The sequence below is a fragment of the Phascolarctos cinereus genome, unplaced genomic scaffold (assembly GCF_003287225.1).
Source record: "Phascolarctos cinereus isolate Bilbo 61053 unplaced genomic scaffold, phaCin_HiC Scaffold_3;HRSCAF=262, whole genome shotgun sequence".
NCBI lineage: Eukaryota > Metazoa > Chordata > Mammalia > Diprotodontia > Phascolarctidae > Phascolarctos > Phascolarctos cinereus.
Window position 1 is genome coordinate 10,546,649 of NW_027555736.1, and position 68,407 is coordinate 10,615,055.

At 44.5% G+C, this 68,407-nt stretch overlaps 1 long non-coding RNA gene across 1 annotated transcript; it reads left to right on the forward strand.

The window, feature by feature from the left end:
* Positions 1-1,640: 1,640 nt before the first annotated feature.
* On the forward strand, positions 1,641-31,675 carry LOC110198977 (uncharacterized). Its single transcript, XR_002321891.2, has 5 exons — positions 1,641-1,838; positions 3,108-3,434; positions 18,221-18,320; positions 30,699-30,883; positions 31,499-31,675. It is a non-coding gene; the product is annotated as an uncharacterized LOC110198977 (long non-coding RNA).
* The last annotated feature ends 36,732 nt before the right edge of the window (positions 31,676-68,407 follow it).

Sequence of the window (68,407 nt, forward strand, 5' to 3'; positions counted from 1 at the left end):
GGCTCTTCAGCAGGGAGAGACAGAGCCAGACCCATGCTTTAGGATAATAATTTTGGGATCTACACAGAAAGTAGTTGAGAGAAAGGATAGACTGGAAGCAGTAATGCCAATTAGAAGGCTATTACAATAGTCCAGGCTTCAGTTAGGGTGGTGGTGCCCTCAACAGAAGCAGGGAAGTTTGGAGGTGGGGAACCTCAAGAAGCCGAAATACAGGATTATCCTGACGAGTAAGACCACACATTCATTCTTAAGTCGAATCTAAATAAGTCTCCATATCACCCCAATCAGTATAATGATGGAGTTAAGAATCTGCCATTTCTCAGTCAATGTGATCCTATAAGAAATCTCTAGAGGTGTTTTCAAGAGGTCTTCACTTATGAATTTTTATTTGTACTTTAACTTGAAAGCTTAAAATGAACTAAAGTTCATTAAATAAAATAAAGGGAACTAAAGGGAAACTGTGAAGCACAGGAGTTCAGAGTCCACACCATGCATGGCCACTGGGCCAGTATCCCCACTATAACACAGCGAGAAGCTCCTTCACTTAGACCTGAGGCCCCTCCCTCCTGAGGGAGACCTCTTCAAGTAAGCACTTAATAAAGGCTTGTTGATTGACTGATTAATAATTCCATCTATTGGGAAGCTCATCCAGATCTGAAGCCTAAATTTGCCTCCTTACAACCCCCACCCACCACTCCTTGTCTTCCCTCTCCCATCAGAACAAAGTTCATCAATCATCCCTGTTCCATCTGACAGCCTTTTGAATAGTTGTCCCCTCCCCAAAGCTTCTATTTTCCAAACGAGACACCCCCTGCTCCTTCAGCCAGCCCTCATATTGCACAGCTTCAAGGACCTTCTCCACCTTGGGTATCCTCCTCTGGTCATTCCCCAGCTATCAATATACACAGACCTATGGCACTGACATCATGAGACAGACAGTCATAGAAACCACTGCTTAATTACTCAGAAAATGGAAGGGCTTCTAGCATCCATACACATTAAAAGACATCAAACTTTAGAATAAGCTCCTGAATTTTTAAATGGGAGGGTAGGTGGATGTTGACCTGGGAGATAATAAATGTTAAGAGGAGAGCAAAGCTGACAAGTTCACACGTATGAGGACCACACCAAGTCCCATCTGTATGATCCTCACTGATTCCTACCTTAATCAGAGGGTCCTGTCCACAAGTGTCCTTCCAAGGACGGAATTTAATGACAGTGAAGACAGAACACTACCACCAGCCCTAGAACTGAAGTTTGTCTTTGAATCAAGCTGTTTTGCCTTCTGGCTTCATACTGCAACATAAACAACAATGCTAATATTTGAGAAACAGGAATGACCTAATTCTTCTAAACGTCACTCAAGAGGACACAACTCCTAAGTTTCTCGTACTTTCCATATCTGCCTTCTGATAATAGTCTCTGCTTAAGTGTATGAACTCAGCACTGGTATCCCTCCTTCCCCGTGAATTCCGGTTACTTGGGGACTTAACACAGATTCTCACCAGAGTCAGACCAGCCAGTGATGCTGAAAGCAGGAGGCCTTTATTAGGCGGGTTGTAACTCACACAAAGGAAGGCATAAGGCCTAAAGGGGATAACCAGGGCAGGGGTGGGGCAAGCAAGGACCCTGAACCAAAGACCATAGAGGTCCCTGGAACCTGGTGGAGGGAACGGGTGGGGTCTTGATGTCATAGCAGGAGTCAACAATGGTCTTACCAGAAGTTGCCTTGCAAGTGCCTCTCTCCCAGGTTAAAACTAGTTGATGGGTGGGGCACCCAAATTGTCATCAGCACCTCTACACTGGGGCAGCCCACACATTGGGACAACTTGACATAGGTGAGGGCCACACAGATCTACGAAGAGGGGAGAGGTTCTCCCTTGGATTCAGCTGATTGGCTTCCCATCTCTGATGTCACAGGCAGGATGCCACTGGGGGATGGGTCAGCAGGGCTGGTAGGATGAGTCATAGACCTTTCTAACTCAGAGGTTTGCAGACATGGAGGGCTCCCAAAAAAGTGAGAGGGGAGAAAGAGGAAGAGGGCATGTTTAGAGCTGAGGCAGCCTGCTGAGTCCAAGAGAGGATAGATAAGACACAAGGCTGTACTCAGTGTTTAGATTACTTCCATGCACTACAGTGGACAAGAATGTTGGAATTGCAATCACACACACACGGTTCCTTCTCCTGGATCTGTCCCCAGAAAAGTGATTTAGCCTCTCTGGCTCCCAGGTTTCTGGTCTATGAAGCCAGCAGGTTGAATGAGATTGACTGGAAGGTTCCTTCTAACTCTAAAAGTTTGATTCTAAGACATATCAATCCGGTAGCATTGTGTACACTAATGTGCAAGAGCTAACCCCCCGCTAAAGTCATTCCTGGGGGCTGACCAGCTTTTAAAAAAGAGTAAGCTATGGAAGCATCGTAACATATTCCCATTTAGCCCAGACAACAGAAAGACAGCAGCATGTCCTAGAAGGCTAGCCTTGGATTCAGGAAGATGGGTTCAAATCCTCCTTCTGATACCCACTTAGCTGTGTGACCCTGAGCAAGTCATTTAAGCACTCTGAATCCTAGGCAAATCTCTACCCCTGTAAGTTATGCGGATGAGTTGCTGATCTCCATGGGTGGATGAAGTTCCACACCAGGAATTCCCTACACTTATGAAATCACAGGGCTACCTCCACCCCCCACCCCCAATTCTCACGCAACCCTATAAAGAGAAGAGAGATAGGGTAGGGGTTTTTTTGTCCCTAAGTGACAGATAAAGAAACTGAGAATCAAAAGGGTTACTGACTAGAGTCCGGTGTGGTAGGACTATGGAAAGAGGATTTGTATCAGAGGACCTGGGCTTGATCTCCAGCTCTGTCAGCACTATGTTATCTAGAAGTTACCTCAGCTGTCTATGAAATGAGGGGTGGTCTAGAGGACCTGAGGTCCCTTCTGTGAATCCATGGCCCTGCGATTCCAGGCAGGAGCACTTTCCACTAAATGATGTAGCCTAAGGGGTAAACGGAAAGGCACGTCCATTAGGAAAACCGACAATCAGAAGGAAAGGGCGGCTCCCTGTGGTGACACAATGCTTGGGGGCTCTTGGTTTTGGGTTTTTTTAGCACTAAGAGCTCAAGCAACGTTCCCTGCATGAAGAAATCGTCCAAGGAACACGGCTTGCCCGTTTCCGCGCACTTTTCTTTCTTCGGACACAAATGGGGTATCGGTGCCTTTAAAAAATATACCACTTCTTGATACGCCGCTCTTCCCTCCTCGCCGTGACAGAAGAGAAGCAAAGGGAGAAAACCCTTAAGCAAAAACTGCCGGTAAAGCAACCCCATCGGACCCTGGAGGCCACTGCCTCTCTGCAGAGAGGAGCAGGGCGTACTTCATTCTCCTAGCTCTGGGAACACCGCGGTTTCTGTCAATTACTTTATTGATATTTTCAGGTACGTTGCAATGTACTTTTCATATCAATACCATCAGCCTCACTGGGAAAGAAGGGAAGCAAAATAGTGCATCCCAGGTAAAGGCTCCCCTGAAAACTCTGCTCTGGCTCCCCATGACTAAGAAAGTAGAAATTGCTGCCCACGGCGGTCCACCAGCTGGCTCCAATTCCCTTCATTTCACTGTGCTCCCTTTTCCTGCTCGACTCCCCCCTTCCATTCTCACCCTGTCACAGACCAGGGCCCCATCCTCTCTACCCAACAGGCCTCCCATCTGGGAAGGCCCAGCTCAGGCAGCCCAGCCTCCACTGGGCTCTCCTGGCCCCAAGAGAAGGTCACGTCCTCAAGAGCAAGGACAATCAATCCCCTTATTTCTTTTCAATCTCCAGCACCTGGCACATAGTGGGCACTTTATAATGGCTTATTCAATAAAGCCCCACAAGCTGAAAGTGCTTTCTCCAGCCTGGGTTTTCCATAGCACTTTACCCGAGCCTCCCCTTCACACTCCTTCTGCCTTGTATCCCAGTCTGTGTACCTGCTTGTCTTCTCTCCCCTGCTAGACTATAAAGCGCTCGAAGGCAGGGACTGGGTCATAGTTCATCTTTCTATCTCCAGTTCCTAGTACTATGCTCCGCAAGTGGGAGGTGTTAATGTTTTTAATATGAATTTAACTCAGTCAGTGATTGGGCAAGAAACAGGATCCAGCTTAAGCTTGACTAAGACGGAAAATGTAGGGGATAAAAGCTTTTCTTATCCAAATTGGGGTGGGGGGTGGTCATTGGCTGCCATTTGTCTAGATTCAAAGTATTTCTTTTCAAAAGTCCAATAAGACAGTTCTTAACATTTCAGTACCTCCAGCCTGGGTTGTGTTGGGGGAGTCAGTAAGGTGTCAAAAATGTTGTGTGGCCCCCAACATGCCAGAGTACAGCATTAAAATATAATTGGGAAATATTTAACAAAACAATAAAGATACAATAAGACATAGATAATATTAACACGTGGTTAAGTCAATGTGTGGCCTACAGAGATCCTTATGTATGGCTTAGTGTCTCCTATTTCTGCTTGGGTTCAACATCAATGACAGCACAAATTTGCTAGGTAGAAAGCCAGAGAAGAAGGCACAAAGATGGGGTCAACGGTGATTGGGGGTGGACGACCACTTTGGCCTAACCGTAAGAAAAGCCAAGTGGATGAAGAATGTCCATTGTTCACTTGGCCGGACAACACAGAGGGGATGGATAGATACATGGACAGATAAGAAGAGAAGATGGAGAGGGACGGGGATAAGGAGAGGGAGAGGGAAAGGAAGAGGGATTAAACAGACCTTGCAGATAGATAATGAGCTGGATTAGAACTGAATAGCAGAAAGGGAGGAGGCTGGATTGTCTTCAGAAAATGGCACAGTCCTTTGGATGAATTCAAGCTACTCCCTGACACAGAGACCCACATCTATATCTTTCCACTGTTGCTTATGGCTGTGAGGCCTAATTTTAGGCCATTTCTGAAGCATTAAGGTTGAGGCTCACCCAGAAGACCATAAAGGATCTGCTCAAGGTCGTATAAGCAGGCTGCAGCACAGTGCAAAGGAGGAACTAACTACATGGGAAAATGAGCATAAAATATGTCAACAGAGAAATGTCTGCCCTGTTGGCCAAAAAGATGGATCCATCAACCCCCACAGCAAGAATGAGAAGTAATCAATGGACAGTCTTAGAGTTCCATTGGGATGCAATATAAAGGGATCTAGGAAAAGGCTCCCAGTATGTTGAATGGACCTCCCGTGGCAAAAATATTGGAGCAATGTCATGGACAAGAATATCACAGGATGGGTGGGGAAGAAAGAGTAGGGATGGCATTACTAGGGGAAACTCCAAATGGAGGTCACAGAATCCTCCCAGTATCCTCTGAGGCATCAAAATGGTGACCCAGGCCAGGACACGCTCACCTTCCCCGGGAGCTTCTCGATGCCCATAACAAACACCCTGGAGGCCAGCAGGTCCACCTTCCCATACTCCACTCCCAGGAGCACTGGAGGGCCTAATCTGAGCAGCCGCACCTTGCCCTGTTCAGATTTTCCTGAGCTATAGTAAAGAAAGAAGAAGTTCAATTCAATCCTACCAGCATTTCCTAAGTTAGGCTACATCAGTGCCAGGCACAGTACTAGGCCATGGGGATACAAAGACAAAAAAATAAGTCAGTCCCTGCCTTCCAGGAGCTGGCAGGAGAGAGATCTGGCCTGTAAACAAGGGAATGAGGGCAAGGTCATTTGGAGAGGGAGAGAGCAGAGCCCCCTAATGGCCCCAGAGAATGAAGGAAGACCTGATGGAGAAGGTGGTCCTGAAACTGAAAAGCTGCTCAGAGTATTCCTGATAAAGACTAGAGTTTCTGAAAAGGGGAGTCATTATCCAAGCATCACTATGCATTGTCTCCTGTCATCAGAAGAGCAATTTTTTTTAAAGGGATAGCAAACTGAGAAAAGGTCTATAATCCATCAACAAGCTTTATTATGCAGCTCCTGTGTGTGCCAGGCCCTGGGTCAAGAACTGGGCATGCAAAGAAAAACTGAAGCCCTCCCTGCCCTCAAGGGAGCTGACATTTTAGTGGGAGACAAGACATTCACACACCGGGAATATGGCAGATGCATCCAAAGGAGGCAGATACAAGTGGAAGCGACTTCTCCCAGGCCTCCTCACAATCGAGTTGTGAACCTGGACATCTAGTGAGTGGACAGGGGTGGAGGGGCTGGCAATGACCCTGTTCTTTTCCTCCCTTGATTTTCTAGCCTTCAGATGATGTGGGTGCATAAGCGATGTTGAATTAGTCGTGCTGGTTATTTTGCAGGTGACAGAATGTGCTTGGCAAAAAGACGGTAAGGATCACAGACCTAGAGCTGGCAGGAACTTCTGAGGCCAGAGTCCATCCTCTCATTTCACCGATGGGGAGCCTAAGACCCAGAGGCAACATGCCTCACCCAAGGTCACACGAGTGGTGAATAGTGGAGTTGAAATTAGAACCCAGGTCCTGACTCCACTTTCAGGATGCCTCCCTCATTTCTCCCAGGGCCGTAGGCCTTTCTGCGGTGTTACAACTTTGGCATTTCTATCTGAGCACGCTGAAAATATCCAGTTCATCCAAAAAGCCACTGAAGCCACACCGTGAATTTGGCAACAGCGAGCATAGGCAGGCTAGTTTGAAAGGGATGGAGAGAGGGTCAATATGGGCCTGCACATGCCTCCTACTGCAAGGGACGTCCAAGAAAATTCCAGAAAAAGAGATTTGAAAGTGATAAGGCTGAGATCCTTGGTGAGAATCTAAGCCAACTTGGGGCTCCAGCAGAGTGGACACGCTTAAGGACGCGTGTAATGGTAGAATCCAAGTCAAAGGTCTGATGCCTTTAAAAACAAGATTGACATTTCTGATCCTTAATTCTCTACCTGTAAGTTCACCCCAACTTTGCTGCCTTCATCTCAGTGTGCCCAACATGCACCCAAAATGTAAAAAAAAATACGTACAAAACATTTGTAGCATCTCTTTTCATAGCAGCTATAACTAGTAAGCTAAAGGCATGCGCTCCTAGTCGGGGAATGGTTGCACAGATTATGACATATGAATGTTATTGCACCACAAAACATGATGAACTTGACAGTTTCAGAAGGAACCAGGAAGAAGTGATGCAGTGGGCACCTTTCAGATGCAAAGGAGCCATCTTGGGAAAAAACGTGCATCAGTTAATTTCCTCTTCTTTCTGCCTTTTCTTTTCTCACCACTAACCCGGATACACACCCTTTATTGGTATCTGTTATAGGTGATGTCAAAACTGTAGCTACGGTTAACACTAGCTGTTTAACCTCAAGATCAGACTGATCCTGAGGCCTGACATCCACGGCAGAAGGAAGAAAGTCAACAACATTCTCTGATTTTCAGGTCACTTTATTAGACTGCTCTTGACAGTGCCAGTGAGAAGAGGGCCACTGGTGGAAGGAAGGCAAAGGGATGGAAGAACCAGGATTTTGTTGTCCTACTGACTTTGAACAGTCTTGGCCTCTAAGATAGGGTAGCCTGCGCAGGAGCGTGGCCTGAGGTCAGAGACAGTTCGTGTTTCCTGTGGTTTGCGAACTTGGCCAAGAGACTTTCTAATCTAGGCTAGGCTCCCATTGTATGAAAGAGGGTAAGGTCATTCAGTGAGAAATCCTGTTTCTAGACAACACCCTTCTGAATGAGAGACAGAGGGACAGATTGGAAGCTGTTCAGGAAATCACCAGTCACAGGCTCCAGGCCAAAGAGATAGGCAAGGGCTAAAGCAATGCCACTGGCATAACTGATCCCAACGCCATAAAAAGCAAGGTGAGGACAGCCATCATACTTAGGTTCCAGTGAAATGAATGATCTCATTCCATTCCACCAGCATTCATTAATGTTCCTTAGTAAGCACCTATCATGAGCACCGGGGAAATGAAGATAAGGATGCAGAAGCATCCCTGCCTTCCAGGGGCTTACATTCTATTGGGACAATCTACAACAAATCCATAAACGAGCAAATCCATAATGGGTGAGAAAGGAGAAACTCTGATGACTAAGTGGACCGGAAAGAAATTTCCCTCTTTGTGTTTTTAATTTATTTTTAATGGCATTGTATTTTTTCCAACTATATATAAAGACTTCATCTATTTTTTTACAAGCAGTTATTACATCTTCCTCACATTGCCGCCCTCCCCACAAACAGAACAATAAAAATAAAAATAAATTCAAATGAAACCCTGATAGATAAATACACAAGGTCCAATTCCTTCACAGGCCAAGTCCAAAAAGGAATGCCCCATTCTGCTTCCCCTCTCTTGCTTTTGGGGGGTGACCTGTTTCCTCTTCTGGACTCCACACTCAGGACCAGTCATTGCCATTGATCAGAGGCAGAGAACCTGTCAGAGGTGTTTTTTCGATATATACCTTGTTCTCCTACTTCTATTCACTTGCCACTGCATCACTTCTTCCTGGTTCCTTCTGAAACTGTCAAGTTCATCATGTTTTGTGGCACAATAACATTCATATGTCATAATCTGTGCAACCATTCCCCGACTAGCAGCGCATGCCTTTAGCTTACTAGTTATAGCTGCTATGAAAAGAGATGCTACAAATGCTTTGTACGTATTTTTTTTTACATTTTTAACATGTTTTTAACATATGTTTACATGTTTTTTTCATACTTTTTGCTCCATCTTTGATGTTTTTGGCATCTAGCCCTAGTCATGGTATGAATGGGTGAGAGGCTACAGCAGTTTATTGCCTCTGAGAATGTGATGAGGAAGGGCTTTACACAACAAGGGAATTCCATATGAAGTCTTGTTAGAATTCAAGTGGGCTGACTGCATCGGGATAGGGGAACCAGCCAGAAGAAATGGGCTGCCTCTAGAAGGTGGTAGAGGCCTTCCAGCAGAGGCTGGAGGACCATTTGTCAGGGATGAATCAAAATTAGGACTTTTGTTTGGGACCAGGCTCCAAAGATCGGTCACACATGGCTGGTTATTACACAATCCCAACTCAACTTCTCATTCAGGCATCTTTATGGGAACATATTTGCATGATGAAATGTGCCTAGTAAAAATGATAGCAAGGGCCTACATTTATGGGGCTCAAACCCAAACTGGTGCTGTATGCATGGGCAGCCAGCAGGGTTGAGTGGAAAGCATTGTGGTCCTAGTGGGCAGGGCATCAGCCTTGGAGTCAGGAAAAGTAGAATTTGAATCCAGCTTCAGATACTTCCTTCCTAGCAGGGTGATACTGAGTGAATCAATTCCTGTTTCTTGGCCTGTTTCTCATCTGCAAAATGAGGGGTTCCATGACCTCTGAGGTCCCTTCCAGCTCTAATTTGTGGTCTTTGGGCAGAGGCTGAGGAGAGAGAGGATAGGACACTTCTGTCTGGTCCCAGCTCCATCATGAGCTAGCTGTGAGACCTTGTCACTTTCATTTTATTTTTTTAATATAAATTTATTTATTTTTAGTTTTCAACATTCCCTTCCACAAGATTTTGAGTTCCAAATTTTCACCCCATCTCCCCCCTCCCCCCACCCCAAGATGACATGCATTCTGAATATCCCTTCCCCTACTCTGTTCTCTCTTCTATCTCTCTCCCCCCTTCTCTATCCCCTTTCCTCTTCTTTTTCCTGTGGGAGGATAGACCTCTGTACCCCATTTCTATATTTATTTCCCACTAGCATGTTGAAAACATTTTTTTTTAAACATATGTTTTTAAAACTTTAGGTTTCAAATTTTCTCTCTTCCTCCCTCCCCACCCACCCTCATTGAAAAGGCAAGCAACTCAATATAAGTTGTACATGTGCAGTTATGCAAACACGTCCATAGTAGACATGTTGTGAAAAACTAACTCTATTTCCCTTAATCCTATCCTGCCCTCCCATTTATTCTATTCTTTCTTTTGACCTGTCTTCCTCAGAAGTATTTACTTCTGATTAACCCCTTTCCCAATCTGCCCTCCTCTCTATCATCCCCCTGCTCTCTTGTCCCCTTTCCCCCCATTTTCCTGTAGGGTAAGACAGATTTCCATACCCAATTGAATGTGTATGTTATTCCCTCCTTAAGCCAAATCCTATGAGAATAAGATTCACTCATTCCCTCTCACCTTCCCTGTTTCCCCTTCCACTGTAAGAGACTTTTCTGTTGTTTTTTTTGTGAGATAATTTACCCCATTCTACCTCTCCCTTTCTTCTTCTCCAAATATAATCCTCTCTCATCCCTTAATTTTATTCTCCAGATATGACCCCTTAATCTTCAACTCACCCTGTGCCCTCTATCTATCTATCTACATATACATACATATAATTTTTTTCCTCCAACTACCCTGATACTGACAAAGGTCTCATGAGTTATAAATATCATCTTTCCATGCAGGAATGTAAACAGTTCAATCTTAATAAGTCTCTTATGATTTCTCTTTCCTGTTTACCTCTTCATGTTCCACTTGAGTCCTGTATTTGAAAGTCAAATTTTCTATTCAGCTCTGGTCTTTTCATCAGAATCCTTGAAAGTCCTCTATTTCACTGAATGACCATTTTTTCCCCTGAAGGATTATACTCAGTTTTGCTGGGTAGGTGATTCTTGGTTGTAATCCTATCTCCTTTGCCCTCTGGAATATTATATTCCATGCCCTGTGGTCCTTTAATGTAGAAGCTGCTAAATCTTGTGTTATCCTGATTGTGTTCCCACAGTACTTGAACTGTTTCCTTCTGGCAGCTTGTAATATTTTCTCCTTGACCTGGGAACTCTGGAATTTGGCTACAATATTCCTAGGAGTTTTCCTTTGGGGATCTCTTTCAGGAGGAGATCTGTGGATTCTTTCAATTTCTATTTTGCCCTCTGGTTCTAATATATCAGGGCAGTTTTCCTTGATAATTTCTTGAAAGATGATGTCTAGGCTCTTTTTTTGATCATGGCTTTCAGATAGTCCAATAATTTTTAAATTCTCTCTCCTGGATCTATTTTCCAGGTCAGTTGTTTTTCCAATGAGATATTTCACACTGTTTTCTAATTTTTCATTCTTTTGGATTTGTTCTGTGTCGTGATTTCTCATAAAGTCACTATCTTCCAATTGCTCTATTCTAATTTTTAAGGAAGTATTTTCTTCAGTAAGCTTTTGGACTTCCTTTTCCATCTGGCCAATTTTGCTTTTTAGGGCATTTTTCTCCTCATTGGCTTTTTGGACCTCTTTTGCCATTTGGGTTAGGCTATTTTTTAAGGTGTTATTTTCTTCAGTATTTTTTTGGGTCTCCTTTAGCATCACTCTCAGTTTTTCCTCTACTTCTCTAACTTGCTTCTCAAAATCGTTTTTGAGCTCTTCCATGGCCTGGGACCAATTCATATTTTTCTTGGAGGCTTTGGATGTAGGGGCTTTGACTTTGTTGTCTTCTTCTGGTTGTATATTTTGGTCTTCTTTTTCACCAAAGTAAGATAATATAGTCTGACTCTTTTTGCCCTGCTTGCTCATGATCCCGGCCAATTACTTGAGTTTTAAACTCTTTGTTAAGGTACGAATCTGCTTCCAATGTGGAGAATGTACTGTCCCAAGCTTCGGGGGTTTGTACAGCTGTTTTCAGAGATACTTGTAGGGACCTGTAAATTTTCAGTTCTTCCAAGGTGGTATGATAAGGGGCAAGGTGTTTACTCCTTTCCTGGCCTGCGACTACAAGTACTCCTTTCTGTCCTGTAACTGTGAGGAGGGGCTTCTCTCCCAATCACTACAAGCTCCACCAAGCCAGCGCTCCTCCTCACCCCAGCACCGCTGCCCAGAACTGTGGCCCAGATCCAAACATGGGCAAAGGAAGAGATTCCTGCCTCAGCACTGGCAAAGAGATCCCTGCAATCCCTCTCTGATCAGCCACTGGATTCCCCCTCAGTCTGTGTGCCGGAAGCTCTCGAAGCAGCTGCCCCCCCACAGGGCCACGTTCTTGGGGAATGGAGCTGAAACCCCGCCTTCCTTTCTCAGGCAACGACAGAAACAGACTTTTCCCACTGACCTTCTAATTTGTCTTTGGCATTGGTGGATTGAGGAATCTGGAAACCTCCACAGCTGCCCGTGATTCAGTCCTCTGAGGCCTGCTCCAGGTTTGCTGCCGCCTGTGCACCCACGCTGCGCCGCACTGCGCTCCCAGCCCCGCGCGACACACCTTTCTGATCAATCATCCACATTGTCTTGGGCTGGAAATTTGTTTCACTCTGTCTTTTTGTGGGTTCTGCTGCTTCAGAATTTGTTTAGAGCCATTTTTTGTGAGTATTTGGAGGGGTTTGGAGGAGAGCTCAAGCAAGTCACGGCTTTCACTCTGCCATCTTGGCTCCTCCCAACCTTGTCACTTTCATCGGTGAGAGAACAATCAATCAATAAATGAGGCACTGGGGATACAAAGGGGAAAAGGCACAGGCCCTGTCCTGTTGAGCTCACCTTCCCAGCATCCCCTCTCTCCTCTGCCAGCACCATCCCTCGGGTGCGGGGCCTCCTCACCACATGCCTGCTGGGGATGAGGCTCCCTCCAGTCCATCCACATGATCTTCCCAAAGCACAAGTCTGATCATCAACTCCGGGGTCTCCTGCTCATCTCCCCAGCAAACACAAAATCCTCTGTTTGGCAGCCCAAGCCCTTCCCAACACAGCCCCTTCCTCCCTTGGCCATGTTCTTATTCCTGACAGCGCCCATGCATTCTCTGATCTGGAGACACTGGCCTCCTGGCTGCTCCTGGGTGAGACCTTCCATTCACCCTCTGGGCACTTTCCCTGGCTGGCCCTCTCCCCTTGTCTTTGCCTTCCCTGGATTCCTTCTTCTCGCCTTCTACCAGAAGACTTTCCCAGTCCTCCCCAATCTTTTTGCTTTCCCTCTGCTGATCTCTCCAATTTATTCAGTTTATAGCTTGCTTGTACCCAGTTGTCATTAAACTGTGCACTCCTTGAGGGCAGGCACTGTCTTTTACCTTTCTTTGTATCCCCAGAGCTAGCACAGTGGCTGGCATACAGTAGGTGCTCAATAGATGCTTCTTGACCTAACTTAGCTTCAAGGAATACCACAGTTAGATAAGAAAATGAAAAGACCACCTGCACTTCCCCCCAGGGCCACCTCATGCTTGCCCAGGTCATTTTGGGCTCTCACTGCATTTATAGGCATAATGGCTCTCACAGAATATGTCCCAGGTGAAAGGCCACATTTCTCTCAATTCTTGTGACAAATAAATATAAAGTAATTTGATGAGCCTTCTACTATGTGCCAGACTCAGGAAATCAAGGAGCTCATCTGTAAAATGGGGACATTGAACCCAAATGATTTATAATACACTTTCTGGATTTAAAGTTCAATCATTCTATTCTATGGAGATAGTTCATGGCAAAAGGAAAACTAATCATAAGAGCAGCAGTTCTCCAAATGGGTTGATCCCTCAAGTCCGCTTTCCATGCCTCCTCTTTCACTCTGCAGGTATCCACGGAGCTTCAGAGCAAAGTTTGGATTTTACATGTTATTTTAAACACTAGAAGTAAATAAAAGGAGTGTAGACTAGAAAGGTGAAAGGGAGAGATCTAAGACTTTTTCTATTGTCTGTTCAAGAAACAATCAAGATATAGGTCATTGGAAGGTCAAAGGAGAGACTCTTGCTGGACCTCAGTAGTCTGCAGTTGACTGCCAATGAAAGGCTCCATCAGAGGAGTGACAGACAGAGATGGTCCAAGAAAAGTACAGTCAGAGAAGGAGGGGAACTGCCATGGAGAGACGGAGGGATGACCCATGGGCAACCCACGTGCCTCACAAGGTCAGGGCTAAGACAAAGTCCCAGCACACTGGGTGTTCCCCCATAGAAGTCTTATGGAGACATTGGCAAGAGTTATACCAATGAATGATGGTGGGTGGATTGAGGTGGCACCATTGGAGAGAGAGTATCTACTTTAATAATAATAATAACAATAATAATAATGATAGATAAATTTATATAGCATTTGAAGGTTTACAAAGTGCTTTGCAAATACCTCATTTGATCCTCACAACAATCCTGGGAGGAAGGTGACATTATCACCCACACTTTACAGTTAAGGCAGAGTCATACAGCTCATAAGTATCTGAAGTTGGAGTTGAACTCAGGTCTTCCGGATTCTAGGTCCAGTGCTCTATCCACTGTGTACCTAGCTACCTCAGTTTAATGAGACTATAGAGTCACCGAAGCATTTTACAAGATGCTGGATCAAATCTCCACACATTTTGGCTCTTCTTTTATGTTCAGTTTTCAAGTATATATTGAAAAAGTCCAAAATGTGGCATCATGCTCGACACTCATGCAGTGGCTTTTGTTTTCTTTCCTGATTTTTCCCCACTCCATGCAATTTCCCAAGATGGCATCTGATTTTGGCTCCCCCTGAGCTGGCTTGATACTTTTCCATTATCAATTGATGAGATTTTAAGGCATAATCAAACAGTGGAGAGAGGTGAAAGAAAAGAGCAAAAGGCCTGATGTTGACTAGAATCATCTCTGAATTCTGATGACACCCATCTAAGAGATAGGTTGGGCGACGGTTAGATTTTCATTCATGCTTTGTCAGCACCCATTACCCCAGGGCACCTGTTTCCATTAGACCAAAGCCTTCATCTGGGAGATGGCAAAATTGAAGCAAAGTGATTAGATGGGAATATTCTTCCAGGATTAATGTCAGAGATTCTGAAAATAAATGTAAAAGCAAAGCCAGGACCTCGATGAAGCAGCAGGAAGGAGATCACTGTCCTCTGCTGGTGGGCTTGTCCACTGACATCTCCTAATTATGCCTAGCTCTTAAGCAATACTATCAATACCCTCTTGGTAATATGCAATTGCAGTTCCACTACGCGTACACATGAATAAGCTTCAAAGTCCACTTTTATGCTGATGGGCTGAGTTTATTTGTAGACATCATTACATGAAGAGAGTTCCTTATGACCGTGTGTAGCACAGGAAAAATCAAAGATTCCTATTTCTCACATCCTTGTGACCATATTCATGAGTGTATATTTCTAAATATAGAAAGCTTCTCACTTAACCCCAATTGCCTTAAAAAAAAAAAATATAGAAAGCTTTGCTTCTTTCGTATTTTATTTTCAAGATCTATCAATGCCTTCTTTTGAAATAGTATAACAATTTCCTGGAAACCCTTCCCCTGCCCCCCACCCCCACACCTGACCACTGAATCCTACCTTGTAACAAAGAAAACTAGCTTAGCAAAAGGGACACTCATCAAACCACTGCCTCTGACAAAGTCTGCAACACTCTACTCCCGCAATCCCTCACGTAGAGGAAGGTATATTTATCATTAACTCACATTTTCTACATAGACATTCACGTAAAAAGAAAAGCCAATGGCTCAAGGGGTTGAGCTATATTGGGGAAAGAGGAGAATCCAGGAAGGGCATTAGAACCAGTGCTCCCAAAACAGGCACTCACTCTCATGATCCAGAGGCGCTTAGGAGCTTCCATTTGTAGCAATCCCGGTGAGCGGCATCTCGGTTTGCATTGTCACAATTCCTGAGGGGTTTCCTCCTCCATCTGCTTTCTTTACTCAGCATCAGTCCTTTAGAATCTTCCTGGGCTTCCCTGAATTCCTCACACTCGCTGTTACTTATGCTACAATAAGATTCCTTTACTAGTATATGCCACAATTTGCCACTTCTTGGGTGATGGCCAAGTTGTCTTTTTTTCCTACTACAAGAAGTGAAAGCTTCAATTATTAAGAAACAAGATAACCTTGTGAGTCTCAAGCAACTGCATCTGCTTCATGGGACTTCAAAGTCAAGAGGCCATTTCTTGAAGGTCATTGGAAGGAACCTCTGCAGTCATTTGGTCCAATTCATACTTGAAAGAGTCCCTTCTACCACGTGGTCATGAGTGGTTTCCCAGGGTTGGACCAAAGAGATCCTGGGAGCAGAAACTCAGTAGCACTTGAGGTGGCCCATTCCACCTTGGGACTGCTCAACTCCTTAAGAAAGTTTTCTTGGCCTCAAACCTAAGGCTGCCTCTTGGCACTTTGTCCCCATTATTCCAAGTTCTACACCCGGGTCAACCAGAGCCCAGCTGATGCCTCTTTGGAAGCAGCCCTTGAAATACTCTAGGGCAAGTGCGGCCATCTGTCCGTCTTGTGTCTTCTCTTCCTCCCCATTTCCATTAACAGAGCATCTGGGCATGAGCCTAAGGCCCTTCACCATCTTGGCTGCATTTCTCTGGATGCTCCCACACTCACTGATATCCTGAAGGTGTGAGCTCTCAAACAGAGCTTCTCTGTCCACCCATCTCAAAAGACAATGCACTGAACCTCCAGTCTTTCCAAAGCCCAGGTATCTTTCAGAGGAATGACTGCTTAGCCACGCCTCCCCCATCTTTGGAGCACAGTTGTAGATTTCAGGCTGGGAGGGACCTGAGAGGTAACCTAACCCCCCCATCTGACAGCCGAAGAAAGTCAAACCTGGACAGCTTGTGACCTGTCCAAGGTCACACAGATAAGAGCAGCCCTGAGCTGGGTTCTTGCACAGTGAGCTCAGGTGTGAGGCTTTGCATTTATCCCTATGAAATTTAATTTTAATAGGTTCAGCCCAGTCTTCTAACCTGTCAAGATCTTTCTGAATCCTGAATCTGTCACCTGGCATTTTAGCCATTCCTCCCAACTTTGGACAAACTGCAGATTTGACAAGCTTGTCATCTAAGCCTTGATCCAAGCTATTGATAAAAATGTTAAACAGCCCAGGGCTATGCACAGATAGATCCCTGGGGCCCCCCACTGGAGACCTCCTTCACAGCAGACACCAAACCATTCCCTTGGGGTCAGCCATTCGGAGTCCTGAAGCCATTTCATCTTACTATGATGTGGCCCACATCTCTCCATCTTTTCCACAATAAGAACATGAGAGACTTTATAAAACAAATTGGAGAGCGCCTACCTGGGACAACTGCATCTTCTGCACTCCCCTGGTCTTCAGTTCAGTAACATCGCCAGAGAAGGAACAGGGCTAATCTGCCATGACCCATTCTTGGAAAGCCCAACAAGCCTTGGTGATCATCACTGTTCCATATGTTCCTCAGCCATCTCTTTGTGAATGTGTCCCATTCTAGTCCATGGGCGTGGTGCTCATCCATTCCATTCTCTTCCGGCTTTGGACAATTGAGGGAGCATTTGACCACCACAGACCACAGGCCCCCTCCGCGCTCAATCTCTCCATGGTCACTGATGGCGGCTCCACGATCCCCTCAGGCAATTCTCTCTGCCCCTGAGGATCTAGCACATTTGGGCCACATCACATAAGCGCTCCCTTCCCACCCTGCTACGTCTCTCTGGGATCAGCTGCCTATTAGCTACTTGTGTTCTGCTGTTTCCAATTCGAAAGTCATTCTCCTTGACAGAAGAAATATGTCAGTGTGGCCTGCTCACAGCTATCTGTTATTATCACCCCATCTGTCTCAGCTGCGGTCTTGTCCCCCTTCTTTGATCTTCCTCTTTTCCCTCGTCGTTCAGCCATTCTTTAGTGGTGTCCAACTCTTTGTGACTCCATTTTGGGGTGCGGGGTTCTTGGCAAAGATACTGGGGTGGTTTGCTATTTCCTTCTTCAGCTCATTTTATAGATGAGGAAACTGAGGCAAACAGGATGAAGTGACTTGCCCAGGGTCACACAGCTAGTGTTTGTCTGAGGCCAAATTTGAACTCAAAAAGAAGAGTCTTCCTGACTCTAGGCCTGGCACTTTATGCACTGTGTTATGTAGCTGCCCTTTCTTCTTTTTCCCAATTAGAGCTTTTAATGCCCTGGCTTTTATTTTTATATAACTTTGCCCCAGGGTTGGGGCATAATAGCCAGAGAGAGCCTGATGCCCTCACATGGGGTCTGTTTCCCTTGGGAGTCCAAAACAGGAGCCTCAGGGACAGCTAGGTGGCGCAGTGGATAGAGCTGTGGCCTTGGAGTCAGGAGGACCTGAGTTCAAATCCAGCCTCAGACATGTAACACTTACCAGCTGTGTGACTCTGGGCAAGTCATTTAACCTCTACTGCCTCACCACCGCCACCAACAACACCAGGAGCCTCTTGTGGGATAGAGGGCCCCTGGGCCCTAACATCTAGAGCCAATTCTCTAGCCAGTAAAAGTATGAGTAAAAAACAAAAAAGGCCCATCTCCATAGTCTTAACTCTAACCTTGGAAAAGATTTGGGAGAGACCTCACAAACTCTCAGCTCGTGATAACATGTGGCATCCAGTGAATAATATGGGGCCTGGACCATTTGTGTTTTCTTGTGAATTTCAGAGAGGCAGAAGGCTGGCCTTGAATCTGACAGACCTGGGCTCCAGTCTCACCTCTAACCCGTATATACTGACTGTGTGACCTTGGACAAGTCACTTAGCAGGTACTGTGCTCTGGGAAGTTATTTGAAGCTGACCTATAGATAGAGTTCTGACTGGCATTGGCAGAGAGTTTCCCCACCTGGGAGTTCTCTATCAGTGAAAATCCAGGCCCAGTCCCTATTCATAGCATCCACCTCACCCCATCTTCCTCCTCTGAGCCGCTTTGGCTCCAGCTGTCCTTGCCTCTTTCTAGTCTCAGAGCCCAGGCAGCCTCTGCCTTGCTGATGCTCAGCAGACTGCCCCTTTCACCCTCCATCTCATCCTCTCCTATCTCACAGAACCTCAGAGCTGGAAGGGGCCTTCTGACCATTTCCCCAGAACCTCTAACTTCTGACCATTTTTCTAGAGCTTCTTTCTGGCTTCTGACCATCTTTCTAGAACGTCTTTCTAATTTCCTTAAGGGGTAGGGGTTGTCACTGCTGGGGTGGGGGTGGGGAGGGACGTTAATCAGCCCACAATGAGACCAGACTGACCCTTCTAGAACATGGATAAAAAAGGTTCCCTTATTAAAACTCCAAAGCCTTTTCTCATTCCCCCATCACAAAAGGATAAAATTGCCCTGTAACCTTGCTCTGCACATTGTTTCAGAGGGCAGTGAGCTCTTAATAATGGGGAACTGAAAAAGTATCACCTGAGCTTGGCTTCCACATGGAAGCTGTGTCATTAGAAAGGGCACCGGAGACACCGAAATGGGCACAGTGGAATTCCTGGATGAAGAATGGAGGCGGGCCTTTGAAGTGGCAGCTTTCCTCAAGTCTTTGAACGTAAGCCTCCAATGTCAGTCAATGCAGTTCAGCCAAAGTTTGAGGCATCTCCTGTATTCAAGGTGCTTGGCAAGCAGGGCTTGCCCTGAGACTCTTCCCTCTCTGTTCTTCAAGATCTCTTTCTCTGTCGCCTCCCTCTCTAGGGTCTAGAGATACCCCCTCCTCAGACGGTCTTAGCATTCCTCAACTGGCTCTCTCCTTTACCAGCCCTTTCCCCCTGGCAACACCCTCCCCCTACACTTGTTCTTATCTATGCCAGTCTTCCCTCCCTTGAGGGCAGGGCTCTTGTATCCCCAGGGCCCCGCACACAGTAATAAACACAGCGAACAATTATGTGACAATTATGTGACACGGTTTACAAAGTGTTTGCACATGCTCTCTCATTTCATCCTTACATCAATCCTGGGAGCCAGGTGCAATCATTATCCTCATTTTACAGCTGAGGAAACTGTGGCAGAGGGTAGTTCAGTGGCCAGGGTCACACCACCAGTAAACATCTGAAGATATGAACTCAGATTTCCCTGTGTCTAAAGTCTACCTACAGCTACTCCTCACAGGTACTTAATAAATGCTGCCTGCTAAGCTTGGGGCCCCAGGCACAAGCCTTGGATAACCACTGGGGGATCTGCCACTGGCAGGGAAGAAGACAAAGGACAAGTATTTCTGCTTCCCCATTTCACTAAGAGTTGGCCTGAGAACCATCTGCCTCAAGAGGAAGGGCTTCCTCGGAAACACCCATTTCTGCTGGTCCCCAGCAGCTCAGCCTCTTCTTCTGACACAGGGAGAGTGACTTTAGTAGGTGCTTCTGGGCTGGACTCCCGGTGGGGCATCTCTGGTCCAATCAGTACAAAGTAGAAAGCTTCTCTTGGCTCCTTCAACAATAGAAAAACTCAGTGGGAAACTTTCCCTATTCTGGAACTGAAACAGGCATATTAAAACCAAATGCAGAGCAACTGGGACCTGAGGCTTAGGCCGGCGTTTGGCTTTGGAGGAAGGACTCGTCCAGGTGAACAGGAGTTCTTAGGGATGAGGATCACCCCCATCATCCCAAATGAGGCTTCTACTATACTTGTGTTATCCCCCTTCTGCAGATGAGGAAACAGGCTTAGACTGCTTAAAATACTTGCCCCTGGTGCTCAACCAGTAACTGTTCGAGGTGGGATTTGAACCCAGTTCTTCCTGACCCCAAGTGTCTAAGAACAGAATTCTCTCATACCCTGAAATTGGATGAACTACACACAACGTTCAAAGAGCCAGGGTGCTCTACCATGTGGGGGTGTGTGTGTGTGTGGGGGGGGTGTGTGTGTCTAATAAACTGAAGATGATCTCACTGGCAAGCATTAGCACTGAGGTGGACCAGGAAAGGTTTCTTACAAAAAGGACTTGAAGGAAGAGACACAGAGAGAGTGCATTCCAGACGTGTGAGCCAGCCAGAGCCAGGAGACTGTGTGTCCTGTGGGAAGAATAGTAAAGAGGCTGATGGCCCTGGATCACTCAGTATAAAGTAGGAGAAGCCTGGAAAAGCGGGGCGGAGGGTTAAATAGCTTTGAACACCAACCAGAGCATTTTTCTGTTGGATGCTGGAGGTGATAGGAAGATGCTGTAGGTGACTGACTAGGAAGGGCTATGAGGTCACACCTGTACTGTAGGAAGATCACTTTGACAGCTGAGTACAGGATGGACTGGAGTGGGGAGGGGCTTGAGGGAAGGAAACCCCCAGCAACGGTGATGAGGGCCTGTATCAGCTGGTGGCAGTGTCAGAGGCAAGGAGGGGACATGGAGGACAGGTGGACTTGGAAAACTGGAATATGTAGGGAGAGGCAGAAGGTGGGGAGGGGGAGTTTGAGGTCACCAAAGTTGAGAGCCTGAGAAGCCAGAGTGTTTTAGGGTGAAATGAAGAGTAAAATGCCTACAAAGGGAGGCTGGGGGAGGGGAGAGGGCGAGGGAGAAAGAAAGACAGAATGGAGTCAATCCATGAGGCCTTCAAATACCAATTTACATCTTATTCTAGAGGCAATGATGAGCCACTTAGCCGTCCTAAGCAAGGAGGGACGTATTTAGACCTGTGCCTTGGGGATCTCAGTTTGAAAGCTGTGTGGACAGATGGGAAAAAGAAGCCTCTGGATTCAGGCAATGAAATTAGGAAATGATTACAATAGTCCAAGGCAGAGATGGTGAGAGACTGGCCCAGGGGGCTTAGGGGGTGAAGAGAGAGAAGGATACGATTGAAAGGATACCAAGGAAATGAAATCCACAGACTGACAAGATCAAAGGGGTGGGGAGGGGGGATGAAGAAGAGCAGGGCAAACCTGAGTGACTGGCAGAGTTGTAGCTCCGTGCAGACTAATAAGGAAGGAAGGAGGAAGAGCAGGTTTGAGAGGAAAGAAAACCAGTTCTGTTTCGGCCGTGTTGAGTTTGAGTTGCATATGGAACATCCCAAAGGAGATGTCCAGAAGGCAGCTGGAGCTCGAGTCAGGAGCAGAGCTCTGGAGAGAAACCGAGGCTGGATGGGTACATTGGAGCTGTCTGCACAGAGGATACAATAGTTGGATCCGGAGAGTTACCGGAGGAAAGAGCAGAGAGGAGAGGAGAAGGCTTGTCAAGAGACATTCATTCATAGGGAACTGTGGCCCCGGTGGAAATAATGAGAACATTGAGAAGGGACCACTTCCTCCTAGAGTTTGTGATAGAGGAAAGGAGAGCAGGGTATAGTGTGACATGCATCCCAGATTCAGGGAAAACAGATTTCAGAGGGTTCTGAGGAAGAATGGGTAGAATCTCAGGTTCTGAAATTCTGCAAGGGAATTCAGCCCAGGAAACACAGGAAGCCCTCAAGGGGGGGGGGGAGAGAAAGAGAGAGAGAGAGAGAGAGAGAGAGAGAGAGAGAGAGAGAGAGAGAGAGAGAGAGAGAGAGAGAGAGAGAGAGAGAGAGAGAGAGAGAAACAGAGGAAGAGAGAGAGAGAGAGAGAGAGAGAGAGAGAGAGAGAGAGAGAGAGAGAGAGAGAGAGAGAAAAGACAGACAGACACAGAGACAGAGAAGCAGTTGCAACAAGGCATAAAAATGAGAGTAACTCATCCAATGACTGAAAGTTTGAGAAATGAACAAAAGATGAAAGCAAGACCCTGTGACTAAGGATAACTCGAGAGAGGAGCGTGGCAGGTAAAAGGGAAGGCAGGAGTGCCAAAGATGAGGGTGAGCAAGGCTGCCTAGGGAAATGCAGGACAACGAAAAGGGTTTTTTTCCCTTGGCTACCCCAGAGAAAAGGAGAGGCCCATGGAAGTTTCTGACAGCTTGGTGTGGATGAGAAATGACATGAAAGAGGTGGAGGACAAGGGGCTGCTCAAAGCTGATTGTGCTTTTGATTTTTCTGCTGTGGACAGGAAAGAACAAAATAAAAACGGCTAACAGGACGTTAGCTGGAGCTGAAGCAGTATTAAGTAAAGCGATGGGAAGAGAGCATGTAGTGGCCTTGTGGGCACACACTCTCAGGGCTCAGATTGTTGAAGCTAGAAAAACAAGAGGAAAAAGGTGTGTAGACTCAAAGACTAACCGAGTGTGAGCCTCTGAAAATAGACTCAAAGGAGGCTACAGACCTGAGTTCATTGGTTAACTCAAGACAACAAAAAGCAGGTTTAACTCTGTTAGAATGAGAGAGAAAAGCAAGAAAGGGCTGACCTATTGCTGGGGCTCAATTAATGCAATGCTAACAGATTAGGTGGAAAATGGAACCACTCAATGCCTACTTTGTTTCCTCGTTTCCCTTAAGAAAAAACGTTTTTCAAACTGGAAAGAGCAGAACAAACTCTTTAGTTCAGACATTAAGAAATACAGATCCAAGGTGCTAGGACCATAGTGAGAGTCTCTGGCTGCTCTCAGAGGTCAGTGCTCAGGGTCCAGATGAATTATGTGCTAGGGGGTGGAAATAATGTACAAATGTAATTGCTGAACCACTGGTAAGTTTTTGAGCAACGATGGAGAACAAGACAGACTCCTTAAAACTGTTCTGATTTTCAAAGGTAGGGTAAAAGTAGTTCTAGAAACCACATACTCATAACCTAGACGTTAATCCTACGCAAAGTTTTAGACTAGATGTTTGTGAGCACTTAAGAAAGGAAGCAATAAGCACCAGAAGCTAATACTGGTTCATTAGGAACAAATTATGTCCAGCTAAGCTCACTTATGTTTGTTACAAGATTGAAAGATTAAAGAGAATTCGATAGACGTAACATAACTGGATTTCAGGAATGCACGTGACAAGCTCTCTCCTACCCTTGTAAACGAGATAGAGGAATGTGGGCGGAATAAGAATACAGTCATGTGCAAATAGAAACAAAGTGAAAAGGGCAGAACCAGGAGAACAACATATACAATACCAACAATAGAGTAAAGACAAAAAGCAATGAAAGTCTTAGGAACTCTGCTTGATTCAGTGATCAATCATGATGCCAGAAGACTAATGATGAAACAGGCTACCTACCTTCCGATAGACTTGGATAAAGCTGATAGACTCAGAGTGAAGACTGAGACATATTTTTTTTAGACATGACCGATTATAGAATTTTCCTTGCTTGCTTGTACATGTTTGTAATAAGTGGTTTTGTTTTTCTTGCTTTCTTAATGGTGGAGGTGGGGAGCAAGAGATGGGAAGAAGAGAAATAAATTTTAATTTTAAAAAGTATATTGGAATCTAAAAAAAATTTATAGCCAGTTGAGAAACTGTACCCAAAAAGTATTGATTAATGAATTGATAACAACTTGGAAGAGGTTTCTATAACTGCATTTCAAGTCCTCATATTCTGGCCAATTGAAAGATTTCGTATCTCATTTCTGTCACCCAGTGTATTAGTATATCTACCATAGTTTGGAATTGTCGCAAATTTGATAAATATGTCTATGGAGTCACATGTTGTATATAAAGAGGATGGATCAAAATTCTCAACACAAAGTCATCCAGGCTCTGTTTGAAAGAATAATCTAATATAGGCTAGGGAGTTTCTATTATTCTTAGACTTGACTCTTGGTGTAAGCCTAGAAGTCTCTCCTGTGAGTTAAGTACAGGAACTTTCATGTATGGACTCCATGACATCTGTCTTGGCAGCTCAGGGCCCTTTTTTGTTTACTTCCTGTCACTACCAGAGCTCTGTGGGTAGAAAGAGGGATCAAAACAGGGACAGCTGGGACCCAGAGATAAGAGAGACCTAGAGGAATCAGGGCACACCTCTCCACACTCCCAGTTATCAAGTGCTCCTTAAAAAAAAAAAAGTTTCTGTGTGAAAGCCACAAGAAAGGGACCTTAAGAGGGAGAAGTGAATCTTGCTGTGTCCTGGGAAGAATGTTACACAGAGGAAGAAGGAGAAGGAATTAAGCATTTGGAGCTAAGAAACAAATTTGAGGCCATTCTTGAAGAGAAGGCCAATGCAAGTACTTGGGGGAAGATGTAGCTATTTGCCCTCCAGGAATGGTAAACTGAGCCACGGGTGCTATCAGGTGGGAGAACTTCCAGGAAAGGGCAGAAGGAGAAAACAAAGGGGCTGGTTCTTGCCTCCTTGCCAAGGATTGCTGAGCTCAGTATTGGCCTGTCTGGTAACAATTAAAGAGTGATTTGCTGTCTTCCATGGGCATGCATCTGAGATGTGATAGGGCTTCCTAAGACATGGCAGCATGAGCAAGTAGCTACTACCCACTTCTAGAGAGTTATGTCAATGCAAAGGATGGTGCCAGAAGGAAGCTAGAAGGCATGGCCTTGCTAGTAAGTGTGGCCTTTCCAATAAGATCAAGGGTAAAGCAAAGATGGCCTTTATTACCATGATTATCTGACACAGTGCTAGAAATGTTGGCTGTATTATAGCAACTTTCCAGACTTCCTTATTTATGGTAGCAAACAAGACAAGAAAAATAAATTGAAGATAAAAGCAAAGAAAAGAGGAGACAAAATTATCCCTTTTTGTGTATGATGGTCTAATTACAGAATCCTGAAAGTCAACCAAAAAGTAATAATTTCAGCAAAGTTGCAGGATGTAAAATAAACACACATAAATCATTAGCATTTCTGTACATTACCAAAACCAAATAGGAAGAGATTAAAAGAGAAATTCCATTCAAAATAATTATAGAATGTATACAATATTTACTAGTCTACCCACCAAGATACACATAGTATCTATATGAATTCAACTACAAAACACTTTGAAGAAATAAAAGATAGACTTAAATAATGGAAGAAATCGTTCATGGAAAGGTCACACCAATGCAATAAAAATGACAGTGCTTCCTAAATTAACTTGCTTTTTCCAGTGCTATACCAATCAAACTACCAAAGTATTACTTTACAGAACCAGAAAAAAACCTAAATATTTCATCTGGTAGATCAAAAAGGTCAAGAATTTAGAAGGAAAATTTTTTTAAAGTATGAAGGAAGGGGCCTAACATTACCAGATTTCAGATCATACTATAGAGCAGTAACCAGTAAAGCAATCTGGTACTGATGAAAACACAGAGAAAATCTATCAGTGGAGTAGATTAGGCACACGACCTCCAGAAGCAAATGAACATAGCACAACATTTGATAAACCCCCAAACCTCAACTAGACTCACAATTTGGCAAAAACTGCTGAGAAAACTAGAAAGCAGTCTGGTAGAAATTAGGTTTAAGTTAATCACAGACCAAGACAAATTTTTAAATGGATATATGATGTAAATAGATATAAAAGGTTACATCATAAGCAAATTAGAGGAGCAAGGAAAAAAATAGACCTTCCACCACAAATGGACAGAGAAAGTTCATGACCAAATAAGGAATAGAGAGGATAACAAAAGTTTAAATGGACCATTTTAATTAAATAAAACTTAAAAGCTCTTGCAAAAACTAAAACAATGCAGCTAAAAGTAGAAGGACAACATGAAACTGCAGGAAAAAAATGTGCAGCAAGTGCCTCTAATTAAGCTTGTCTGATTCAAATACATAAGATCAACAGGCATTTCCCAGATGATAAACCATCTGAGGACTGAACAGGTAGTTCTCGAAGAAGAAATCCGAACTATCATCAACCACATAAACAAATGTTCCAAATCACTGACGATGAGAGAAAGACACATTAAAACAGTGTCGCGGTCCTGCCCCACACCCACCAGATCGGTAGAGCGACCAAAAAGTCCAGTGTCAGCCGCGGCAGGGGCTTGGGGAAGCCTGGAACACTCGGCACCGTTGCTGCAGCTGTAGGCGATCCTCGGCGTTCTGCACAGCATTTGGAGCTCAGTCCCCGAGGTCACTACACTGTGCACAAGGATTTGACCCGACCAGATCATTACTGCCTCTTGGCTTCCTTCCATTCCCATGCAAAATCTGATCTGCTACAAGACCTTCCCAAGCTTCCTTACTGATACTGCTTCCCCTCTGTTGATTATCTCCCATTGCCTCCTGCTTAGAACCTGTTTGCTCAGTTATTTTCATGCTGTCTCCCTCATTAGTGAGAACAGAGACTGTCTTTTAGCTTTCTTTGTATCCCTGGTGCTTAGCACAGTACATAGTAGGTGCTTAATAAATGTTTATTGACTGACTATACCTCTAATGAGTTAGAGGAAAGAGGAATCAAACCTATATATACAAAAATATAGCAACTCTTTCTTTGAAGGAGCTACTTGGCATAGTGGATAAATTGTTGGATTCAGACTCAGGAAGACCTGGGTTTAGCTCCTGCCACAGATGTTTACTAGCTATGTAACCCTGAGCAAGTCACTTATCTTCTCCTGGCCTCAGTTTTCTCATCTGTAAATTGGGAATAATAATAGCATCTATCTCACTAGGTTTTTGTGAGGATCAAAATAAGATAACATTTATTGCCCAAAAGGCTGTAAAAATGTGCATACCCTTTGACCCAGCAATAGCACTTCTAGGGCTGTATCCCAAAGAGATCAAACAAATGGGAAAAGGACCCACATGTACAAAAATATACATAGCAGCTCTTTTTGTGGTGGCAAAGAATTGGAAATTGAGAGGATGCCCATCCATTGGGGAATGGCTGAGCAAGTTGTGGTATATGAATGTAATGGAATACTATTGTGCTATAAGAAATGATGAACAGGCTGACTTCAGAAAAACCTGGGAAGACTTATATGGTCTGATGCTGAGTGAAGTGAGCAGAACCAAGAGGATTTTGTACACAATAACAGCCACGTTATGCAACGACTAATATTGTTAAACTGAACCCTTATCAAGGATCTAAGACATCTCCAGAGGCCTTGGAATGGAAAATGCTATCCACATCCAAAGAAAGAACTATGGAAGTTAAATTGCTATCTTTTTTTTCTCTTCTGTTGAGTTTTGTTTCCTCTTTCTGATGGTTCCTCCTATTGGTTTTAATTTTTACCTACAACATCACTAACGTGAAAATATGTTTAATAGGAATGTAACCATATAGCCTATATCAGATTGTGCACCATCTTGGGGAAGGTGGTGGGAAGGAAGGAGGAGAAAAATTTTCAACTCAAAAGCATATGGAAGTGATTATTGATAAATCAAAATAAATTAATAAAAAAATATTTTAAAAAGCACTTTGCATATCTTAAAGTACTATACAAATGTTAGCAATGATTATTTTGGTTATCACAACGAACTGGAAATTAAGTGAGTATTCAACATTTAGGGAATAGATAACAAATTATGGTATAGGAATGTAGTGGACTATTATGGTAACGTATGATATAACTAAAGGAATGGCTTTATAGAAAGCTGGGAAGACGTATATGAACTGATGCAGAACCCAGAGAACAATTTCTAAAGTAACAACATCGTCAAACCCATTTTTTAAAAGCCTTAAAGATTCTGATTCATGTAATGACCAGCCATGACTCCAGAAGACCTATGATGACTCCTCCTGACCGTGGGGTGGACTGAAGGTGCAGACTGTGACATGCCTTTCTGGACACAATGTGACAATTTATCATGCATGACTCTGCATATTTCTCAGTGGGACTCTGTTTTCCTTTATTTCTAGGGGATCGGTTCTAAGTAGAGAGGGACTTGTGATTGGGCTGTCCAAAAAAGTCATTGAATCATTTACTTAAAATGCATAGAAGAGAACAGAATGAAAGCTAAAAGGAAACACAGCAGACATGCTGAATTTGTTATATTCTTAAAAGGAAAAGCAAGTACTACCTTAAGAGGTTTCATGGTTTCCTGTACAATCCTCTCTTTCTCGTCTGCCTTGTATATGGAAATGTTCATATTATTTTGTTGTTGTTGTTGAGGTCAGAATTTTTTTAATTAACTTAGAAAAAAAAAGGACGGCAAAAGATGAAAACATCTTAGGTCAGAAATGAAAGACTTTAGCGGCCTTTGGGTACTACATTCGTTGCTGCCCTTGATAGACAGTCAAGGAGTCCCAAAGGAAAAGCAGAAGGGAAAGTGATTCAAAGATGGTGTTTTAGGAGGAGCTTTGGATTCCTGGACCATAGTTTAAAATACAAGAACGACAGGCTCCTGATCAGGAATGCAGCACACTGCCCAAGGACTGATCAACATGTGGCGCCCCTAGGGAATGGTGCCTTCTATGTGAGGCCCCCAAAGAGCTGCCCCAGGCTTACTATACTCGAGGGGTCTGCAGTCACTCCAAATGGTAGCGTAAGAATTCCATCTCTGTGTATTTCAGTCACAGGACACAATTCGTTCCCAGCAAAGCAGAAGCATTTAATGGAATAATGCAGTAAGAAGATTTGAGCTCTTCCATTTCTTCCATCAGCCTATGCCATCCTCTCTTATAAAGATGTCCCCCTCAAATGGAGAAAGAGCCATCAAAGGGATCACATACAAGGGATCACACGGGAAACGTGGAGGAAGGGGGAGGGGAGAGAGCACTCATACCTGCACTGCTCCAGAGGCCCAAATGTCTTCTGATGAAGTCATCACACACAACCACTGGGCTGGAGATGTCACTCAGCAGGCACTGCTGGTCCCAACACATCATCCCCACTGGTGGACTGCTCTGCTGGGCTCTTACTAGGCACATTGCTTCATTGGGCCCTGCTGGTCTTGCCATACAGCTTCTCTGGTGCCGGCTTTCTCTGGGCATGATTCCCCAGGAGCTCATCCTTCCAGGGACAGCCAAGTCCTCTCATTTTCAGTCTGCTGGAGCAGAGTGATCAGAGACTTTCCCAGGAGGGTCCTAGGTGCCCTACCCAGCTGACAAAAGCCAGGCAGAGTACCCTCAGACACCTGTGACATGCTTGTAATCAAATATTCTGTTTCAGGTAACTGTCTCACTTAGGGTTCTGATACTCTTAGATACTCCCATGATACTCTCTGGCTTAGCTGAAAATGAATTGCAGCCACAAGAAGACATAAGCCAAGGGGACAGAGTCCCTGTGCTGCACCCACCTGCCCAGCTGGCATTGCTTCCCCTATCATCCCTCTTTGACAGTACCAGAAAGCTTGTTTGCTTTGCTAATGGCATACAGTAGGCATTTAATAAGCACTTGCTAATTAATTGGCCAGTGAAAAGCTTTGATCTTCCTACAAGTGTAATCACCTGACATCTTGCAAATGTAATCAAAAGGGCTTTCAAAATAAAAGGAAGAAGGAAGCACATTGCCTCTATGTACTCATCGAACTAGAGACTCTAAGTCTAGGCAGTATCTGCAAAGTCAGGACAACAACGGAAACACCCAGCTTTCCCAGGGATCAAAATACAAGAGAGGAGGCAACAGTAAAAATGCACGGCCTCAGATTTCTATACAAAAATGTATAGATTGTGGCTAAAAAGAAAGTTACCTAGACATACTAATTCAACAACGTCAATTTGACATCCTTGTGGGCAGGTAGACAGTACAAGCGCATAGAGTGCAGGGCCTGAAGAGGCAGCTAGGGGGCGCCACAGTGCACAGAGCAGGGGGCCTCGAGTCAAGACTCCTCTTTGTGAGTTCCAGTCCAGCCTCAGACACTTCGAAGCTGTGTGGCAAGTCACTTACCCCTCTTTGCCTCAGTTTCCTCATCTATAAAACGAGCTAGAGAAGAAAATGGCAAACCACTGCTGTATCTTAGCCAAGAAAACCTAAATGGGGTCATGGAGAGTCAGACACGACTGAAATGACTGGACAGCAAAAAGTGTCCCTGAGACTGGGACTGGGAGACCTCGTGGAGAAGAACACGGACAGCACAACGTGGAGGCGAGAAGGCACAGTCGTGTTGGACAGCAGGAGGAAAATCTAGGCGCTAGAGAGGGAAAGAACAGTGTGGAGCGCCTGGACAGGGACAAACCGAGGCCAACAGGAACAACATTGTCATCAGCAGATGGGATGGACCAAGCGCACAGAAAGAGAAACACGCCGCGCACAGGAACTAGTCCAAGCCTGAGAGACGCCTCTGCCTGGCGGTAACGGGGGTCTCAATCATCTGGACCTCTACTAGAGTTGTCTTTCTGCCCAGAGCGCAGCACCGCATGTCGTTTGGGCTTGACTCGGCACCGGGAGCCTCCTCACCCTGGAATGTCCAGGGCGGGGCGAAGGTCCTGTTCGCTCAAAGTTTAGGTGCCGTTCACTAAGCTGGCCGTGGGGGAAGGCCCACCTTCCTTCTTCCCCTTTCAGGATTTGTGGTTTGGGTCTGTTCCATTTGTTCTTTTCAGTTCTAGGTACAGGTGGCAGATGCGGTCACCCAAGAGTTTGAGCCCCCTGATCTCAGAGGCAGAATTCCAGGTCAGATGCTGCCGTCACTCCAGCAGGGAAGCCGCAGAAGCCATGGTGCCAGGAGGAGAATGCAGAAGGGCTCTGGATCTGGAACTTGGCAACATCATGCTATGTAGCAACACAGGTAAGCTGTGAACCTTATCCCCCTACTTTTCCCAAAGCCTGAGGTGCTATAAGGGGGGATTATGACCCTCAAAGGTATTGGCGGGAGGGGGGGGGGATGTTTATGTGTTTTTTCTTGGTCTACATAAAAGCTAATTTGACTGACAAATGATTGAATGGAATTAGATTGCAAGGCCCCCCTAGAATTGGGGAATGTATTTGGTGGGGCTTGAGCCAATGAAAGACTAGACAACCTAGGCCCTTTGGGGACACCTGGGGGAGGGGTGAAATGTAACATAGCTGGCCTTAAGGCAGTGGGGGTGGGGTGGGGGGCGGGGTTACAGCAAGGAATAAATATTTCTCTAATCTCAAAACCCTTCCTAGACATTTCCCTGTTTAGGTAGAAAGCCAAGAACAATAAGCGTTTACTAGTGAAGTGGTTTAACGTGGAAACCCAACATTGGACAAAGAGCACCTCTCACCTAGCTCAAAGCTGCACCTTCCCCATCGGCTGAAGTGATTGGCTTGAGGCCCAACTCAGGAAAGCTGCCCTTGACTCTTGGTGGAGGGTGGTCTATTCCTCTGGAATGGCCACCCCAAACTCTATTGTAACATACTGTGATTTGTCTTCCTCTAGATTCCTATAAATGAGACTTCGAATCATCCTGGGGTCAAGAGCGGTGTCTGAGGGCACACTGCTACTAGAACAGTGTGGACATTTCTCTCTCTGAGCTAGAAACACTTGGATTTAGAAGAACGTTAAATGAAGTAAAATTGTTTCTGGCAGACTTGGGCCTAAAAACAAAGTACAGTATTCATATTTTTTTTCCTTCAATACAATGACTGAGAAATTCAAAGGAACATGAAAAGACCTATATGAACTGATGCAAAGTGAAGGAAACAGAACCAGGGAAACAACATAGATAATCACAATTGGAAAGAATAGTACAACAAAATTGAATAATGTGCAATGATCATGAGCAAGCTTGGCCTGGAAGAAAAGATGGAAAAAGGCACCTTTTAGAAAGGAGAGGCAGGGGCAGCTAGGTGGCACAGTAGATAGAGCACCAGCTCTGAAGTGAGAAGGACCTGAGTTCAAATATGTCCTCAGACCAAACACTTGACACTTACTAGCTGTGTGACCCTGGGCAAGTCTCTTAACCCCAACTACCCAACTATATGCCAACAAATTTGACAATCTTAGTGAAATGGATACATATTTACAGAAATATAAATTGCCCAGATTAACAAAAGTGGAAGTAAAATACTTAAATAATCCCATCTCAAAAAAAAAAAATTGAACAAGCCATTGATGAACTCCCTAGGAAAAAATCTCCAGGGCCAGATGGATTTACATGCAAATTCTATCAAACATTTAAAGAACAATTAATTCCAATACTATATAGACTATTTGGGAAAATAGGTGAAGAAGGAGTCTTACCAAATTCTTTTTATGATACAGATATGGTGCTGATACCTAAACCAGGAAGAGTCAAAACAGAGAAAGAAAATTATAGACCAATTTCTCTAATGAATATAGATACAAAAAATTTAAACAAAATACTAGCAAATAGATTACAGCAACTTATCACAAGAATAATACACTATGACCAGGTAGGATTTATACCAGGAATTCAGGGTTGGTTCAATATTAGGAAAACTATCCGCATCATTGAGCATATCAACACCAAAATCAACAGAAACCACATGATCATCTCAAAAGATGCAGAAAAAGCTTTTGACAAAATTCAACACCCATTCCTATTAAAAACACTAGAAAGCATAGGTATAAATGGAGTCTTCCTTAAAATAATAAATAGCATCTATCTAAAACCTTCAGCAAGCATTATATGTAATGGGGACAGGCTAGAAGCATTTCCAATAAGATCGGGGGTGAAACAAGGACGTCCATTATCACCACTGTTATTCAATATTGTACTGGAAACATTAGCTTTAGCAATAAGAGAAGAAAAAGAAATTGAAGGCATTAGAATAGGCAAAGAAGAAACAAAGCTATCACTCTTTGCAGATGACATGATCATATACTTAGGAATCCTAGACAATCAAGTGAAAAACTACTTGAAATAATAAACAACTTTAGCAAAGTTACAGGCAATAAAATAAACTCGCATAAGTCATCAGCATGTCTATACATTACCAACAAAGCCCAACAGCAAGAGATAGAAAGAGAAATTCCATTTAAACTTACTGTAGACATTATAAAATATTTAGGAGTCTACCTCCCGAAACAAACCCAGGAACTCTATGAACACAATTACAAAACACTTTTCACACAAATAAAATCAGATCTAAATAATTGGAAAAACATCAGTTGCTCATGGGTAGGCCGAGCTAATATAATAAAAATGACAATCCTACCTAAGCTAATTTACTTATTCAGTGCCATACCAATCAAACTACCAAAAAATTATTTTATAGAGTTAGAAAAAATAATAACAAGATTCATTTGGAAAAACAAAAGGTCCAGAATATCAAAGGAACTAATGAAAAGAAATGCAGGGGAAGGTGGCCTAGCAATTCCAGATCTTAAATTGTATTATAAAGCAGCAAAACTGCTTGGTACTGGCTAAGAAATAGGGAGTGGATCAGTGGAATAGGTTAAATATGCAAGACACAGTAGTCAATGACTATAGTAATCTATTATTTGATAAACCCAAAGACCCCAGCTTCTGGGATAAGAACCCACTCTTTGAAAAAAACTGCTGGGAAAACTGGAAAAGAATATGGCAGAAACTAGGCATAGACCCAAATCTCACACCATATACCAAAATAAAGTCAAAATGGGTTCAGGACTTAGATATAAAGGCTGATACCATAAGTAAACTGGGAGAACAAGGAATAGTTTACCTATCAGATCTATGGAGAACAGAAGAATTCATGACCAAACAGGAGATAGAGAACATTATGAAAAGCAAAATGGATAATTTTGATTACATTAAATTGAAAAGTTTTTGCACAAACAAAGCCAATGCAACTAAGATTAGAAGGAAGGTAGAAAATTGGGAAAGAATTTTTACAACCAGTCTCTCTGATAAAGGCCTCATTTCTAAAATATATAGAGAATTAAGACAAATTTATAAGAACACAAGCCATTCCCCAATTGATAAATGGTCAAAGGATATGAACAGACAGTTCTCAGATGAAGAAATTAAAGCCATCTATAGTCATATGAAAAAATGCTCTAAATCGTTATTGATTAGAGAAATGCAAATCAAAACAACTCTGAGGTACCACATCACACCTATCAGATTGGCCAACATGACAAAACAGGAAAATGATAAATGTTGGAGAAGATGTGGGAAAATTGGAACACTAATACATTGTTGGTGGAGTTGTGAAATGATCCAACCATTTTGGAGAACAATTTGGAACTATGCCCAAAGGGCTACAAAAATGTGCATACCCTTTGATCCAGCAATAGCACTTCTAGGGCTATATCCCAAAGACATCAAACAAATGGGAAAAGGACCCACATATACAAAAATATTCATAGCAGCTCTTTTTGTGGTGGCAAAGAATTGGAAATTGAGAGGATGCCCATCCATTGGGGAATGGCTGAGCAAGTTGTGGTATATGAATGTAATGGACTACTATTGTGCTATAAGAAATGATGAACAGGCTGACTTCAGAAAAACCTGGAAAGACTTGTATGGTCTGATGCTGAGTGAAGTGAGCAGAACCAAGAGGACTTTGTACACAATAACAGCTATGTTATGCAATGACTAATATTGTTAAACTGAACCCTTCTCAGCATTGCAAGGATCTGGGATATCTCCAGAGGCCTTGGGATGGAAAATGCTGTCCACATCCAAAGAAAGAACTATGGAAGTCGAATCGCTATCACTTATTTTTACCTTCTGTTGAGTTTTGTTTCATCTTTCTGATGGTTCCTCCTATTGATTTTAATTTTTACTTACAACTTCACTAATGTGAAAATATGTTTAATAGGAATGTAAATGTAAAGCCTATGTCAGATTGTGCGCCGTCTTGGGGGGAGGGTGGTGGGGAGGAAGGGGGAGAAAAATTTTCAACTCAAAAGCATATGGAAGTGATTGTTGATAAATCAAAATAAATTAATAAAATTTTAAAACAAAAAAAAAAAGAAAGAAGAGGCAGCTATGGAGCCCCAAGAGCAGTAGATTCTTACTAGTTTACTACACTTACTAGCTGTGTGACCCTGGACAAGTCAGTTAATTTTTGTTTGCCTCAGTTTCTTCCTCTGTATAATGGAGGTGGTAATCCCAGAGTTGCTGTGAGCACCAAGTGAGATATTATTTGTAAAGCATTTATGCAGTGCCTGGCACATGTATTTGGAAATGAATGTGAGGTAAAACCAAAAGGCACAGATGAAACTTTGAAAAAGTCATGTACGGGGGCAGCTAGGTGGTGCAGTGTATAGAGCACTGGCCCTTGATTCAGGAGTTCAAATCCGGCCTCAGACACATAATACTTACTAGCTGTGTGACCATGGGCAAGCAAGTCACTTAACTCCATTGCCTAACTTTTAAAAAAAAGTCATCTTCAGATAACAAAAGCAAGAACAGAAATAAGGTAACAGGGTGAAAACAAAAGTATGAAGTTAATAATAATGATGATGATGATAACAGCTAACATTTATATATAACACTTTATAGTCCGCAAAGCACTTTATAAACACGTGTCATCTTATTTGATTCTTACAAAAACCCTGTATGGCGGCTGCCATTATTATCCTCCTCATTTTTCAGATGAGGAAATTGAGGCTGAGAGAGGTCAAGTGACTTGCCAAGCATTATGCAGCTAGTAAGTATCTGAGGTTGGATTTGAACTCAGGTCTTCCTGACCCCAGGCTCAGTGCTCTAAGAATAACATCAGAAGCGTTGAAAACTCAGAATTCACTGGAACTGGAGCAGAAATGACAGCAAAATGGGGAGGGTTTTTAAAGCTGCCTTAGGAGAAAGGAGATCAGAGAAGATGGGTCAATGAGAACAGAGGACCAAGACAAGGCTGAGCATCTCTGCCAGAGAGAAGGATTGTTGGCTGGGAGAAAGCTGAACAAACCAGATTTATAGAGTTGATATGCAAGGAAAGGAAGGAGATGGTAAGTGAAGGTAGGGTTAGGGCCTGCTGGGGATGCATTCAAGTCATTGACCTGAATGAAACACATCTCTGGGTCCTGAAAAAACTGGCAGATGGGATGCTCCAAAGATCCTGGAGAAGAGGGGAGGCCCCACAGCACTGGAAGAGGGTCAAGGCTGGCTAGACTTCTTTTTGTTTTAAATTTTTATTAATTTATTTTGATTTATCAACAACAATCATTTCCATATGCTTTTGAGTTGAAAATTTTTCTCCCCCTTCCTCCCCACCACCCTCCCCAAGACGGTGCACAATCTGATATAGGCTATACATTTACATTCCTATTAAACATATTTTCACATTAGTGAAGTTGTAAGTAAAAATTAAAATCAATAGGAGGAACCATCAGAAAGAGGAAACAAAACTCAACATAAGAGAAAAAAAATGATAGCGATTCAACTTCCATAGTTCTTTCTTTGGATGTGGATAGCATTTTCCATCACGAGGCCTCTGGAGATGTCTTAGATCCTTGTATTGCTGAGAAGGGTTAAGTTTATCAATATTAGTCATCACACAACGTGGCTGTTATTGTGTACAAAGTCCTCTTGGTTCTGCTCACTTCACTCTGCATCAGTCCATACAAGTCTTTCCAGGTTTTTCTGAAGTCAGCCTGTTCATCATTTCTTATAGCACAATAATACTCCATTACATTCATATACCACAACTCGTTCAGCCATTCCCCAATTGATGGGCATCCTCTCAATTTCCAATTCTTTGCCACCACAAAAAGAGCTGCTATAAATATTTTTGTACATAAAGGTCCTTTTCTTTTTTCATTTGTCTTTTTAGGATAGAGAACTAGTAGTTAGTGGTATTGCTGGGTCAAAGGGTATGCCCTTTGGGCATAATTCCAAATTATTCTCCAGAATAATTGGACCAGTTCACAACTCTACCAACAATGCATTAGTATCCCTATTTTTCCATATCTCCTCCAGCATTTGTCATTTTCCTTTTCTGTCATGTTAGCCAGCATGATAGGTGCGAAGTGGTATTTCAGAGTTGTTTTAATTTGCATTTCTCAAATCAATACTGATTTAGAGCATTTTTATATGACTATAGAACTAGCTGTAAAAATAGTATCACAAAAAAGCCTGAAGCTTAGAACAGTGACTCCACACCCCCAGCTGAGTAGAGCCTAACTTTGACATAAAGTTTAAAGTCAATAAATAAGCTAATAAAAACAGCCTACAAAAAAAAGAGAGAGAGAGAGAGAGAGCCTGACCAGAAAAGACTACTATGATAACAGGGAATATTAAGCCTTAAACTCAGAAGAAGATAATGATATCAAAACAGCTACAAGGAAAGCCTCAAAGAAAAAAGATGCAGATTGGACATAAGCCCAACAAGAATTACTGGAAGAGCTAAAGAAAGTGGTTAAAGTGTTAGAAAAATGGAAAAAGAAATGAGAATTATGCAAGAAAATTATGAAAAGAGAATTAACAGTTTGGTAAAAGAGGCACAAAAAATATTGAAGAAAATGACACCTTTAAAAACAGAATTGACCAAACAGTAAAAGAGGCATGCAAATTCACTGAAGAAAAGAACTACTTAAAAAAGCAAAGTGCCCCTACCTTTTCTTTGGTAGGACTCCTTCTTCACCTATTTTTTCAAATAGTTTCTATAGTATTGCGATTGATTGTCCCTTAAATGTTTGGTAGAATGCACTGGCAAATCCATGGGGATTTTTTCTTGGGGATAGTAAGTAATGATTTCCTATTCATCCTGTATGTAACTTTTCTTGTATATATTTGTTTACATGTTGTCTTTTCCATTAATTTGTGAGCTCCTTGAGGGCAGGGACTTGTCTTTTACCTATTTTTGTATCCCTACCACACAGCATAGTACCTGGCACATAGTAGCTGCTTGATAAATGTCTATTGTTTGATTGCTAGATTGATTGGATTTGAACTTGAGACTTCCTGACTCTGAGTCTACAGGACACCTAGCCTCAGTTTCTTCATCTGTAAAAGTGGGACAATAATAATCATAATATTTACCTCAAGGCATTGTTATGAGAGTGAACTAAAACAATTCAGGTTAAGTGCTACCTTCAAATCCTGGGATGGGAGTGGGGGGCTCCCCCTCAAAGACACGCATCTGTTAGGGCTGGCACAGAGGACCTTTCCTCCCTCTTGATTCAGACAGGCCTAGGGGCTCTGCCTCCATGGAGTTCTGTAACCTTTGGAGAAGTAGCCAGACCCAGGAGGAGGTGAGATCAGACCAAGGGGATGTGGGGAGCTCCCATGACCTTGTACCCCTAGGATACACTGGCTGCAGACAGAGGCATTGGAGCCTGTAGACAAAAGGACCAATCTGAATACAGTAAAGAAATGGCTGTTCCCTCCAAGCCTCAGATAGAAACTTCCTGGGCACACATGGAAATGGAAGAGGTCTGTTCTTATTTAACTTAAAAGTATAGGAAACTTCCTTTAACAAATCATTTTATTACAAAGGAAAGAGTTGTGTAGGTTTTGGAGACCTTTTAAGAGGTTCTAGAGTGAGAAGATCTGGGTTCGAATCCCGCCCTGTCATTTACTACCCCTCTGTTGGACCTTAGGCAAGTTATTTGCCCACTGGGCCTCAGTTGCCTTCTATGAAAGGAAACAGTTGGACTTGGTGGCCTCTGAAGGCTCTCCCAGCTCAAAATCTCTGATGCTCTGCTCCCTACAGTTCAGATTTCTTGAGCAGAAGGAATAAAAGCTGCTGATCTTGAAAAATTGGGTCAATTCAACAGTGGAAGCCATCAGTCAATAAACCCAAGATCATTTCAGGCAGAACGGGCCCAGAGAGAGGGGAACATAAACAGTAGGTGACGTTGGCAGCTGGGCATCTGCCAAAGCCCGTCTGACCGGATTAAAAAGTGTCTTTGCCAGGTGACCAGGCAAGGAAGACGTCTCCTGCAGACTGGGGCTGTCTCATAATAATTATGAAGGCCGCTGGGCAAGGATGGCCTCCAAATGGCCCCTAGGAGGGCCCCAGACATGCCCACCTTGGAAACATGACCCTTCATTCCTGCCTTTGGGAAAAACTGGAACAGTACGATAAGAGCACTGGCTTTGGGATCAAAAGACTTGGGTTTGAATCCTTCCCCAGACACTGAGGAGCTAAGCCAAGCTAGGCAGCGTACCTTGACGAGCCGCTGTCTCCTCGTCTGTGAAATGGAAGGAATAGAACGTGTTCTGCCTCCCTCCCAGAGCTGTTGTAAGGAAAGTGCTTTGCAAACCATGAAGTGCTCTACAGAGGGGGAAGCTATTTGTTTTGGTTTTTTATTACTAGACTGGGAATCAGGAGACTTCCTTGGGTTCTGATCCTGACTCTGACACTGGTTACCTGTGTGGCCATGGGCCTTTAGGGCCTCAGTTTCCCCTCATACGTAAAAATAAGGGGGGTTAGACTAGGCCTCACCTGCTGAACCTCCAACATTCCATGAATCTCATGAGAAGGTGTCCTGTGCATTCACTCACTTGCTCATTCATTCATTCATTCATTCATTCATTCATTCATTCATTCGTTCAATGAGCACTTATTAAGTACCTACAATGTGCCGTGCATTGACCAGGTCCTACACTGGCAGAACCAAAGTGACACAGTCTGCCCTCATAGAGCTTCTATTATCCTAGGGGGAGGGGGCTGGCTGGGAGAGGCCCACACCAGTGCACAGACCACAAAATAAAAGATACAAAATGAATACAAAGTAACACTAGCGCCTGGTGAATCCAGGAAGGTCTCCTGTAGGATATGGCACAGAACTGATCTTTTGAAGAAGCTAGGCGTCAGGAGGCTGCTCCCCCATGCCCAGAATGTTCCCCCTCTTCATCTCTACCTCCTAGCTTCCATGGCTTCCTTGAAACCCTCACTAAAACCCCTTCTTTTCCTGGAAGCCCTTCCCAAGCCCTCTTAATTCTAGTGCCTCCCCTGTCTTAATTATCTCCTCTTCATCCTATACATAGCTTGTCTGTACATATCTGTTTGCTTGTTGTCTGGACAATAGATTGGGAGCTCCTTGCAGGAAGGGACTGTCTTTTGTTTCTCTTTGTGTCCTCAACATTTGGTACAGTGCCTGACAACTGATAAACATTTATGTAGCCCCTACTATGTCCTAGGCACTGTGGATACAAAAAAGTGGCAAAAAGACAGTCCCTGCCCTCCAGGGGCTCACAATCCCTGCCACATAGTAGGCACTTACTAATTGTCAACTGACTTTATTGGCGACTGGCTGCATTTTCCTCCTAGGTAAAATGAGGGGGTTGGATAAAACGACCTCTAATTACTCATAATTGTATTAGAAAGATGCCAGGTCCCTTCCAGCTTCCAACCCTATGATTAAACAGATCCATATTCTATCACAAGACTGACTGCAGTCTGATTCACCAAACCTTCATTAAACCCTTCTGAGGCAAACACTACAGAAATGAGTTTCCTAGCTACATATACCCCACCCTTCCAGGAACTATTGTTGTTAGCCAGGAGTTCAGTGCTAAATTACAATCCACAACCAGCCTTTGGTACAGGAAAGGTCATAGAAAACCTTCCAACCTTCCCTCCTCCTCTGGCCTGACCTAGAATAAGGAGCAATGTTTGTGAGAAGATTTAAGTACCTGTCACAACTGGGTGTGTTATCTTGGGCAAGTCACTGGCCCGCAGGTTCTTCCCTTGTGAGAGGAAAGGGTTGGGGTGGATGGTCACGTAACCAAGCAAGTAACTTATTTATGAAGAGCCTACTATGTGCCAGGCACTGTGTTGAGCACATCATAAATATCTCATTTGATCCTCACAACAACCCTGGAAGGTAGGGACTTTTATTATCTCCATTTTACAGTTAAGGAAACTGAGGCAAACAGAGACTAACTGGCCTCAGAAACTTACTAACTGTGTGACCTTGCACAAGTCACTTAACAACATTTGCCTCAGTTTTCTCATCTGTAAAATGAGCTGGAGGAGGAAATGGCAAACCACTCCAGTATCTTTGCCAAGAAAACCCCCAACAGGGTCACAAAAAACCAAATACAACTAAAATGATTCAACAACAATGTTCCCAGAGATCAGCAGCAGAGGGTTGTGGATAGAGAGCTGAAGCCTCTAACCATACTGGTGGGGAGACCTTGGGCCAGTCCCTTACCCTCTCAATGCCCTCAGCAACTCTCTATAACATGGACAGAAGATGCCAGTCTGCACTGGGAAGGTCTTCACGGGGGGTTTTCAATGCCAGCGAAATCACAGACTCATCCAATATGCCAGGCACCAGGGATACAACGACATACACAAAGCAATCTCTTCCCTCAAGGCTGTGTTGCATGGGCACCTGTCTGTGAGACTGGTCAGCTAAAGCAGGGTCTGGGAGGGGGGCTGGAGAGAGGAGAGGGAGATTTGCTTGAAAATAGGAGCTCAGCCCAACAGAATGAAGACAGCACTAAGCTTAGAGTCAAGAGAGATCTGGAACCAAACCCTACCTCTGACCCCTAGCAGCTTTGACCATGAGCAAAGAGCTTGGCCTCTTTGAAACTCAGTTTCCTCAACTATAAAATAGGAATCCGATCTGTAGTATGTCTCCTCCTAGGATAATTGTGTAGTCTGACCTAGGGGTGCCACATGATGTCAGCTCTCAACAGGATTATGGAAATGTCAACACTCCAGCAAGAAGCCAGCCACCGTGCCAATTACATCCGCCACACCTTTCAGAAACCTTTGTCATCCAAGCATTTAGTACAAAGTTATGCAGTCCACTTTAAACACACTGGGTTGGAGATGTCAACAGCTGACTCAGTGGTTGCCCAAAGCTCAGTGGAACTGGACCAGTCACCGTAATGAAGGCAGATACCTGACTTGTGAATAAACCTAGTCAGAACAAAACCAGGATTCCCTTTTAATTATGGTCTCCTGCTCAGCCCTGTCTACTTTATAAAGCTAATGTCAGAGCTATGAATGGGGCCAAGAAGGAAAGAAACAAGCATTTATTAAGCACCTACTATGTGTCAGACACTGTGCTAAATTCTTTACAAATATTCTCATTTGATCCTCACAACAGTCCTGGAAGGTAGGTACTTTTATTATCTCCATTTTACAGTTAAGGAAACTGAGGCAAACAGAGATTAACTTGCCCAGGGTCATACAACAGTCAAATATCAGAGGCCAGATTTGAACCCAGGTCTTCTTGATTCTAGGGTACCAAATTTAGAATGTGCTGAAAGTTCTTGGAGCCCTTCAGTGGCATATAAACAACAAAGCCCAGGAACTACTTACTAGGATAATCAGTGACCACAGAACACTGCGGAATAAGAGTTAGGACGAGCACCTTGGTAAAGCTGCTGTGTTGTCCCCTCTGCACAAGGCAGTCTTACCCTACCAGGTGAGGACATGGGCATGGTGTACAAACAAGGTCTGTGGTACTTGCACTGGGCATAACTGTTCCTAGCTCTGGCCATAGGATCCTAGCTAGGAGAGAACTCAGAGACCATTGAGTCTAACCATCTTATTTCACAGATGAGGAAACTGAGGAATGCCCCCTTTGGCTCTGTCATGAATGTCTCCTTGTGCACATGTGAGGCCACTGGAGGTAGGGGGAGCCTTCAAAGCTTCCTTTCTCATGTGTGTATCTTGTGTCCCAGCTCTCCAGAAGCTTATTATATTCTTTGGAAGAAGCCAGATTCACATATTCAGAACTGGAGAATCCCCCCAAGGGAAGGATCTCTAATGGCATCAAGCCCAACCTGGACAAGAAACACGGAACATCGTGGGAGAGAAGGTCACCATATCCTCCGAGGCCACAAGATCACCAGGGGCAGAGCTCGAAGAGACCTTGGAAATGGTCTAGGCCAATCTCATCATTTTACAGATGAGAAAACTGACTCCCAGACAGGACGAGTGACGTCCCCAGAGGAATCACCTAAGTATTTGAACTGCAATTCCAACCCAAGACTCCTCATTTAGTTATCCATTCAGCAAGTATTTCTCTCTTTTCAAAGAATATTTTCATTTTTCTCAATTACATGCAAAACCAATTTTTAACATTTTTTAAAATAATTTTTGAGTTCCAGAATGCCTCCCTCCCTCCTTCCCTTCCCTCTTCCTTGGGAAGGCAAGTACTTTGATATAGATTACACATGTGCAGCCATATGAAACATATTTCCATATTAGCCATGTTACAAAAAGAACACAGACCCAAAAAAGCATGAGAAAAATAAAGACAGTGAAAAAAAATGCTTCAATCTGCATTCAGAGTCTAACAGTTCTTTCTCTGGAGGTGGATAGCATTTTTCATCATAAGGCCTTCAGAATTGTCTCGGATCATTGTACTGCCAAGAATAGCCAAGTCATTCCCAGTTGATCATCATGCAATATTGCTGTTATAATGTACAACGTTCTCCTGGTTCTGCCCAGTTCGCTCTGCATCAGTTCATGTAAATCTTTCCAAGCTTTTCTGAAATCATTCTGTTCATCATTGTTTATAGCACAATAGGATTCCATCATAATCATACACTACAACTTGTTCAGCCATTCCCCAATTGATGGGCATCCCCTCAATCTCCAGTTCTTTGCCTCCAAAAAAACAGCTGCTATAAATATTTTTGTACACATGGATCCTTTTCCCTTCTCTTTGACCTCTTTGGGATACAGACCTAGCAATGGTATTACTGGGTCGAAGGGTACGCACAGTTTTATAGCCCTTTGGGCATAGCTCCAAATTACTCTCCAGAAGGGTTGGACCAGTATACAACTCCACCAACAGTGGAATATCAGCAAGTATTTCTTTAAAACTTGCTGGGTGCTAGGGACCCTGTCAGATGCTGAGAATACAGACAAAAACACAGCAATCTCTTCTCTGAAGTAGCTAAGCATGGTGCTTGGCACATAGTAGGCACTTAGTAAATATTTGTGGATTGATTGAGCTTGTATTCATTAGGAGAAAATAGCATGTACCCAAATAAATGAAGACAAAATAGAGTTGGAGAGGATCAGATAGGCTCCTACTATGTGTAAATTCAACAAGCATTTATTGAGCACCTACTATGTGCAAGGCACTAGGGATAGAGAGACAAGAACCAAACGCTTGCTGTCCTCTGTGAGCTTACATTCTACTGGAGGCATCCAATCTGTATCTAGATGTAATGAGAGTAATCAAAAGAGCCCCCTGATCTGGGAAGCCGAGCTGGGCCTGCCCTCAGGCCACTTCTGGTCACTTCAATGCCTTGCTGAAGAGCACCATTCCTTGGACATCCTGATGGGAGCTAGGGTTGGGGTGCTGTGCTGTGGAGGACTGCCCAACGATTGAGGGAAAAGAGCCCTACAGGGAGCAAGCACTAGCCAGGAGCCTCGGGCTGTGCATGCCCTGCCTCAAGGTGCCAGGGCACACGCGTCACCAGCAGTGACCACTCAGCCCCATACACACTCCCTGGGAAGTGGAGAGGAGTATTCTGGCTGCCCGCCCCCATTACAGCTAAGCAAACACCAAGTATATAAAAGCAGTTGGGAGAGGGCTAAGGACATTCACAAGTGGAGGGGATCCGGCAATGTCGCTGGTCTGGTTGGGGGCAGTATCTGAGTGTGCCTGGAAGGTAGCCAGCCAGAGATCCTCCAAGGCCGAGGGAAGAAGGCAAGACCTTTCACGTATGGCCAGCCATCTGTTCAAAGTCGCCAGTAGGGAACAGTATGGGGGGGAGGGGGGAGGGAGGACAGCTAACAGGCCAGTGGTAGAGTGCATGAAGGGGAATGATTTGATCGAAGACTGGCCCTATGAAGGTCACCTCCTCTCCTAAAATGTTTGATCCTAGGCCTGATTTTCCATTAAACAGACAGACAGACAGACAGACAGACAGACACACACACACACACACACACACACACACACACACACACACACACACACGGGCACACACAAGGACTGTCCCTGACCCCTAGAAGCAAGTTTCTCCAGTTCCACCACATCTCCGCTAAATTGTCCCTGTTCCTCCACGAACCAGTCTAGCAGCAGCATGTGCCCATTTACCCAAGGCTGGGCACTGGCAGTCATTGTTACAGACTTGCCTGGCCAGGAATGTTTGCTCTGGCTGGCATCCCAGGGATGTTGACTCAGTTCAGCCTGAGCCTGACACATGGGATCCTTCCCTAATCTGCAAGGCCTCCTTCTTTCTCAGGCAGCCAAGTGTCCTCACCCATACTCAAGAGGTTGGCTTAGAAGGAGCAGACCCTCAGGCGTTAGGGAAGCAGAAGCTCCAAGGCCAGCCCACTTAGTCCAATCTACATCTGACCCTAGCCTGGCCTAGAAGGTATAGGAAATTGGCCCCGTGTTTGTTTTCCTGGGGATTGATTTAATCTTTACCTCCAGGCAATCTGGTGCCTTTAGGGGAAGGGAACAAACATTTACACAGGGCCTACCCTGGGCCCAGCACCCACAAATATTATCTCATTTCCTCTTTACAACACCTCTGGGAGGTAGCTGCTATTATTCCCCATTTGACAATTGAGGAAACTGAGGCAAACCAGTTAAGTGACTTGTTCAGATCCCACAGCTACTAGGTATCTGAGGCTATAACTCAGGTCTTCCTGACTCCAGGCCCAGCGCTCTACCCACTGAACCACCAGCTTTCTCTCATTTATCCACTCATTTTCTCATTTATCCATTCCTTCATTCAAGAAGGATTTATGAAGAGCCTACTATGTGCTAGGAGCCATGACAGAGATGCAAAGACAAAACCAACACAGTCTTTGTGTGCAGGCAGTTTCCATTCTATTGAGGGAGGAGAGGAACGGAAAGAGTGTTAAGGTTCAAATCTTCACTGCTCTCTATTCCCTTTGGGACCTCTCTGGGCCTCAGTATCCCCATCTGTAAAATGAGGGAGTTGGACTAAGGCTGTGATTTTGTGTCATGCTCATCCACCCGTTCTTTGCTGATGTCCAAAGAGAGGCATGGGCATGTGGTTTAGTGGAAAGGATTGAGGATCTGAGTTCAAATCCTGCCTCTTCTACTTATGAGTGATGTGATCATGGTTAAGTCACTGGATCTTCCTGGGCCTCAGTTTCCTCCTCTGTAGAATGAGAGCTTCTCGACTCTCAGCTTTCCATCTAAGGTCGTATGGTCCACGACCTTGCTGTAACCTCCAGTGAGAGCCTCCCAGTCAGACCATTCCGCTGGCACAGCTCCGCGTGAGGAGCCTAAGTCACCTCTCTTCGTACCTTCTGGCTTTGCCCTCGGTTCTGTCCTGCGGGGCCAAGCAGAACAAAGCTGATCCCTCTGCCAGGTGATAGGATGAGGCCTCCCTCCAAGCTAGACAAGACCAGCAAATGTCAGTTAAATCCTGCTCTGAGATCTCCCTGCTAGCCAGCAGTGAGCCCCAAGGTGGGGTGGGCTGCTGGGGTCCTGTGACTCTTCTAAGTGACCTCCATGACCAGGAGCCCTCCACAAGGCTTTCTTATCCAGAGGCTGCCAAGCACAGAGAACCAATAAATGGGGGGGACCTTCACCCCTGGCCTCCCTCCAGGTTGTCAGGGAGTGAACAGAGAGGCCTGTCTCCCAGCACTGGCTTCTTCCTTCTTTGGGGATGCATTAGTGACCCAGGCCTGCAGGCTGAGTCCCAGGAGGAAGCTACAAAGATGCTATGGGGGTGCCATTGGGCACTAGTGGGATTTGGGGGTTCAGCAGCAGAGCGCGGGCCAAGTTTGGCGTCTCTGACCGGTCATCGCCTGAGCAAACCAAGTAGATGCACAAGCCCTTCCATCACAGGCTTTTGTTTAGGGACCTGGTGCCCAGCCTCTGAGAGAAGTTCCCAGCAACGGGAAGATGCCTGCCTGGCCCCGTGGCCCAGCCCTCCAGCAGGGCTGGCTTTCAGGCCAAGGCCCTGCCACAAGAGTCAGTCTGGGATCTTAGAATCGTGGCTTAAAAGCTGGACAGGACCCGGAGGCTCTGGAGTCCAGTACCAATGCGACAGTCAGAATTGGAACCCGCTTCCTCTGTGCTCTCTCTAGGCAACATGTGACCTCGGGCAAGTCTCTTCCTTCTCTGGGCCTCAGTTTCTACATCCATAAAATGGGGGGATTGGGATGAGTGAATTTAAGATTCATTTCACCTCTGATTCCTGAGTCCACGATTTAAAATCGGAGAATAGAGACTGAGAGTGACTATAGTGTTTGGCAGAGCTTTGGGGGGTGGGGAGCACACGAGCATTTATATAGCGCCTACTGTGTGCCAGGCACTGCCCTGAGCACTTACAGAGATACAGTGATGACTCATCCCCGAGGACGCAGAATGAGCTGGAAGCGTCCAGACAGAACAACATATCGATTTGTTGGGCTTGATTCTGCCTATTTGTTAGATATTGGGGGCAGGGGAGGCATTGGAAAGTGAAAGTGGTGTTTTAAAAAGGCCATCCATAATATATTTTTAAAAATTAAATGATGGGGCTGTGCTCAATGTTTTCAAAGGCTCTTACACTCTATTCCTAAATCCATGCCCTCTCTTAGCCTCGGTTTCTTCATCTGTACAGTGGGTGGGCTGAGCAAGATGCCCTCTAGGTGCCTTCCAGGTCTATGGCCTGTGAACTTACAGCTAAAGACAGGCCCTGAGGGAGATGTCTCGGAAGGGGCTCAAGCCTCCAAGAGCAAAAAGGACCATTTGAGGAGGTGCTACTTCAATTTTCTTTACTGAACAAACGGGCTGCTGGTCCTGGTCCTGGGCTGCTAGATCACTGAGACTAAGGGTTCCCTGCTAGGTCCCTACTAATGTGGGAAGTGGCCAGGAGCAGACAGTCACCAGGATGCTAAGGTGGAGGGAACTGGCCTAGTTTGGCAATGAAGCAGGTCATAGCTCACAGGCCAGCGAGTTTGTGGGGCATGATTTACGTACAGCCTCAGTGACGTTTTGTTTGGAGGTATCATCAGAGTGGCATTCCCTCCGGGCCGCTCCTGAACTTGTCAGTCACACACAGCTTGGGATCCCAGAGGGCAGCTACTAGTCTCAGACTCTAGGATGCAGTCCATGGAGCTTAGCTCTTCTTAGTGTAACCCACAAGCCCCCCCTGGTGAGACTATCCTTAACAGTCAACCAGGAGACACAATCAGTCCAAGGTAAAAGCATTTAACAAAATGGCAAGGTAAGAACAGTAGCCACAAAACGTCCCCTCCCCCCCCAAAACCCCCAACAAACCCAGAGCGCCCTCTCCCACCAACACCCACAGTCTGTGGGAAGCACAGGAGGCAGCTCCTGCCTCGGGAACCGCAAGGCGTTCTTGCGCTTCTTGTCTTCTGGGAGCTTTTCCCACAGCTCTCTCAATGTCCACGGCTGGTCCTCCCTTGAATCTCTCCCCAATCCTCTTCTCTGATGTCATGAATCACGCTCCTCAACTCTGCTTCGCCACCCACGTCGCTGTCTTTCTGTGTCTGCGTCTGACTGGCTGGGCCCAAACTGTTCCAGACTGTGCCACTGCTGTGTTTTAAGGGCCATCAGGTTCTCACTGGAGCAGGTACATGGTGGCTGAGTGGTTGCATCCCATATGGCAGTCATCTTGCCTGGAAGTCTCCAGGGCCTTTCATAGGATATACTTGTTTGATGTATTTTAATTTAAATTTCTCTCAAAGAGAGCAGGGCCTGGGGTCTGAACTCCTCCAGGGTTTGTACGGAGAAAGAGACAGAGACAGAGACAGAGACAGAGAGACAGAGATAAAGAGAGAGAGAGACAGAGAGAGAGGGAGAGAGAACAAAGTTTCAGGGTATTTGTCTCAAAGCCAGAAAACGTCCTAATCCTGCTTCTTTGCCTCTGCCTTCACCCTGGACCTACCTAGCCCAGGCCAACTGCTTCAGGGTTTGCTCCTAGAGACCCTCGGACACCGTTGCTATGGGTCAGCTTTCCTGGCCATTCTCTCTAGTTCCATCACTGAACTAGCTCAGGGGCTCCCCATGTCAGCCTGGTACTTCTTTGGAAGGAGAGAATAGTTAAGGGCCTCCATTGGCTTCACCATCGAAGAAGACAATGAAATAACAACTGACACTCGTCTTGTGTTTTGAAGTTTACAGATGGTTTCATACACATAATGTCATTTAATCCTTAGAACAGCCCAGTGAGGGAACTATTAGTCCCATTTTATAGATAAAGAAACATCATAAAGCCTGTTGAACCTATTACTCTTTGCAGATCATACAATGGTATACTTCGAGAATATAAGAGAATCAAGTAAAAAAAAAAACTAGTTGAAACAATTAACAACTTTAGCAAAGCTGTGGGATACAAAATAAACCCACATAAATCATCGGGCATTTCTATATATTACCAATTTAAAATAACTGTAGACAATATATAATACTTGGGAATCTACCTGCCAAGACAAACCCAGGAACTCTATGAATACAATTACAAAACACTTTTCACACAAATAAAGTCAGATCTAAACAACTGGAAAAATATTAGTTGCACATTGGTAGACTGAGCCAACATAATAAAAACAACAATTCTACCTGGGTTATTCTACTTATTCAGTGCCATACCAATCAAACTACCAAAAATTATTTTATAGGGCTAGAAAAAATAATAAAATTCATCTAGAAGAACAAAAGGTCAAGGATATCAAGGGAATCAATAGCAAAAAAAATGTGAGGGAAAATGGCCTAGCCATACTAGATCTGAAACTGTATTATCAAGTGGTAATTATGCAAACAATCTAGCTCTGGCTAAAAAAAACAGAGTCTTGAATCAATGGAACAGATTAGGTATACAATATATTGTGGTAAATGACCATAGTGATTTAGTGTTTAATAAACGTCCAAATCCAAGCTTTTGGGACAAAAACTTAATATTTAACAAAAACTGCTGGGAAAACTAGAAAATAGGATGGCAGGAACTAGGTACAGAACAATATCTCACACTGGATACCAAGAGAAGGTCAAAATGGGTACATGATTTAGACATAAAGGATGAAACTATAAGCAAATTAGTAGAGCATGGAATAGTTTACCTGTCAGATCTAGGGATAAGAGAAGAATTTAGGACCAAACAAGTGATAGAGAGCATTACAAAATGTAAAACTGATAATTTTAACTATATAAAATTTTAAAGTTTTTGCAGAAACAAAAACAATGCAACCAAAATTAGAAGAGAAGCATAAAACTGGGGAGAAATTTTTTTACAGCAAGTATCTCTGATAAAGGCTTCATTTCTCAAATATATAGAGAATTTAGTCAAATTTATAAGACTACAAGTCATTTCCCAATTGATAAAGCATATGAACACAATTTTCAGACAAAGAAATCAAAGCTATCTACAGTGATATGAAAAAAATGCTCTAAATCACTATTGATTAGAGAAATACAAATGAAAACAGCCCTGAGGTACCACCCCACACCTAACAGATTGGCTAATATGACAGAAAAGGAAAATGACAAATGTTGGAGGGGATGTGGGGGAATTGAGACACTAAGACACTGTTAGTGGAGTTGTGAACTGATTCAAACATTCTGGAGAGCAATTTGGAACTATGCCCAAAGGGCTCTAAAACCATGCCTACCCTTTGATCCAGTAACACCATGACTAGGTCTGTATGCCAAAGAGACTGAAAAATTAAAAATTAAATTTAAAAAAAGGAAAAGGTCTTGGGTGTACAAAAATATTTATAGCAGCTCTTTTTTGTGGTGGCTAAGAATTGGAAATTGGGAGATACCCATCTACTGGGGAATGGCTGAACAAGTTGTGGTGTATGAATGTAATGGAATACTATTGTGCTATAAGAAATGATGAGCAGGATGTTCTCAGAAAAACCTGGAAAGACTTACGTAACTGATGCATAGTGAAGTAAACAGAACCAGGAGAATGTTGTACACAGTAACAGCAATATTGTTTGATGAAGAACTATGAATGACTTAGCTATTCTCAGCAATACAATGATTCAAGACAATCCCAAAGGACTCATAATGAAAAATGCTCTCTGCCTCTGGAGAAAGAACTGATGCTGTTTGAGTACAGAAGGGAGAAGGCTAGTTTCACTTTCCTCCTTTCTTTCTTTTTTTTTGTTTGAGTTTTCTTGCACAAAATGACAAATGTGGAACTCTTTTACATGATTGCACATGTATAACCTTTATCAGATTGTTTTACCTTTTAGGGAAGTGGAAGGGCAGGGAGGGAAGAATAGAATTTGGAATTACAAACTGAAAAAAAAATGTTAACAATTGTTTTTACATGTAATTGGGGGAAAATAAAATATTATTTTTTAAAAAAAATAAATGTTCGTTGACTGACTGAGCCTAAGGGGCCGAGTGACTTGTCCAGGGTTATGCTTCTGAGGCAGGATTGGGTCAGGGTAACTTGAATGTTTACTTGAATAGAATGAATCTATCCCCAGCTACCTCACTGCCTCACAATCACCAGCAAGCAAGCCTCATTTCCCCCCAGAATTATTCAGAGCAGCCACAGGGTCCCAAGTCTCCAGAAAACACACCCCTGCTCTTACACAGACTCTGCATTTACAGGTCACAAGAGCCAGACCAGAGAGGACCCAGATGTCACCTGGTCCAACTTCCTTCTTTTACAGGAAGCTGAGCCCAGAGGAGGGCAGTAGAGGAGCATCCAGGAGGAAGGGTGGCCCAAGACTGCAGCGGGGGCCCTAGCCTGGTTAACGCCACGTCAGGTCAGTGTGAGCTGAACATCTGTTTTTTTCCGGCTCTAATGGGGGTGTCGCCCCTTGCTGTTGTTTTGCTCATCCTTCATTTCGAAGAGGACCATGACATCATGGATTGAGGAACTGGGCCTGAAGTGGGTTGAAGTGAGGCAGAGCTGCACAAAAGCATCACCATCTCTTCCGGGGCCATTGAAGTCTAGCGGCAGGACCAAGGTCAGTTTTCTCAATGAAAAAACGGAAACCTAATAGCACTTACCTCACAGGTAAGGAACAAATGAGCGAGTGCCCTTCTAGTGCTGAGCACAGTTCCTGGCACATAGTAGGTGCTTAATGAGTGCTTCTCCCCTTCCCCTTTCATTCATTACTATGCTGCGGCTATTAATGCTGTCAATCACCCTCTTCTCCTCAGGACCCTCTTCTCTCAGAGCTTTCATGTCTGATACCTCCTGCTTCTCCTCTGACCTGTCTGATGACTCCTCCAGCTTCCTTGATGGATCTTCATTCAGGCCCCATCCTCTAGCTGTGAGTATTCCCTACGTGGTCTGTCCTGGGCCATTTTACCTTCTCTCAATATGTGATAGCTCATCCGCTTCCATGGATTAATCACCAAGTCTAGGCAGATGGTTCTCTGACTATGAATCCAACCCTAACCTCTCTCTAAGCCTCCATTCTCACATCTCCAGCTGCCTAGGGGACATCTTGAACTGGATGACATTCTAAACTCAACTCAACGTTTCCAAAATATTGTACCTTAAGGTCCCTACAAGCTCTAAGTCTATGAAGCTAATGTAACCCCAGTCCTAAAACCCTAAGGTTTCATCCACCCTTCCTTTTTCATGTGCTCCTATAACCTTCTGGGCCTCAGTTTTCTCATCTCTAAAATAAGTGACCTCTAAGGTACCTTCCAGCCCTAAATCATTGTCTCTTTCAATCCAATGAGACAGGAGCCATTTCCCATTTTATATGTGAAGAAACTAAGGCTCAGAAACGTGTGACTTGCGTGAGAGAATCACTTACTCTTCTCGGTAATCACATAACTAGGAAATGTCTGAGGCAGGATTCGATCCCAAATCTTTTTGACTTCAAGTTGAGTATGCTACCACTCAATCCTGCAGTCTAGAAGGGAAGGGAAGAGGAGAAGCATTTAGCAGGCACCTACTATGAGCCAGGCATGTACGAAGTGCTTCACAATGATCTCACTGGAGAAAACACATGCATAGGTTGGTAGTGATTCATGGTTTTTTGGTCACCTAAGACAACATGCTCTGATCTTTCCCAGGCTTTTGGAATCTCTTCCTCTTGATCAAGACCAGAAAAGATGATCTTTGAGATGCCTACTTAATGCATATCCAAGCCACTTGGGGGAGCCAATGCCTCAAAGCACTCATGGCAACATGCAATACTATGAAGAACACTGATTCTGGGGTCAGAGATCCTGGTTTTAAATCCTACCATGGACACTATCTGTGTGACCTTGGGCAAATACTTCATTTTACCTTTCTAAACCTCAGTTTCCCCATCTGTAAAATGAGGAGGTTGGAGTAGATGACTTCTGAGGTGCCTCCAAGAGATAGGTACACGGTCCTGTGCTACTGGGAGCCAAATAACAAGTTAGCAGCAGCTGTCCCAAATCTCATCTGTGATCTCATGAGGCTAAGACAGGCCTGCTCTGTGGTTCACATTGTCCTCTACAAGCCACCTGACCAACCAGGATGCTCTGAGAATGAGCATGCCCTTACTGTTCCAGGACGGAGCAAATGTGGAATGGGCTGCCTTGGCACCACCATTAGACCAGACTCATAGACATCAACTAACACTGAGCTTAACAAATATTAAGTGTCCCTCACTTAGCCATGTACCACGTCCAGCGCTGAGAGAGGCACAATATAGATTCCCTGCCCTCAAGGAACTTACAATCCAGACATACAGACTTTAGCCTTGCCTTTACTCACACACTCCCCATCTCTGCAATGCGCTCCTTCCCCCTCTTTTCCTGTTGAAACCCTACCCATCCTTCAAAATCTCACTCATGTGACATCCTTCACAAAACCTTCCCTGATTCCTATCCCTTCTCAGATCACAAGGTCATGGGGTCACTGATCTGGATCTAGTCCAATCTGCCTATTTTATAGATGAGGAAACTGAGGCTTAGAGAGATGACTTGCCCAAGGTCATACAAGTAGTAACAGACCTGGGGTCTGAACACATGTCCTTTGTCTCCAAAGTCAGTGCTCTACCGTACTCAAGGTCAACAAGCATTTATGAAGCACCTACTATGTGCTAAGTCCTAGGGAAACAGAGAATGTAAGGACAGCCATTAAGCTGATCTTTTCCACCTGCTCATGGCACTTCTAACCTAAACACAGAAAGCAGCACCTACATGGACTTATCTTAGCATGAATTTAGAACTTTTGCAGCTTCATGACTAATAGGCTGAAAAGGCCTCATTTGGAGTTGGGTGTGCTTGAAACTTCTCAATTGTCCGGTGGACTCACAACCACCCATTCTGGAATGTCCACTGCACTCATTCAGAAGGACAATACCTGTCATGTGCTGTTGGGGTTTTGCTTTGGGGGGGGCGCTGCTCATGGGTGTGCACATGCATGTGTGGGTGCATCTGTATGTGGATCTGCACACATGGCTGCGCCACTCCCCTTGAAAAGGACTGATCTGACAGTTCTTTCCTTAGCATGCTGTTTCTTCCTCTAAGGTTTGTTTGCCTCAGCTGCAAAATGGGAATGATAACAGGGTTGTTAGCAGGATCAAATCAAGTAATGATTGCCAAGGACACACAGAAGATGCTTAACAAATGCTTCTTTCCTCTCCTTCCCCCACCCTAAGGTACTTGCATCAACAATCAGGGCTGGGAGGCCTGTGACTTAGGAAGAATGAATTTGAACAACACAAACACTGAGGATCCCAAAGACTTTAGAAGCTGCAAGGAGACAAGGAGCTCATTTGAAACGTTCCTCAGCATTCCTGAGGTGCGGGGGTGGGGAGGTCTGGTGGCAGGGAGCTGGGCACACGCCCCAACTTTTATTGGCTTGGCTGCCACATGGCTCCCATGGCCATCTAAGGAGAAGAGTCATAGCTGAAGGTCCTGGATCTTTTCATCTAGTATTACCAGGTTCTCTTCTACACAGGATGGGCAATTATTTGGGACCCTATCCAGGGTCAATAGATGAGCAAAGACCATCTGGGATCCATCATGGTGAGCCCCCTTAAAGGTCATCTAGTCTAACCACCTTGTTTTACAGATGAAGAAACTGAGGCCCAGAGATAGGAAATGATGCCCCCCCCCAAAGTTACAGGACATGGACCCAGATCCTCTCTCCTCCCATTTTTTCACAGTAATAAGAAAAGAGTGGGAAGGAACGTAACCATCGTTAAGTCCAACCCTTTCCTCTTACAGATGAGGAGCTGGGTGCCAGGAACAATACGTCACCCCTTCTGTGTCAAACTGGCAGCAAGCGGCAGGGCCAGGCCTCTTCTCCAAGGCTGCCTGGTTTGCCTGCGTTGTCTGCCTCCCCAGGACTGCCCAGAGGAGGGTGGGAAGGAGGAAGATTTTCATCAAGGACACCTTTCCATTCCGAATCCTTCTCTCACACAGATGCCCAGTGCGTGCCTTTCATGGGACCACAGGATTCTAGAGCCAAAGGGGACCTCAAAAGCCATCGAGTCCAAGGCTCACATTTTACAAGTTGGGAAGCTGAGCTCAAGAGAAGTGACATGACAAAGTGGGCAAGTGATGAAGTGACTCGTTGCTCACGGAGCAAGCGCCCCAGACCAGGAGCTTCTGAACCCAGGTCCGCTCACTTTCTACTGCTTTCATATTTATAGCTGGAATTTAAAAAGAAACCAAAACCTTTTTTAAAGCAAGACAGACTTCATGGAGTTTAATTTTACTGAATTACATCTATTGCAGACCTTAACGTGCCTGATGGGTAACACACAACAATGACACTTATTAAGCACCTACTATGGGCCAGGCACTAGTGAAGCAAAAAGAGGTGTAAGACGGTACCTGCCCTCAAGGAGCTTCCAGCAAGCGAACAAAAACATGTACAAACAAGCTCTAGACAGAATAGGAAGTGATTAAGATGGAAGGTGCAGTCATGAAGAGGGCCTGGGGAAGGCTTCCTGCAGAAGATGGAATTTTAGTTGGGACTTAAAGGAAGCCAGATAAGCCAGGAGGTGGAGGAGGGAGAGCACGCCAGGCACAGGGGACAGCCAGATAGAATGCCCGGAGCGGACAGATGGAGGTTCTTGTTTGTGGGACAGCCAGGCAGCTGGCGTTAATGGATCAAAGAATATGATAGGGAGCCAGGAGTAGGGTGTGAGATGACAGAAAGGTAGGATGGGACTGTGACGAGGGGCTTTGCATGCCAAGCAGAGGATTGTGTATTTAATCCTGGAGGCGATAGGGAGCCACTGGAGTTTGAGGAGGGGGGTGACAAGGAAAATCATTTTAGCGGCTAAAGGATGGATTGGAGCAGGGAGGGACTTGGGGCAGGCAGACCCGCCAGCAGCTATTGCAATAATACAGGAACGAGGTGATGAGGGCCTGCACCAGGGCGGGGGCAGTGCTGGAGGGGAGAAGGAGGCATATTGGAGAGATGTTGTGAAGGCGAACTTCACAAGCCTTGGCAACAGCTTGGATAGGGGAGGGGGGATGAGAGAGAGTGAGGTGTCCTGGATGGCTCCTGGGGTGTGAGCCTGAGAGACTGGGAGGATGTAGAGTTTACAGTAACAGGGAGGGGGTAAGCAGTGAGGAGAGGCAGCTTAAGGGGAAAGATAAGTTCTGTTTTGGACATGTTGAGTTTCCGATGTCTGCCAGGCATCCAGTTAGAGATGTCTACCAGGCAGGTGGAGATGCGAGACTGCAAGTCAGCAGAGAGTCTGGGGCAGGAGAGGTAGATGTGAGAATCATCAGCGTAGAGATGGTCATTCGATCCGTGGGGGCCGATGAGATCACCAGGTGAAGCCATGTAGCAGGAGAAGAGAAGAGGGCCCAGGACAGAGCCCTGAGACGCACCCACACCAGGCCACATTCTGCATCTCTTAAAGGCCAAGGATCCATTTCCACCTGCCCCTCTCCAACAACTCCATGTTTTCAGGAGAGGCATAAATAGCAGCCCTTCCTTCATTTGATCAGGGAACATATTGCTATCAAATAACAATAATCTTTTTCTTTATTTTCTTTAAATTTCAGACATTTGTTGATGAATAGTTAAATGTTGTGGGGGATGGTGGTAGGCGGAAAAATATTGGCTGACGTTGGGCCGCCTTGCCTCAGCTCGGAGCATTGTCTCCACCGAGGAGACAGATGGTGTTTCCAGTGTTGGAGGAAGCAAGAAGCCGCGGAACAACAGAGTGCCCAGAGCACTGTGGGATTTCCCAGGTCCTTTACAGGCCCACAGCGGGCCTCGAGTCATGGACTGGATCTCAGAGACACTTGAGAGACCAGCTGTCCAACCTCTTCATTTTACAAATAAGGAAAGCCAGGCCACTGAATTCCCTGTGGATGAGCCTCCTTTGGGACTGTTCTCTATGCCTCAGGGGTGGCATTTAAAAAAAATTCACCTCACGGTTACTTTACAAATAATCTACCAATAGGAACCTTCTTATAGCAAAAGACAATTAAACAAAACAATGCCCGACGCTGACCACATCTGCTAGCCTAGATCTCTTTCTGTAACTCGAGCCGGCCACTTCTTCACTAACTGGACAGAGGTAAGTTTTGTCATTAGCCTTCTGGAGTCTGTAGGTCACTGCATTGATGAGAGTTCTGATATCTTCTCTGGTATCCTCCTTTCCATTATTGGGGAGCAGAGGGAAAAGTTGTTGTTCAGTCATGTCCAACTCTTTGCGACCCCATTTGGGGTTTTCCTGACAGAGATACCGGAATGGTTTACAGATGAAGAAACAGGCAAACAGAGGTTAAGTGACTTGCCCAGGGTCATACAGCTAGTAAGTGTCTAAGGCAAGATTTGGCTTGTTTGTTTGTTTTGCTAGGCAATGGGGTTAAGTGACTTGCCCAGTGTCACACAGCTAGTAAGTGTCAAGTGTCTGGTCTGAGACCGTATTGGAACTCAGGTCCTCCTAACTCCTGGGCCAGTGCTCTATCCACTGCACCACCTAGCTGCCCCTAAGGGCAGATTTGAATGCAGGTCTTCCTGACGCCAGGCCTGGCGCTTTATCCACTGCATCACCTAGCTTCCAAGAGGAAAAGTACTGGCTTTGGGATCAGAAGACCTGAGTTCAGACCCTGCCTCTGACCTTTACTAACTGGGTGACCTTGGACAACTCACTTCCCCTATCTGGGCCTCAGTTTCCTCTTCTGTAAAATGAAGGAGTTAGATTAGAGGAGCTCTAAGGTCCTTTCAGGCTCTAAATCTATGATGCTAAGATGCATGATCCTCATACAAATTATTCTCCTGGTTCTGCTTACTTCTCTCTTTATCAGGTCATAGAAGGCTCCCATGCTTCTCTGAATTCCTCACAGTCATAATTTCTTACAGCAGCATAGTATTTGAACGTAGTCGTGTGCAATCATTTGCATGGTAATCTCCCAATGAGTGGGCACTCATTGTTTCCAGTCTTTTTTCAAGGAAGCACTGATTCCATTTCACAGGATCATGCAAGTCAGAGCCGAAGAGGAAATGACAGAGCAGCTAGTCCAACCGCTCCATCTGATGGATGAGCAAAGTGAGACAGCAATGGCAAGGGATTTTTCCAGGATCCCCAAACTCCCAGTCCAGGGTCTTCCCACTAATCCCACAGTCTATGTTTCACCTGGCTTACCCTTATTTCCCCGCCAGGTGCACTTGGAATGTTTATTTCTCCATCTTAGCAACTGCTTAACCAATATTTTTCAATAGCGTTCCCTCAACAAAATCCTATTCTGATGCCTTTTCGTGGCGTAGAGATGAGCCTGGGGTTTCAAAGGCTACTTGGGAATGAATTACTTGGACAGAGGCACCCATAAAAGCACGAAAAACACAACATGTGTGGTCCTGCGTGGCTTCTTTCTGCTACTGTGGTGACGGTGGCAGAACAAGGAAAGGAGGGCAGAGGGCGCTGGAATCTCCCCTTTTTTAGACCTTCTATAAACATTAGCTTTGCTGGTGGTATTCTCAAGGTGAGTGCCTCATTCAAGGACTAACGATGCCAAGATGGCAGGAGAAGCTGTCGATTTCTCCTCGAGTTCCTCCTTCATGTCAGACACTAATGTTCCTCCAAGAAATCGGACCAGAAGACAGGAGGAAGTTGGAACTCAATGGCAAGGCTGGCTCACAGAGAACGTTCTCTTCAGAGAAGCAAATAAAGGAGTTGGGGGAGGGTGGGTTTAGTTTGTATCCAATGGTGATAAGAAACATAATTTCATGGGATGTTTGGTAATCGTGGATGAAAAAGATACAAAGTTACAAAGTAAAATGAAACAAAGTTTAAAAAGGGGCATCACAAAATAATTGCAACCTATTTACCAACATCTGTTGCAAAGAATGAAGAGGGAAATAAATTCTCCTGTGAGCTCAATAAAATGCTAGAAATTAAATCAACATCTCAGTGACTTCAGTGCCAAAAGAGTTTCTAGGGAGGATAAAGAAAACTGTCAGGAAATAGGACTCAAGCATAAGGCCCGAGGGGGATCATCACATAAACTGAAGTCTTACTTACCTCAAAGCACATCTCATGAATCCTTTCTTTGAGAAAGCATCAGGAGATCCTGATTACAGTGATGATTGAATCATATTTTTTTTTGGTGAGGCAACCGGGGTCAAATGACTTGCCCAAGGTCACACAGCTAGTACATGTCAAGTGTTTGGTCTGAGGCTGGATTTGAACTCAGGTCTCTCCTGACTTCAGGGCTGGTGCTCTATCCACTGCTCCACCTAGCTGCCCCTGAATCATATTTTTTATAAAGAAATTTATTACACAGACACTAAATGATTAATTACTGATGCATATGTCAATTCTGAATCAGCTGTGCTCAGACTCTGATTTAATAGAGATAAAAGTGCAGGCAGACCCTTGGGAGATCCCCATGTTTAGGGGGCTCATGATCCAGCAGAGGAGACTGGGGAGCAGCCACACAAGTGAAATGAGAGCCAGGAGAGAACAGTGTCATGGAGACCTACAGAGGAGGGAGGATCCGGGAGGAGAGGGTAGTCAACAGTGTCAGAGGCTAAAGAGAGATCAGGAAGAACGAGGCCTGATGAAGGGCATCAGCCGGACGCTTCGAAGATCTTTGGGGCTTCAGCTCAATGAACTCAGAAGCCAGGCTGCAAAAGCGAAGAAGAGAGTGAGAACAAAGGGACTGCAGGGAGAATGAAGACAGCTTTCTTCAGCAGAGAAGAGGCATACAGAATGGTAGCTAATGGAAATGGCAGGATCAGCGGAGGGTTTTCTAAGAATGGGCGAGACATGGGTATGTTTGTAGTCAGCAGGGAAAGCGCAAGTTGATTGGGGAAGAACAAGATTATTGCCGCGCTAGAGTGTGGGCCCGGTGGAGATGACGTAACGCAAACGTGCCGGGGATCCAGTTAGCAGCAGAGTTCTGCTATTATTCTTTAGCCCCATTCAGTAACCTATCAAGAAAAGCGAAGGAGGCAGATGGCGGAAGTAATCCAAGGTCGGGCTTTGGCCAGGTATGATTGAGATAGGACAAAGGAGCCGGAGACCCAAGCAGAGACAAGAAGGTAGAGTGGAGCTGATTCCCCAAGGGGGTGAGATGGGGAAAGGAGGCCAGTGTGGCCACGAGAGGGGCGACTGCCTGGGAAAGAACTGAGCGATGGAGGGACTGAGGACTTATGGTGAGGATGAAGAGAAGAGGTAGGGATTGGAGGGCAGAGTGAACAGTAGAGTGATACAAGGTTATGATCATACATAAAGAAATGTCAGGGTTCATGGACACAGAAATGGAACACTTAGGGGAGACAGGGAGATCAAAGTTATAACTAACTCTGTGTATAACTGAAGTAAAGGGGTAAGTCATGGGTTGAATGAGGAACTGGGAGGTCAGAGTATTTGAGGGAACATTATTATGTTAAAGCCACTAGTATTAGAGCAGAAATTGTCTTTGAGAAAGACTGTGAAATAAAAAAAAAGAAAAAGAAAAAAGAGCGCTAGGTGGCGCCGTGGATAAAGTCTGACTTTGGAGTCAAGAGGACCTGAGTTCAAATCGACCTCAGACACTTGACACCTACTAGCTGTGTGACCTTTGGCAAGTCACTTAACCCCAATTGCTTCACCAAAAGAGAGAGAGAGAGAGAGAGAGAGAGAGAGAGAAGAGAGAGAGAGAGAGAGAGAGAGAGAGAGAGAGAGAGACTGTGAGCCAGACACAGATCTCATTGACACAGGAAGGACCCTGACTTAAGTCAGGTCGCAAGATAATGGCCACAAGGATTTGGATGAGGTGATATTTTTCAATGGTGTGGCCCTCAAAGGAAGAGAGGTTGCTGGGTGATAGTGGGAAAGGGAGAGTGTGAAAGTGGCCATGGAAGCAAGCATCTCAAGTCCTCCACTCTGTCCAGTGAAGTGGCAGGCAGCGCGCAGTATGGGTGAAAGTGCAGCCAGTACTAGAATGGGTGATTGGCAATATGGGGTCATTCAGATGGAGCCAGGTTTTGTCTAGAGCCAAAAGTTGGAAAGAGAAAGGAAAAGGTTAATGATGAAAACAAGTTTGTTAATTATGGATTGGTTATTCCACAAAGTCCAGTGGAAGGGGCAGGCAGATCTGGAGTGGGACAGTGTGGATGGATGAGTGGGAGCAGGCAAATGGAGACGGGGAGTGGCTTTGTCCATGAGCAGCCAGGGGTACAGAATCACTAGGATGGGAAGGGCATGAGACAGCAGGAGTCTGATAACCACTGAGGAATGAAACCAGCAGTATTTTGTTGGAGATCCAGTGAGGGAGATGGACAATTAAGACTATTCAGGGACCTGGAGTCAGCAGACTTGGATTCAAATCTCACCTCAGTGAGATCACTAGCTGTGTGATCAAGGACAGATAACCTAACCTCTCTGAGCCTCTGTTTCTTTATCTGTAAAGTGAGGATTCTTGTACTACCAAATCACAGGCTCATCATAAGGAAAGCTTTTTTTTTTTTGGTGAGGTGATCAGGGTTAAGTGACTTGCCCAAGGTCACACAGCAAATAAGCATTACGTGTCTGAGACTGGATTTGAACTCAGGTCCTCCTGACTCCAAGGCCAGAGCTCTAGTCACTGCACCACCTAGATGCCCCTAGGAAAGCATGTTTAATGCCTTAAAGTGCCATAGAAATAGGAGATGGATTATAACAAAATAGTAAGTCCATAAATACCTCCGTGTAAACATCCATGGAAAGTTTCATCAGCAAGTCACACAAGAGGCTCAGGAACATTGGTCCTAGCTCAGCTAGGAACTCTCTGGGTGACCTCTGCGCACTTAGCCTCCACTGTTTCCGAGCTCCCTTTCCACCCTAAACTAGATTCTGAAGTTAATGTCTTCTGACATTGCATGCCGTGTGCATTTAATAAATGTTTCTGAACGAGTGAGATGGTAATTTAACCTCAAAAAACAAAAGTTTAGTAGCATGCAGACGCAAGCTCTACACTGCTCTCTATAGAGCCTTGACCAGAGACCAGAACTACGTAAAAGTTATAGAGAAAAAAAATTGAACTTTGACGTAAGGAAAAAAATTCCTAAAAATTGGAGCTATCCAGAAATAGAACAAGAGGTCTTGGCAGGTGGTGATTTCTACCTCACTGGAGACTTCAACCCAATGTCTATAATGAAACAGGGCCAGGACAATCATTCCACCACCCATGTAGACAGAAACAGCTAAAATGACTTTCAGGTTCCCCAACCCCACTCGACACTGAAAGAACTCTATCCTCCCCCAAACACCTCCTCATTCAGTTTGCTCATGATTGGCACACTCAAAAGGATTCTGGCATCTGTTGGTGCTTTTACAAAAGTCTCCAGACACTTTAGCCCACCAGCATTTCAAACCAGTGGGGCCACTCACACTGCCCTGGACTATGGGAGGACTGGTTGCCTGATTCCATCTTAAGTGCTGTTTTGTCTCTCAGGGATCAGGACAGACAGCTGAGAAGTGGACAGACAGCAGGGCTCACTGAAATATAGATTCCTTGCATCCCCTGGTTTGTACTAGTGACACTTTATTTATCAATACACTCTGAAGAGCAGCGTGAAGTTAGTGTGTGACTGTATTTCTAACTCTCGAGCCAGAGACAAGGATGACCTCTTCTTGGGGATGCTGCTGAGGGGATTCCTACTCAGCTCTGGGTTGAACTCAATGGCCTCTGAGGGCCCTTCCAACTCCGAGATTCGGTGCTTCTGGGATTCTCTGCTCAGCCGGCAGTGAACATGTATCCTGGTCCTTTCTCGTGGGGACATTCAGAAAAGGGAGCATCTCTGTAGCTGGCCCCTCCCAAAATGAGATTCTAAAGGCAATACCCAACACAGTTTTAGTCAGCCTCTATTCAAAACCTCAGCCCAGGAGCCCTTATCCACCAGCTTTTATTCTTTTTACCCAGACCAAGCCAGAATACACATTAACTCAAAGCAAAGGCATTTAATTAAAGAGAACAGCAAGGCAAATAACAAGAAATATCCACCCCCACCAAACCCATAAGGACAAACCCTCCAACAGATTCCTAATGCCCAAGTAATGTGTCCCAGCAAGAACACCTTCATGCCTCCAAGACTATTTATTGCTTTAGCTACCAGGGTCTTTGCTTCAGTGGCTTTCTCCAGGGTGCACCTGGTTCTCCACTGAGCTACTGCTGCCATCTTCTGGCTTTCTACTTAAGTGCGAGGCTCTGCAGTCTCTTCATATTGGGAATGCGGGCAATACTTGGGGGAGGGGGCCTAGTTCATAGCGCAGGGCTACTTCAGCTCTTTTATGAGTCAGACCAACAGCCACAGCCATCCAACACACTGAGAGTCTCTTAAGTCTTCAGAACTGCTCCATTTCTCAGAACCAACTCCCCCAAACCTGCCTGACTGATCCTGATCACTGACACTAAAACCATGCAGATTCACTTAGCAAGATTGAGTGGAGCAGGAGAGTCTTTGTGAAGAACTTCTACAGCTACACCCACATCTCTGTACTCTCTTTACGACAAAGATCTTGATTATAGTAGATGAATTCTAAGATCACTTCCAAATCTAAAAATGTCCTGTCCTATTCTCTTTAAGTCTTGCTATCAGTCACTCCAAGTTTACCCTACATAGGCTAAGTCAGAATCAAGGGGACTATTCACATTTGCTAGCTCTGTGACCCTAGACAAGTCATTTAACCTCTTTCTGCCTCTATTTTCTCATCTATAAAATGGGGATAATAACACTTCCCAGGGTTGTTGTGAGGATCAAATGAGATAATATTTGTAAAGTCTTCTACAAACCCTAAACTGCTATGTAAACATGTGCTATTACTGCCATTTCTTCGACGGTCCCTCCTGAGAGAGCAATGGTCTATCCTCATGGCTTAAATGTTGCCCCTACAGGTACTACTCTCAACATTAACCAGCTTGGTTACTCTGTGGGATATAGTAACTGGTGATGGGCCTTGGCTGTTTCATTTTGCTCCTAGAACCAGCTTCCCTAAAGTCTGCTACCTACAGCCTATATTACCCGGGCCCTGGAAAGGGAGGCCATTCCCAGAAGGAAGGTAGTGATCCCGACTCAGCCTCAATCTCTGCAGAGGTGCCAATGTCAGACTAACCAGTCATTTAGAGCAATGTCCAAGGCTCCTGTAACCTGGGAAGTGCCTCACTCTCTTTCCTGGACCATGCTGGTACCAGGCTGCCTGGCTGGCACTCTAGTGGCCAAGTCAACATGTTCCTCAAGTTGGAAATTACAGACTCTTTGCATTTACATCTATCCACCACACCTCACTGTGAACAAAACCCAGTTTAATGAACTCTTCCATGCTTGGAAGGCCCTGCTCTCTGTCTCTGCCCCCTGGCTTTCTTGAAGTCTCAGCTACAACCCCAGCCTTCCTCAGTCTTAGTGTCTTCCCTCTGATGAACACCTCCAGTTTCTCTCGTATACAGCTTGTTGTTTACATCTCATTGTGAGCTCCTTGGGAACCAAGACTGGTGTTTTGCTTTTCTTCATATTCCCAGCAGTTAGCATAGTGCCTGGCACACAGTAGGTGCTTAATACATGCTTTTTAACTTGACTTGAATTTTAAGGGGTGGTGCTGGTGGTGGTGGTGATTCCCTTTCCCCAGCTCAGCTGAAGTAATCCCAGAAAGCACACACATGATGCTTTAATGTGTAAGTAGATTCATTAAGCCCTGTAGACCCCTTTATGACCACCAAGTCTTTTTGATCAGATCAAGAAGAGAACAGCAAGACTGACTGAGCAAACAAGGTAGCCACGCCTCCTGGGGGGCTTCTCCTCCTCCCTGCCACTGACCACGTCATCAGAGATACTGGTTCAGAAAGAAGCTGCGCCTCCAGCTGGGCACTGACCTGCACCCAGAGACAGACAGTTACCTGAGGGGAAAGCTGCTTTCAGGGGTGTGACTCTTCGAAGCAGAGATGAGGGCAAGGGATAGACTCGAGAAAGCCGCCCACCCAGAATGCCAAGAGAGCTGTGTGCAGAGATGAGGAAACATGGCCGTCTAGCCCACTGCTGAGGCACCAAGGCCAGCTGGAGTCATGGCAGAGAAGGGAGATGCTGAAGAGGCTCATCAGTGCTATGGGGAGGGGGGACAGGAAAGGGATAAATGGCACTCACACAGCATCCACTCTGTCCCAGGCACAGCGCTAAGGGCTTTGCACAAATATTGTCTCTTTTGATCTTCACATCAGTCCAGCAAGGCAGGTGTTCTTATTAGCCCCACTTTACAGTTGAGGACACTGAGGTTAAGAGACTTGCTTAGGGTCACACAGCTAGTATCTGAGGCTAGATTTGAACTTCCTGACTCCAGGCCTTGCTGCCTCCTAGGCACATCAAAGCAGAAGACAAGGGCTAAGGGAAGTCCTGCCAGAAGGTCAGCTCTCTCTCAAACTCCCCCTCTTGGTGTCTGTCTCCTCAAATGCCATTACAATTTGCTGTTATCCAAATGTTTCCAAGAAACCGAATTTTGCTTCAAGTGCAAAGAAGCCAGGGGCTAACTAGAGAGGACTATAAAAATAAAGTTAAGCAGAGAGCCCAACCCTGCCTAAAGGTTACTACCTTGGAGCAACTGGCCTCAGAACTTTTCATTTAAAATACACTCTCCATACAGGCAGTTTTCAGATGAAGAAATCAAAGCTATGTATAGTCATATGAAAAAATGTTTTAAATCACTAATGATTAGAGAAATGCAAATTAAAACAACTTTAAGACCCCACCTCATACCTACCAGATTGGCCAATATGACAGAAAAGGAAAACGACAAATGCTGGAGATGTGGGAAAACTAGGACACTAATGCATTGGAGTTGTAAACTGGTCCAACCATTCCAGAGAACAATTTGGAACTCAGCCCAAAGGGCTATCAAACTATGGATCCTTTGATTCAACAACACCACTGCCAGGTCTGTATCACAAAGAGATTTTTCAAAAAGGGAAGTGGGGAGGACATCTTTGTACAAAAATATTTATAGCAGCAAAGAATTAGAAATTGAGAGGATGTCCATCAATTGGGGAATGGCTGAACAAACCGTGGCATATGATTGTAATGGAATACTATTATCCTATAAAAAATCACTAGCAGCACGGTTTCAGAAAAACCTGGAAAGACTCATATGAACTGATGTAAAGTGAAGTGGGCAGAACTAGGAAAAGACCGTACATAGTAACAGCAATGTTGTACAATGATTGACTGTGAATGACTTAGCTACTCTCAGCAATCACAATGACCCGAAACAATTCTAAAAGAGTGATGATGAAAAATGTTACCCATTTCCAGAGAAAGAACTGATGTAGTGTGAATGCAGATTGAAGCATACTGTTTTTCACTTTGTTTATTTTGTGGTGTTGTTCTTGTTTTTTGGTCTGTGAGTTCTTTTTTTTTTTTTTAAACGTGACTAATCACAGTGGACAGAGCACAGGCCCCGGAGTCGGGAGGACCTGAGTTCAAATGTGGCCTCAGACACTTGACACTTACCCAGCTGTGTGACCCTGGGCAAGTCACTTAACCCCAATTGCCTCACCAAAAAGCAAAAACAAACAAATAAAAATATGACTAATACAGAAATGAGTTTTGCATGATTGCACATGTATAATCTATATCAAATTGCTTAGTGTCACAGGGAGAGCAGCAGGGAGAGAGGAAAGGACAGAATTTGGAACTCAAAATCATAAAAAGAATTTTTTTACATGTAATTGGGAAAAAATGAAATATTATTCAAAATAAAATAAAATATTATTCAAAATAAAATAAAATAAAATAAGCCCCTTAAAGCTAAAGAGAACCCCATGGACATTGGAAGCCATTATATATCACCACTTACACATTTTTCCCCATGCAAAACATATTTCCATATTAGCCATATCACAAAAACAACAAAAAGAGTGAGAAAGTTATATTTCACTTTGCACTGAGTTCATCAGTTCTCTCTCTGGAAGTAGAGGGCATGTTTTTTCATCATGAGTCCTTTGGAATTGTCTTAGATCACTGTATTGATTAGACTAGCCAAGTCTTTTACAGTTGATCACCATTTAAATACTGCTGTTGCTGTTTAAAAGGATCTCCTGGTTCTGCTCACTTCCACTGTACATCAATCCATCTGGGTCTTTTCAGGTTTTTCTTGAACCATCCTCCTTGTCATTTCTTACGATACAATAGTATTTCATCACAATCATACACCACAACTTGCTCAGCCATTCCCCAGTGGACAGGCACTCCTCATTTTCCAATTCTTTCCCACCACAAAAAGAGCTGCTATAAATATTTTTGTGTTTGTAGATCCTTTTCCTTGTATCTCTCTGGGATACAGACCTAGTCGTCAGTGGCGTTGCTGAGTTAAAGGGCATGCAGTTTTATAGCTCTTTGGGCATAGTTCCAGATTGTTCTCCAGAATGATTGGACCAGTTCATAACTCAACCAACTATATATTTTTGTTTGTTCTTCAGTCACATCTGCCTCTTCATGGCCCCATCTGGGGTTTTCTTGGTAAAGATCCTGGATTGGCTTGCCAAGCCTTTCTCCAGCTCATTTTACAGACAAGGAAACAGAGGTAAACAGGGTTAAGTGACTTACCCAGGGTCACACAACTAATGAGAGGCTGGGTCAGCGTTGAACTGAGGTAGATGAGTCTTCCTGACTGCCCACTGTGCCCCCTAGCTGCCCCTAACAATTTTTAGTACCTATTTCCCTCATTCATGCCAGTATTTGTCATTTCTGATAGGTGTGAGGTAGCACCTCAGAGCTGTTTTAATTTCTAATCAATCTAATCTAAACATCTAATCAATAGTGATTTAGAGTATTTTTTCCCCATAATTATAGACAGCTTTGATTTCTTCTTCTAAAAACTGCCTGTTAATATCTTTTGACCATTTATCGGTTGGGGAATGACTTGTATTCTTATAAATTTGACTCACTTCCCTATATATTTGAGAAATGAGGCCTTTATCAGAAATACTGTAAAAGTTTTTGCTATTACTTCACTGTCTACTTTTTAGCAAAATGTAGTTTCCCTGATAATCTCTTTTAATTAGGACTATTTTTGCTTTTGCTTTCCCTGAAATCCTGCCTTTTTCACTTCAGCTGATGCATATGAGAGTATGCTCTAGCCCCTTATTTTCACTCTGTGTGCCTGTTTCAAGTTTCTCTTGTGAACAACATATTGCACGTAGGATTCTGGTTTC